Source organism: Pelophylax lessonae (assembly GCF_965119305.1).
Source record: "Pelophylax lessonae genome assembly, chromosome: 5".
In the NCBI taxonomy this organism is placed as follows: domain Eukaryota; kingdom Metazoa; phylum Chordata; class Amphibia; order Anura; family Ranidae; genus Pelophylax; species Pelophylax lessonae.
This window is the reverse complement of record NC_138772.1, coordinates 131,998,231-132,070,319: the sequence shown is the minus strand read 5'-3', so window position 1 is coordinate 132,070,319 and position 72,089 is coordinate 131,998,231.

Genomic DNA, 72,089 nt, shown 5'->3' with positions numbered 1-72,089 from the left:
GATGGACACTGATGGGCAGCACTGATGAGCACTGATGGGCAGCACCATCAGTGCCCACACTCAGTGCCCATAGTGCTGCCAGTCAGTGCTTATCAGTGCCTAGATGAGCAGGCACTGATGGGCACTGACTGGCAGCACTATGGGCACTGATTGTGGGCATTGATGGGGGACACTGATGGCGGGCACTGTGGGCACTGATGGGGGGGGCACTGTGTATGTTTTTTACCTTTTAGTAATCAGGGCACTGGTGATCAGTGCCCTGATTACATGTCTCTTTGTCCCTGGCGCTATGCAGCTCTCCCTCCTTCCTCACACTGCAGGCTCCGTGTGAGGAAGGAGCGCCGGCGATGAGAGATGATCTCATATGTTTACATATGAGATCATCTCTCATTGGATGATCCGATCACGTGGTGAATGGCCGCTGTGATTGGTCATTCACCACGATCTGTGATCGGCCGTGTCCAAGGGACACGGCCGACACAGATTCTCCCCGCTGCGCGCTCGCGGGAGCGCGCGGGGGGCGTGTCACTGGGAGGCCGTTTAAAAACGGCCTCCCGAAAATTCGAGTCCGCGCTGCAGCCGTATATAGGCTGTAGCGCGGATGGGAACTAGTTAAAAAAATCCACATAAAAAAATTGGTAAAGCACCTTGTAACACCAGTACTTTCAGCCCACCTTCCTCTGTGTGTGACAAATTCAGCCACCCTATTTTCTCTTTAGTATAATGCCAGAAGGCCTAGGACTTCCTGGAGCAACTTCTTTCCCAATTTAGGATTCCAAACTCTCTATATAGAGTTCTCCAAAAGGAAACAAAGGGGTCCAATGCTGGCAGACTGTAATTGAGACACCACTGGCCAGTGGCATAGCTAGGGCCCTAAAATTATAGATAGGCCATATTGTTGACCTATCATATATGTTTAGAATTGCACTTGGACTTCAAATCACTGTTACATTTACTGTTGTAGTGTTGCTGTTACCAGCACCTTTTCTTTCAAGTCTTAATGTTTTTAAAAAGCTCATTTTGTTCTAGAAATAGGTTAATTAGCTTGAGTTCTGTTAGGTCTGGTCACTACTAAGGAATGGCAGAAGAACACAACTATCCAGTGGCTCCTTAAAGTGGCTAAACCCCAACTAATCTTAAAAAAATGCTCCTTCCCCGACCTTACAAAAGCTGGAATACCTGAGGCTGTAACATCACCCATTAGCTCCTATGGTCCTTCTGTTGTCAGCGCTCCCTCTTCTCTGAAACAGTCACTGGCTGAACTAGATCACGTGACTAGACCAGATTGGCCTGAAAATAGGTAAGTACTATATATATGTCTTTCTTACACAGGTTGGTCAGCACAGGTGTTAGGAGAAGGGAGAGCATTCTTAAAATAAGTTAGGTTTAGCCTACATATAAAAGTAAATAACCGCGCTAAGCCAAAGAAATAAGCAGCAGCTGTAGTGGGAGTCACTAGATAGATTATGTATAGGAAGAGCTGCGCTAGATTGATAATAGGCTAGGGTCAACCAGCATACAAACAAAGTAAATATTATATCAGTATACTAGCATATATATTAGAGTACACCAGCAATGATTAGGTGGTCATACATCCTGCAAGCATAAAAAATCAACATCAGCAGTGATCATATGGTTGTATATCTTGCAGGCATAGATTAAAGTCCATCAGATAAAGTCCATAAAGGAATAAGGGGGTGTCCAGTGAGAAGAGGAAACACACACCACTTCAACGTGCCTATTCCACAAACGGTGTCGCATGCATAGAGCTCAAGTTAGGCTTACCAGAGCTCACTGGAATATGAGCATAATACACATATATCCACTAATCGGCCGACCAGTCTCCAACGTGTTGTACCGCACTGCCACCACTGTATTGCTGAACAGATGACCCCGAGCAGATGTAAGAGCCCCTCAGCGTTCCACGTCCCAATAAAGAGAAGGGAGCAATAGTGTAGTACGTACACACAGTTTATTTTCACAACGGTTAAAATCACTTACATAGGTAATGGTAACAAGCGCTTGTATGTCTCTCGCTGCCGCCCGGCTTCCGGGTTGCGTCGTGGTGACGTCAGCACGCCTTCCCTACGCTTTTCGTGATAGGTCACGTCTGCTTGGGGATGCGGGCGGCGCGCTGACGCACCACTTAAATAACACACAATGGACCGCCTCCTCCGGTATCACCCGGAACAAGCACCGCCATCTTAACTGCTGGTCTGCCAATACCTCTAAGGATTAGCATCCTGGGCATGGCGGAAGAAAAACAAAACACCAAATCTCAAAACCGGAGTCACCGGAAGGGGCTGGACCCGTCTCAACATACAGCAAATCATAATGGTAAACAAACCTCAAGCAAGTACAGAGCTGCCCGTGATGCTGCATTAGAAAATTGGGTGGTGATAGAATTAGTAGATTGCCTTAGCACCGCTATAGGAAACCCAGCCCTCATGTGAAGCCTATTCCACCATATTGGATACTGGAAAGGCAAATAATAAAAGCTAAATCACAGACCATAATAGCTAAAGTTATAAATTATTACAATAAGTAACCCACAGAAGGGTCAATCTATAACCATATAAAAATATAGAAATTAATTATAGATTAGTCTACTGAAAGTAGACGTATTAAATAAATGGGCATCTCTCTAGGCTCAAATGAAGACCATTCTCAATTTGACTTTGATTACAAATATGAATGGCTATACTAACTAAGGTTATAACTTATGCAATAAGTACCCACAGAAGGGTCAATCTAAAACAACTATAAAAAGTAATTATAAAATTAGTCCACTGAAAGCAGACGTATTAAATAAAATAAATAGGCATATCTCTGGGCTCAAATGAAGACCATTCCCAATTAGGCAATGACCCCAATATAGATGGCCACAATGCAACATCATGGGAAACATCTAGACACTCAACAGTATCAACCCAACCTTATGGATACCTATTTAGATAAAATATAGTATATAGCACATAATTATATCGCACATGACCACAAATTATATGGCCATACAAAACATATCTCACACAATATATGTGATTGAGAGTTAGAGGAATAAGCTTTAACAAGTAATCTGTCATGTAAACCCCCAGTAGGGAAAGTGAAATCAACGTTAGGGCAACAGAAGTTGGAACAGAGGGGCTAATCCCAGATCTAAAAAAATAAGGCCTCAAGAGTTGTCTATGAATGCGTTCACGTCTGTATCGATATTCAAACCAAAAGGGGTGAACGTCTTCATCTTATAGATCCAGGTCATCTCGAGTTTAGATAATCCCCTAACAAAGGGTTCCCCTCTCCAATGAGGAGAAAATTTGTTGATCCCAAGGAAAATAGTACCTCGGGGATCCTTATTGTGCTTGATCCTGTAGTGATTGGAAACGGAATGTTTTCTGAAGCCCCTCTTAATGTTAGCTATGTGCTTGTTGCAGCGCACCTGAAAGGCACGTTTGGTCCTGCCAATATACTGCAGGCCGCACGGGCACTGCAACAAGTACACAATCCCTGTTGTGGTACAGGAAATGCAGGGCTTAATAGGGAAACAAGTACCCAAGCTGGTAGAACGAATTTCCCTAGTATTCCTCTGCTTGCATGCATTATAATGGCACGTTTGGCAACGGTTGCATTTATAATAACCCTTAAGCTGATTGAAAAAGGTAGGCTTAGGCCCTGGGGCATCCAGGACATTTGGAGCCAACTTGTCACGCAAAGTTGTGGCACCCCTAAAAATGACGTGAATAACCTTCAGACACAATACGATCCAATTCTTTTTTATATTGAGTACCTGGATCTCTCGGAAGGGGGGTGTAGGTATCTGAATCACTGAGGATCCGCCTCATCTCAGACAGGTAAGCATCCCTGTCCAATACAACTATACCCCCCCCCCCCTTGTCAGCTGGACGGATCACAAGGTCTTTATTTTGACAAAGGGTGTCTAGACCCATGGTAAGCTTTTGGCTCAATCTGTTCTTGCGAACCTGAACCTCATTTAGATCCCTGATGACCACATCCCTGAATACCTTGAGGGAAGGTGCCAATGCTCCAGGGGGATTAAATAAGGAGGCGTTGGACAAGTTGGAATGTTGGAACCGTGTGGGGAGGGACCTACTATCACTAATAGGGTTCCCCAACACATATTTTTGGATATTAACTTTCCGGACAAATTTATGAATGTCCATGTAGGTTTGGAATTTGTTTAATGGTCTAGGGGGAGCGAACTTAAGCCCTTTGTCAAGGATACTCATTTCAGAGTCAGTAAGAACCTGACGGCTTAAGTTAAATATACCAGCCCCACCTAGGTTCTTTTTTTTACCCTTAAGTTGTAGCCGCCTCCCTCCTCTGGTTCCCCTTGGTTTTCTAATGGCCTTTTTAGGCCTTGTTTAACCCCTTGAAAACCCCAACTGGGGTAGCTCTGTTGGGCTGATTCGCCCTGGGGGAGTTGTTCAATTAGTGCGGTACTAGTACCTTCTCCAGGGTCTTCAATAGCTATCGATCTTGGTTCTATCTGTCTCTCCATAGGAGCCTGATTGTCCTTTAATGGGTAAAATTGGTTTTGAACCGGCACATTTGGTCTATATTCAAGAAGCCTACAATTCCACTTTAAGGGGTAAAGCTATATTTGACTTCTTGGAAAATTTAATAGAGTCAATTTTCTATCACATCCCCTCTCTCTTTGAAACTCATAGCCCTCTTATGTGAGTGTTTAATTACCATCTGTGCTGTCCTAGCTTCCCCCTCCACCCTACATAACATTTCATGTTTCTGCTGTGGAGGAGTGGAACACTAAAGAGAAAAGTTTCTGTTATTTCTGTAAAAAACGAGGTATAAAAATGGATATGATAAAATTAGGGAACTGAAATTTAGCAAAGACCAATAATTGCCCGTAGTAAAATACATTGAATGATGGCAACAGTTACTGCAGAGAGTTGGGGCACTCAGTAAAAATCCCAGGCTACGTGCCCTAGGTGCCAGGGTCCTGCAATGCCCCTAAAATAATTATTGAGGGATTGCAGCATTGTGAAGCATGTGATATCAAATATTTTTGCATTATTGTATGTGTCTTTTACATGCAGTATTAGCTGTGCTCCTTTTGACTTCTGTTAGACAATGCATTTTCTTGAAAGCATCAAAATTCTGCATTCAGACAATAAAAAGTCTAATAAAAGTCATTGAGAGTGCAACTAAAACGTAAAACATGCATACAATTGCGGTGCACCGCAACCGCACCTGTGTGAACCCTAAAGTAAAACTGTGTAAAAAAATTGCGCCACCTTCTGCACTATTCCTGTACTCACTGCTCTCCACTTTCTCTTGTAAACACAGAAGCCATTCTTCAGTGTTTACAAGTGTCAGCGCCCCTCTCCTGGTGGCTCCACATAGAGTGCACTCAGTGCATTGTGTGGGAATAACTAGTCACGGTCGCAGGAGATACTAGAGCCAGGCTGGCAGCTGAGAGGTGAAAGGTATGTGCAAATGCAGAATATGGTGGAGAATATGGTGGAGCTTTAAACGTGTGTGTGTGTGTGTGGGGGGGGGGGGGTGAATATGAGGGCAGTGGTGAGGCATGGAGGGGGGCTGGGTTGTAAAGATCGGAGCTCAAGAAGGGTGCAGAAGTAATATGTGGATGGGGATGCAGAGGTAATGAGCTGTGGAAGAGGGTTAAATCCTGCACCCCTGGCATAATGCACTCTTACTGTGCATTTACATCTGCAAATGCACCCGCACAATGATTAGATGCAAGAACCCAAGAGGGGGTTCCCTTGATTAGCTGTAAGAGGCAGCCCCGTTAAATGCAATAGGAGGCTGCTGGCTCCCACAACTAATCACGGCCATTCACATGTAATTGCTCATGCAGGCTGCCCGCGTCCAAGATAGATCACCCACATGTGATTGCATAGGATCACTGCATGAGCAAGTGGCCACACCTAGCTGTGGGAGCTGGCAACCTCCTATAGTTTTCAATAAGGCTGCCTCTTACAGCTAATCACGGAATCCCACTCTGGGGTTCTTACATCTAATCATAGTGAGAGTGCATTTGTAGGTGTGTATGCACCGTTAAACCCTGCACCCCATGTGCAACACACTACTGAACCCTGCAACCAATGTGTGACGCACTCCTGAACCCTGAACACAGTGCATAACACACTCCTGATCCCTGCACCCAGTATGTACTGCACTCCTGAATCCTGCACTTTGTGTGTATCTGTAAGATTCTGGTACCTTCGGTACCCTTATAGGTCATTTCTTCCTTCATATTGCGTCCCACCTTTTCAGCTAGGTGGAACGCATATACCTTTAAGCCGCATGACGTCATCACTAAGCGCCGCTCTGAGCGGCTATTTCAATCGACGGCTTCTCTCTCACAAATTGTTCGTTCAAACCGCATGGTATACAGCCTTGTCTTATGCTGCCGGAGCCTCCAACTATTGCCATACCTGGATAGACCGGAACCTCGCTATTGATCCCGTATCTCGCTACTCGATCATTCACTCGTTACCGGACCCTTCAGCTTACTAATCTAACTAGTGATAAGTACCCCACAGGGGATTCCTTCCTATCAAACTTACACTATCTACTTCTGCATACTAAGGACTGTTACTATCTATGCATTGCTATTCCTATCATCTGCACTGTTACATAGATTGCTAGCTCTTGAGTCTACTACCATCTATATCCTTGCACTAAGTTAGCCTCTCTTGTACACTCCATCTGCTGTCCCCTACCACCTGTTATTGCACATGATTGCTAACCTATCTACCATCATCTACTACTCTCCTGAACATTACTATTGAGTACTCATCATTGCTATCACAACTCACGCCTGTCCTTTCAGCACATCACCTCTATACTATCATATACAACCTATCACTCCAGGAACATCTTATTGAGTGTTTGTATATTGTATGCTGAAGCAGGCTGGCCACAATGATGAGTCTGGAGAGTTGGACATGGTGATTCAACACATCTCTGCACGACTACTGAGTGGAGATTCTGCAGCTGCAAATCCAACTCTCTAAACAAACGCTAGAGCGTTACAGATTGAACGAACCGATAAAAAATGGATTCAGCAGAATTAGCCACTCAAGTGATACAATTAACACAAAAGGTAGATGCATTAATCCTTGCTCTTACTGAAGTAAAAAATGAAAATCAGACTTTAAGACAGCAGATAGCCCGTGTTTCACAACTCACTACTGCTCAACCTCGTGAGCCTAAAATAAACCCTCCTCTAGTGTTTACAGGCGATCGAAAAAAATTTAGTGAATTTAAAAACGCATGTCAATTGCTTTTTAATTTAAAACCTCGTAACATCCGCCAGAGAAGGACCAGCCTTTCTTAAAGAAACTCTGAAAGCACATATTACATTAATCCATAAGGAGGATAAGGACCCAGCAGATTGCAGTAGCTATAGACCGATCTCCCTCTTAAATTTTGATTTAAAAATTTTCACAAAGTTACTGGCAGCACGATTGTCCCAACATGTACAACCGCTGATACATTTAGACCAAGTTGGGTTTATTCCTAATAGAGAGGCTAGGGACAACACAATCAAGACCCTTAACCTAATTCATATTGCCTCCAATGCCCGCAAACCGGGAATTTTCTTAAGCACAGATGCCGAGAAGGCATTCGATCGGGTCAATTGGGATTTTATGATCGCAGTACTGAGGCATGTGGGCCTGGGAAACAATATGCGGAATTGGATTTCGGCATCCTATTCCATGCCATCTGCACAGGTTAAGGTAAATAGTTTTCTCTCAGATCCCTTCCCCATTAGCAATGGGACACGCCAAGGCTGCCCCTTGTCACCCCTTTTATTTGCGTTGGTTTTAGAACCCTTTCTATGTAAAATACGAAGTCACCCGGATATCGGTGGTATCCTGGTGGGTGGGGTACAACACAAGATATCGGCATACGCGGACGATCTGCTGTTTTCATTAACTAACCCGATGATATCACTACCTAACTTATTGCAGGAATTTGACATATATGGGAAATTTTCAAATTTCAAAATTAATTTTACCAAGTCTGCGGTGATGGGGGTACATTTAACTATACCTATGCGAGAGTCGATCCAAAAGAACTTTCAATTTAAATGGCTGGAGCAAGCTATTCGCTATCTAGGAACTAATATACCAACTAAATTAAGTCAGCTATTTAATTTGAATTATCCTCCACTTATGGCTATGACACGGATACTGTTAGAGAAATGGCAGAAGGAACTACACTCGTGGTTCGGGAGGTGTAATCTTATCAAAATGTGTATCCTCCCAAAATTTCTATATTTATTTCAAACTCTACCATCTCAGATCCCATTGAAGTTTTTTAATCAGGTAAATACCCTATTCTTAAAGTTCATCTGGCCACATGGGAAACCACGGATATCAAAAAATTGGCTGAGCCTTCCGAAGAGAATGGGAGGGATTGCTTTACCTGACATTAGGAAGTACTATCAAGCCGCCCATCTAGGTAGAGTGGTAGACTGGGGCTGCCACTTTAAAGACAAAATATCAGTTCAGATAGAGCAAGCACAGACCCCTGTGGCGCTGAGTAGGACCCCCTGGATGTGGAGGGAATGCCCTTTGGCGTTGAAATCACATCCTCTGATAGGCGCAACACTGAGATTGTGCGAGGCAATTCAACTTAAACAGAGGTTATTCTCAAGAGACTCCCCACTTTACCTAATCTTAGGTAACCCTAAATTTGAGCCAGGATTATCTTCCAGTAGCTTTATGCGGCTGCGTAGAGCCGGCTTTTTTCAGGTAACACACTTCCTGATAGAGGATAGATGGCCTACACTATTAGAACTGACAGAAACACAGGGCCCTTACACTCTATCGGTATGGCAGGCTTTACAGTTGCGCCATTTTTTAGGTTCGCTCTCACCACCAAGTACTTATATCAGACCTCTTACGGAGTTTGAGGATTACTGCTTTAGTCAAGGCCAGAAGAAGGGTACTTTGTCATATATGTATGGCCTACTGGTTACCCCTCAGACTCAACCGGTCTTACCCTGGATTCGTATGTGGGAGATTGAGATGAGTAGAACATTCTCACCAGCTCAAATTAAGAAGATGCTAGTACTAACATTAAGGTCCTCCCGATGCACTAAATTGCAGGAAACAAGTTATAAGATTATGTCAAGGTGGTACTACACACCAGCTAAACTGCATAAATGCTACCCGGAAGCGTCAGAGGCATGCTGGCATTGTAACAGTGCAGAGGGAACTATGTTCCATATTTTCTGGGCCTGCCCCCGATTAAATCATTTCTGGTCGGAAGTCCATAGGATTATTCAGAAATTTACTGTACACACGATTCCAAATGATCCTGCTTTCTTTTTATTGAATATGTCGGATCTTCCGATGTCAGTTTTTCAAAAAGGCATTATTGGCCATCTCCTTAGCGCAGCGAAGGCTTGCATACCCTCAAAATGGAAGCAAAACTCACCCCCCACGGTTTCGAGTTGGATACTTAAAGTGGAAGCAATCAGGAGGATGGAGGAGTTAGTATGGGCATCTAAACACAAACATGAGAAATTCACTTTACTATGGGGAGGCTGGGATGGATTTGTGACATCTGAGGAAGGAGCCTTACTAATGTGCAGTCGGTAGAGTATGTTGTTCGGTTGGTAGACTGGTCTCCTCCATGGTGATAATAGTGTTGGATTTTGGAGGTATGAGAGGGTTTTCCCTCACCCGTGGGGCTGTTTCCTTTTTTTTTTCTCTTTTTTTTTTTTTTTTTCACAGGTTAGGGGGGGAGGGGGGTTTAAAGCAGATATGGGTTAATGTGTTTTTCTATTTGAATACATTTAAGAATATGAAAATGTTGATAACTATATTTGTGTTGACGGAACGTGCTTTTGTTTTCCTTTTTCTGGTGATATCTTGTAACACATCGATTGTAACGTTCAGCAACGATAAAAAATAAAAAAGATTTAAATACTAAAAAAAAAAAATAAAACCTCGTACTTATACTACAGACCAAATTAAAGTCTGTACTACTATTTCATATTTATCGGGTGATCCACGGGCTTGGGCAGACTCTCTCTTTGAGAAAGAGGACCCTCTTCTCAACTCCTATCCTTTGTTCATAGCGGAACTCGCTAGCTTATATGAAGACCCCAATAGGCAGAGTACTGCTGATAGCCAATTGAGGGCTTTAAAACAAGGAAGGAGACCTGTTGAAGACTTCATAGCAGAGTTCAAAAGATGGACCCTTGATTCTGGGTGGAATGATGCATCTCTGCGAACTCAGTTCAGACTCGGGTTATCAGAAGCCGTTAAAGACGAGCTCGCCCGAGCGGATTTACCTGGCACTTTGGATGCCTTAATACAGCTCAGCATCAATATTGACAGGCGACTGCGAGAAAGAAAGGCTGAGAAGATGGGAATGCCATTGTCCAGTCCTTCTCGGGTTTTGCCCGTTGACCCTACTCCTATGGAGGTAGGAACGATACACCCACCTTTATCGACTACTGGACGAGCCAGGAGAAGATCCGAAAAACTCTGCATGTACTGCGCCTCCTCGGATCATTTGATAAGCATCTGTCCCCTTGTCCGCAAAAAGGACGGTGAGTGTTCACATGTCTTGCTGGGGGGGGTTTAACGACTTCCTTTTCTAATCCCTATCTCTTTATTCATTTGACACTACAGTGGGACCAAATTAGGATCACCACCAAGGCTATGATCGACACAGGATCTTGTGGGAACTATATCGATACTCGTTTTGTTACCTTAAATAAAATACCTATTATTTCAAAACCTAAACCTGTCTCTGTTAGTTTCATTAACGGTATCCCGTTATCTTCTGGTCCAATCACCAATCAGACACAAGCACTCCTTGTTACTGCTAACGAGTCTCATGCGGAGACAACCACTTTTGATGTATTACCATCACCACATTTTCCCATTATTTTGGGACTTCCCTGGTTACACATACATCAACCAACCATTGATTGGAAGACACGGACTCTAACCTTCCCTTCTCACTATTGCGAGATCACGTGTAACCTCCAATCATATAAAAAAATCCTGTCTATGGTGTCAGATGAAACTACACCACAACCATGCTACCAGGATCTGTCAGAAGTCTTCCTTGAGAAAAACGCTCAAGTGTTGCCTCCCCATAGGGACTATGATTGTTCTATTGATCTACTCCCTAATAGCAAATTACCTTTCGGTCATGTTTATCCTCTTTCTCAGGATGAACTTTCTCATCTCAAGGAATACTTGGATGAGAATTTAGCGAAAGGGTTCATCAGACCCTCTACTTCTTCCACAGCTGCAGGACTTTTCTTTGTCTGCAATAAGGATTCAAGTCTTAGGCCTATTATTGACTATAGGCAATTAAATACCATTACGATAAAGGATCGCTATCCTTTACCTCTCATTCCTGAACTCATCGAACAAGTGCGCGGAGCTACCTACTTCTCTAAATTGGACCTAAAAGGGGTATACAACCTAATCCGAATCCGTGACGGGGATGAGTGGAAAACAGCATTCAGAACCAGATACGGATTATTCGAATATCTTGTGATGCCTTTCGGGTTGTGTAATGCTCCCGCAGCTTTTCAGCGATTCATAAATTACATCTTCAGAGACTTACTTGATGTTTGTGTTGTGGTATATCTGGATGATATACTCATTTATTCTCAATCTTTGTCTGAACATATAAAACATGTAAGACTTGTGTTGTCCAGATTACTCGCACACAATTTATACGTAAAATTAAAAAAATGCCTATTTCATAAAGAAGAAGTACTATTCCTAGGATACATCATATCTAAGAACGGAATCAAAATGGATATGAGCAAGATATCGTGTATTCTGGATTGGCCTGTACCAACAACTCGTAAAGCATTACAACGATTCCTTGGATTCTCAAACTTCTATAGGAAGTTCATCAAGAACTTCTCTGCTATTGTGAGACCTCTCACACAACTTACAAGTGTAAAGAAACCATTTAAATGGTCTGAAGAAGCCAATGGAGCTTTCCGCTTGTTAAAATCAAGCTTCACTTCCGCTCCCATACTACGCCATCCAGACCCATCCCTCCAATATATACTGGAGGTAGATGCGTCAAATATGGCAGTAGGTGCAGTTCTCTCCCAACGACCAACAAATACTTCACCACTTCACCCAGTTGCTTTCTTCTCTAAATCATTAAGCAACCCAGAGGTGAATTACCCAGTGGGTGAAAAAGAGTTGCTTGCCATAAAACTGGCACGAGAGAATTGGCGACATCTACTTGAAGGTACTCGATTGCCAATACTCATATATACAGATCATAAAAATCTCCAATACCTTCAGACTAACAAGACCCTTTCCCATCGGCAGGTACGTTGGTCACTATTCTTCCTAAAATTCAACTTCCTAGTGACCTACATGCCTGCAGACAAAAACAAAAAAGCGGATGCGCTATCACGATTAACCGAAGATAACTGCGCCGAAATCCCTTCATTTCCTATAATACCTTATGATCGTATTGTTGGTGTTGTTCGCTCCCTGAAGGAAGAGATTCTGCACAGTATAGGACTGGATTCACCTCCACCACAACTAAGTGCTGATGCAGAAGGCTTCCTCTACTTTAACGACAAACTCTACATACCTCCTAGTATGCGTACCAAGATCTTGGAATTATCACATGACGTACCTATGGCAGGACATATGGGTATGACTAAGACATTTAATTTGCTCACCAGGCAGTTTTGGTGGCCTGATATGAAAACGTCTGTACAAAAGTTTGTTTCCTCATGTGACATCTGTGCAAGGTCCAAAATTGACACTACAAAACCATCTGGTCTACTTTGCAGTCTACCAATACCCCAGGTTCCATGGGAAGTTGTATCCTTGGACTTTATAGTAGAATTACCACCTTCCAGGGGATTTAATACCATTCTAGTGTCAGTGGACCATCTGACAAAGATGGCACATTTCACTTCTATTCGCAGACTACCTTCATCTAAACAAACAGCGGAATTACTAGTGAAACATGTGTTCAAGCTACATGGAATTCCAAAGACACTTCTATCTGACCAAGGTTCACAGTTCATCTCCAAGTTCTGGCAAGCTCTATGTCATATACTACGTATTGAGCGAAAACTCACTTCTCCTTACCATCCTCAGACCAACGGACAAACTGAAAGAGTCAACCAGTGCATTGAACAATACCTACGTTGCTACACCTCATACCTACAGGATGATTGGGTGGACCTCCTCCCTCTGGCAGAATTTGCTTATAACAATGCAACCCACAGTACTACTAAGCAGAGTCCGTTCTACTTAAACTATGGGTTTCATCCAACACTTCTTCCACCACGCATCCTTCCATCAAGTAACCCAGTAGCCTCAGATTATCTTACCCAAATAAAAGACTCTCTGGGTTTACTTAACACCACCATCTCACATGCTCATAGCCAACAAAAAAGGTATTACGACCTTCGTAGAAAACCTTCTCCTCAATACGCTATTGGGGATCTCGTTTGGCTATCTACAAAAAATTTGAGGTTAAAGATACCCAGTAAAAAGCTTGGACCGCTATTTCTCGGACCTTTTCCAATTAAAAAGCTCATTGGAAGAGCTGCAGTGCAACTCTTTTTACTGGCAGATCTTAGAATACATCCCATCTTTCACGTGTCGTTACTGAAACCACATGTTCCCAACCAAGGAATAAGGCCTACCATCTCGCCTCCACCTCCAGTACAAGTTGAAGGCGGAGAGGAATTTGAGATTAGGGAGATTTTGGATTCTCGTATCCACAGAGGAAAACTCCAATATCTCATAAGATGGAAGAACTATGGACCCCAAGACGACACCTGGTTGGATACTTCTGATGTTCACGCTCCCAGGCTTATACGAAGGTTTCACTCCAAATACCCGGAGAGACCAGTACTATAGGCCTTCCGGAGCCGGCCTTAAGGGGGGGGTACTGTAAGATTCTGGTACCTTCGGTATCCTTATAGGTCATTTCTTCCTTCATATTGCGTCCCACCTTTTCAGCTAGGTGGAACGCATATACCTTTAAGCCGCATGACGTCATCACTAAGCGCCGCTCTGAGCGGCTATTTCAATCGCCGGCTTCTCTCTCACAAATTGTTCGTTCAAACCGCATGGTATACAGCCTTGTCTTATGCTGCCGGAGCCTCCAGCTATTGCCATACCTGGATAGACCGGAACCTCGCTATTGATCCCGTATCTCGCTACCCGATCATTCACTCATTACCGGACCCTTCAGCTTACTAATCTAACTAGTGATAAGTACCCCACAGGGGATTCCTTCCCATCAAACTTACACTATCTACTTCTGCATACTAAGGACTGTTACTATCTATGCATTACTATTCCTATCATCTGCACTGTTACATAGATTGCTAGCTCTTGAGTCTACTACCATCTATATCCTTACACTAAGTTAGCCTCTCTTGTACACTCCATCTGCTGTCCCCTACCACCTGTTATTGCACATGATTGCTAACCTATCTACCATCATCTACTACTCTCCTGAACATTACTATTGAGTACTCATCATTGCTATCACAACTCACGCCTGTCCTTTCAGCACATCACCTCTATACTATCATATACAACCTATCACTCCAGGAACATCTTATTGAGTGTTTGTATATTGTATGCTGAAGCAGGCTGGCCACAATGATGAGTCTGGAGAGTTGGACATGGTGATTCAACACATCTCTGCACGACTACTGAGTGGAGATTCTGCAGCTGCAAATCCAACTCTCTAAACAAACGCTAGAGCGTTACAGTATCATACCCCTGAACCCTGTACCCCACGCATATTGCACTCCTGAAGCCTGCACCCAATGCATAACACACTCGAACCCTGCACCCTGTGGGTAAATCAATGCTGAACTCTGCTCCCTATGCATAATGCATTTTTAAACTCTGTACCCGGACCATATCTCACTCCTGAACCCTGCATCCTCTGCATATTGCACTGCTGGAACTTGCACCTTGTGCATAAAGCACTCCTGAACCCTGCACCCTGTACACAATGCACTCCTGAACCATGCATCATGTTGGCCAAGCAATTTAGCTTAAGATGCCAAACCCAGAAGAAGACTGCACAAAGATGTTGGTATCAACAAGGGATCCCACAGATGTCGCATTGCTGGAGTGGAGGTAAGTATAGCAGAGCTTAGGTCCCCTTTAATTTACCATTAGGAGGTGTGCAGGAAGCATAAACTAAATGCAAATTATAAGAAAACACATCAATAATATACATGCACAGCATAGATTGCCAGGCAAAGCTTGTAAAAGATGAACTCTTCTTGTGAATTATAAGCATGCAATTAGCCATCTACAAATGAATTTCCAATATAAATAGACAGTTTGTGCACAATTTACATTTGTAATCATGCAAGTAGCAAGCTGTACATACTAACTAATAATGATGCAAATATAACCAAGTCCAAGTATTCTCAGACTATGAGAAAAATCTTATTACTGGATCATATAACTCATAATTGTGTTGCTCCATTGAATTATTCATACCAAAGGTAAAAAAAAACAATGTTGTGCTATTACATATATTAAATTTGGTTAAATTAAAAAACAGACATAATATGATGGATGAATGTGACAATAAAGGATGGTTAATGATTAAGTTATCCCTTTCTTTTATTGTATGAATAAAAGCAATCCCACAATGACATAAAGTTTTTTGCCATTATATTCTTAAAGTTTTACATTTAGGTTTATTAGAACTGAGTAAGCCTATGATTCACGCTTGTGTGGTTCAGGAAAACTTGCAAAATCGCACACATTTTTTACCCGCAGGCAAATTTTGCAGCTCTTTAGCAGACAAGTAGGGGTCCCATTAATTCTTAATGACACCCCCACACATTTTTTAAAATGCGCATATTTGTGTGTACAGAATCACATGAACAATCTGTGGACATTGTAAATATGTAACATAGGGGTTGATTCACAATTCGCAACAATTACCACATGTGATAACATGGTCATGGGACTCATTTGCATAAAGTGAATTTACAAATTATTATGCGGTATATACCGCAAAATGAAAAATGTGCCCGTAAATATCACTAAAATACCATGCGGTAAGCTCTTAGGTACAATTCACAAATGGAACAGAGAGTACAGAAACCTGTGATATTTATCATCAGGGTTTGCTGGGGGTATCACATTTGGTATTTGTCAGAAATAGTGTGGGGGGTCTACCCTCCCCCCCCCCTTAGCTGCTTGCTAAGGAGCAGACCAGGAAGCCGGCCGGCGGGTCCTTAACAACGGATGACTCATCAGCTGACATGCCGGCAAATAAAAATTATGATTAAAAAACAGCGTAGGGCCCACAAAGCTGATGGGACTGGTATGGAGTTTAAGGGGAACCCCACACCAAAATTGAAGAAAAAAAAAACAGCGTGGACTCCCCCCCCCCCCCCCCCCAAAATCCATACCAGACCATACCATACTGTACTCTTATCTGAGCATGCTGCCTGGCCGGTCAGGACAAGGGGACAAGGGCCTGTTCCCAACAACTCTGGGCTGTGGTTGTGGGGGTCTGCGGGTAGAGGGCTTATCAGAATCTGGAAGCCCCCTTTAACCAGGGGGCCCCCAGATCCTGGCCCTCCCTTTTGGGAATGAGTATGAGGTGCATTGTACCCCTACTCATTTGTCAAAAAGAAAGAAAACCACACACAGTTTTTGACAATTAGTTTATTAAAAAAATAAATAAATAAATGTCCCCTGAAGTAGATTCAACGTCAATCACGACGCCCGCTGCACCACCGGACCCAAAAAAGACAAAGAAAAAAACCTGCTGCCCCTGATGAAGGCTCCTGCCGACTGCCTGCTCCGCCATCTGACAGTTCTTAAATAGCTAAGAGGAGGAGTCACCCGGTGACTTCACCGAGTGGCACCACCCCTTGTGACCTCATCGACCAGGAGCATGGAATTGTCATAGGCCAGGAATTGTCAAAAACTGTGCGTGTGTTTTTATTTCTTTCTGACACTTTTATTGGTGAATGAGTAGGGGTACAATGTACAAAGGGGTACAAACCTCACTGTGGTTGCCACGGCAACAGAAAAGTCTGTAAAACAAGTCACACCATTTTTGGCAGGTTCAGAACAGTCTTTAGCTTCAACTGTGGTTGGACAACTGACAGACCCCCTCTTGCCCCTCTTGCGTCTCACTCCGGTTGTCACGGGTAACAGCAGACATCTCCCTGCATATTTCACAGTTCTCAGCAGGCCATTGCAGCCCACAGTCACTTCCCCAGCTCTATGCAGACCTCTGGGCATTTTTTAAATATGAGCAGGATCGCCCGCCGTGCTTGCCATGGGTACAATATAATTCTCACTTAATAAGCAGGTCTTGATAATAACACAAGTAGTTGTCTCAGCTGCAGTTAGGGCAACTGGGAAGCAACTCCCGCTGCTTGCTATGGGCAATGGCATTTGAATCACACAGCAACAATCCTAGTTTGCAATGCACATAACTCTGTCTTCCTGTTTCACGCCCTTTGTGGTCTCAACAACAAAGCGCAGTCCTCTGGCTCGATGAACTTTGGTTACTAGGGGCAACTCTCATGCAGGTTACCATTGGCAATATCCCGGGCGAGCCCCCAAATGTAGCACACCCCACTTAGGAGCTGCAGATTAAACACTGTTCCTGCACAGCCAGGCACACCGAATTTCACATGCACTCAAAAGTCAGAAAACAGTCCGTAGCTTTGTTTTTGTTGTTTTATTAGGGGGTTTAACAACCTTGATGGGGGAAGGGAGTTTATGGAATGCACATTTGACTTTAACAGGAACAGGCTTTCCTCAGCACACACTTTGTTCTTTTCTTGCACATTTTTTGCTGAATCATCCCTGAGGAAACTGACAGACTCTTTGTCAGCTCAGTAACCACCCTTTAAAGGCAGGAACTCACAGTCCTTTAAAAAGTAGCACATGTGGAGTGAAACAGTGTGTGACCTTTCATTCTGCCACCTCTGTGGCCACTGATCCCAGCTACACTGGTGGGGGTGGTCTCTGCCCCCTGCCAGCCCACCACTGGGGATTGGCCAAGGCTCCATAAATATTCATGGCAGCTTCTCCTAACCCCCACCCTCTAATTCTACAAGGTTCTCCAACCTTCCAGACACCAGGGGGAGGCACCAGAGAGCTGCCTGGATGAGTCACCCAGCCCTAAACTTTAATAACCCTGACCCAATTATAGACTCACAAATTTACAGCATGAGTCAGAGTATGTTTTGGCTGCTCTACTCTTAGCACACACTAGAGGGTGCTACATATGTTCTTTTGTTAAAGAACAATAATTGCTGCCAAACTGTTATGGACAAAGTTCCAATTTTTACTGAGATTCAAACCATCTATGGCCAGTTTAAGAAGCATGATTTGGAAAACTTTGCACACCTTTTGTTTTAGAGCACCTGGATTATATTTAGCTGATATAAACCTCTGCTGGACAGCCAATAGGAAGTCTTCATATTATCCAGGTAGCGATGTGCTTACTCGCAGAAGAACCCTCCTACCCTGCATTTCAGAAGAGAGAAAAATTGGGACCTGATGCTTAAAAACTGCAGATTCAGGCTAAACTTCCCATCCTAGCATAAAAAGTTCTGAATGCCAGGGAGTGAGAATGATTGGCCAATCATATGACCACTCTGATTGTCTGTCACAGTGGTCACATGATTGGGAGCTGGGACAAAGAGCTGTCTTTCACAGCTTGGTCTCTGTGCTGAGAACTCACATTGAGTTTGCACACAGTGAGTGTGCTTTCAGCACAGAAACATTTGCTGCCCAGGGTTGCATTTGTGTGGCGTGTGGGCAGTAAAGCCCACCCTTTTGCCACTGCACATATGTTTTAGGTGGTTGGAAAGGGGTTAAACATAACTGGTATTAAAAGCAATTTGTGTTTACACTAGAGTTCTTCCTCTATCCTGTGCTGGAGACCAGACATTTTTCCCTACTTGTTTTCTTCTTGGGCGCTGGTTATCTTTACCGTCCTGTGAGCTCTCTTGCCTCTGGAACCTACGAGAGAGGACCCAGGCACCGTAAGGCTTCTTGTACACTAGCAGCTCCCAAACTTGAGTTTAGCAACTTTCAGTTTTCTTTTGCCAAAGCTCCTAAACTCAACTCCATAAAAGCCCCTGTGTCAATGTACACATAGGCTTTTAGCAGAGTTTAGAGCTGCTGCGGTTAGGTATGGTTCAACCTCCCTCAATCTCCCTCTCCTGAACATGGAAAAATCACATTCAGGATAGGAACGCTTTGACTGCTGGCCACGGGAAAACACAAAATATGGCATAATTGCACTGTGGTAAATGTAGGCAGGGTGTACATAAAGCCCAAGTGTTGCCTCCATTAATATGAGTTGTCCACATTAGGCAGGCAGTGATGTGGACACCCAAAGAATGGCCCAGAGGAGAGAAGGATCATCGTGTGACTGTGGCTTCAGTTAAAGTGTTATCTTTAAAATTAGGTATGGTACCTTTCAGCAGAAGCTTTCAATCATGCTCATGCTTTACATTAGTAAATACCAAGGTTGATCCTGCTATTTCTCATCACTTCCTATTAGTTAGTGTCCACACAATAGCAGCCACTTCTCTGATTGTAGTGCTGCCACCCTCAGTGTGCATGCTCTGCAAGTCTACTCAGAGGTAGCTGTTCACTTTCTCTTTTCCTTTTACAAGAACTTTGACTGACTCGTCATCCATTTCATCCCCTATCCACCCCATGTGATCACCACGTCAACTAGTAGGGCGGATCTAGCTGGGATGATTAATTAAAGAGTGTGATATATAAGATAAATGATGTACACAAAAACTCCATCGCCACAATCTATTAAACATCAAATATTGAATAATTTTTAGTTAAAAGTTTCTTTCTTATATTTTTTATTAAAAATTATAAAGTGTTTTTTTTTTTTTTTTTTTTTAAGATTGATCACGTTTCCGCAACAGCATCAATCTGCACTAGGGAGGCACAACCAAACCCTTGCTGGAATGAGGTTTCTAGCTCTGCCACAGGATCATTCCTTGCCCCTCCTTCAGATCTCACAATGTGGAGGGTGTGATTTAGAGATGTCATATGACCGCAGTATATGAACTTTTAAAAAAGATATTAGGGACACTTATTTTGCTGTGTAACATACAGTATATAGTTAATTTCAATGTGGTAAGTAAGGATGATCTATACTTTGTTGGTGCTCTGGGTTTAATAACACTTTAAGTAAAATGGGCATTGGATAGATTTTTTTTTCATACCAGGGGTAATTACAAGGGATGGAAGGGAAGGGTAGGTGGGGAATATCCTGGAGTAAGGCTACATACAATATAGGGTACAGCCAAGGCACAGGCAGACTTCCATTTTAGGAACCTGTAGACACATACAGTATACTTTGGTATGCAAAGATTATGGCATGATGGGAAGAAAACAATGTGGGCAATAACTACACAAGGAAAATTTGCCCCTTTGCCTTTGCCATCTATAGGAACACTCCTTCTGTGCCCAAAGGTAAAATCAACCCTGGCCTTCCCTCAGCAAAGCAAAAATACATACTGTACCTCCCAACAATCCCAAGTTCTGCAGGACTGTCCTGGGATTTTAACAAAAGCCCTGCGCCCTGGAGATCAGGGTTGTGTCCCTCACCTGGGTGCAGCTGTCTGTTATTGAAAGAAACGCATTGGGTGTGCTACTGGATGACCTCATCCTACTCCTGCTTCACAGCAGTGTCCAGGTTTGTAACATCATACTCTAGCACTGGGGTCTCTGAACTTAATATACAAAGGGCAAGCATACCGTCCTGCAGACTTCAGGGGAGCCAGACTGTTGCCAATGGGAGTAGAAAATGCCTCAGTGGTCATAAAAAAATTACAGAGTGCCTTTGGTAAGTACCCCATCATTGGTATTAGTGGAAGGAATTATGCCTCATTATTGATGTCAGTGACAGGAATAGTGCCCCCCGTCATTTGTGTCAGTGGGAGGAATAGTGCTTATCACTGGAGTTATTGGGAGGAATAGTCCCTCCGGTGGGTAATAATGTCAGAAATAATGCCCCATCATTGGTGCCAGTAGGAGGAATAGCTCCCATTGTTTGTGTCAAAGGGAGGAATAATGCTTATTGTTGGTGTCAATGAGAGGAATTATGCCCCAGTTTTCGAATCAGTGGGAGGAATAGTGCCTTGTGTTGGTGGGAGGTATAGTTGCTCAGGGGCTGGGTAAAGACAAGCAAAGAGCTACATTCTGTGCTGTTTTTTTTGAGGATTGTAATGGTTTTGATGCCTTATCATTGACATAGATTTTCAGCACATAAAATTTCAGCTCCATATGTACAGTATGGTATGCATGCTTATGCTTATTCCCCTCTTAAAGCCAACCTGTGACCAAGCTATGGATATTCAAATATTTGCATATCCTTAAGCAGTAACTGCTTGTAAATCATTTCCTGCTTGTTATGAATATGTAATTATTTTATTGTCAATAGCCTGGTCACAGGTTTAGTGCCAGTTCACACTACCGCGACTTGTCAGGTAACTTGGTTGCCTGACAAGTTGCGGTCCATTCTGTGCTACGGGAACCGTTCTAATAGGAGCGACTCAAGTCGCTCTGACTTAGAAAAAGGTTCCTGTACTACTTTTGACAGAAGTCAGAGCGACTTGCATTGACTTCCATTATGTGAAGTCCGTGCAAGTCGCGCCGAAGTCGCGGTGCACGGCGACTTCACTAGTCGCCCCCGAAGTTGGATCCCCATAGTGTGAACCAACACTTACTTTAAAGTATGTCTTTACTATTGCAAATAAAACATTTTTATTGTGTGTGATAATCTATGCGTCAGGCTACATCTCACTGTGGTGAACTTCATTGCATCACAATCATTAATAATATATGGATAATTATTACTTGCACTATACTCTATTATCATAAAATACCATTTTATGTCTTTGATTCAAAATAAGCTAGTTTTGCTCTGTATATCATCTGTTAAATATTGTGTAACATTGCCACCTACCTTCACTTTTAAGAATGATCACTAAAGTAGATGTGAAACAATGACTAAAATTTTTAAACTTTTTAATGTGTATTTATTAAATGTAAGATATTTGTATTCTTTTGAAATCTGTGGGTTTCATTAATATCATACCAGGTAATCCCTCCACTAAGTTTTTCGTTTAGGCATTTTCTGTTATGATGTGAGTATTGCCTAACTATGTTGCTGTGTTTTCACATTATCATTCATGCTGGTGTAGTTGGAGGACATGAGCTGTAAAAAGGTAAAAAAAGGATTTTATGAAAAAATTAAAAATAAAACAAAAAAAATTGTTTGTGTTGCCCAGTGCTTTAGCAAACTAAATGTAATCTAGTTAGGGTGTTTCATAGCTCCCAACTTCTCCTCATTTCAAGGCACTGTCCCGCTTGTGAAATCAAATCCCCCTGTCCCACATGCAGCCTCAGTTGTCCCTCTTTTTGGTCTGATGTGTACATCTCTATGTAAAATGTACAATTTTTCTACCAAAAGTGTTCTGCTGCATTTAGCTTTTTACCCAACCCCTATATTACTGCATTTCTTCTTTTGGAAAGCCAATATACAGCCTATATAAAAAGAAAAATAAAGGGCAAATTGCATTTGCAAAAAACAATCTTTTTCTGCATGAACCAGAGCAGTGGCAGAAATGTGTCTAAAGCCTCGTACACACGATCAGATTATCGAACGATCTGTCGTCCGTTTTTTTTTTTTATTCATATTCGTTTTTATTGAAAATTTCAAGTTTTACATGTACAGAACATTAGAACAAGAAGCAAACAATCTCTGCATGGCAAGTGAAATACAAACATCAATACAACGTACAGTGACCTGCGAATAATCATTTCCAATACATATCATATACTAAAGGTAGGTACTCGGGCGTACAGCACGATCTAGCCATCGAAGTAGAATGAGCCAGCAAGAGAGATTACTAGTATAAGTAAAGATAGAAAGGATACAGAAGAAAGAGGGGTAGAAAGGGGAGAAGGGGAAGGAAGGTCAAGCACCAGGATGGTAGATACAGGTAAGGGCATAAGTCCAACGTACAACCAGGACCTAGAAAGAGCATTTCATGTCGTCCGTTTTTTGTTGCATGCTAGTCTGATGTGGAAAGTGAAGAGGTTATTCTCATACGAATTTTCCCGTATGACAGAATTCTACTTCAGAAGTGATGTCATGTGTTGGATTGCTTTGTATGTGTTCTTTTGTCTCTGAGCATGCCTAGTCTTGCTCTTAAGATTTTTTTCCGTCAAAATCTGTACTAATGAAACGAAAATCAGACATTGTATTACGGACGACAAAAATGATATAGCCTGCATATCAGGATTTTGTCAGCCGAAAAGTCAGAGTTGGCTGTCGAAAGCACCATACTAACAATCCGAAAATCGGCAGATCGGTCGTCGGATGAAATTTCCCTTCAGAATTTCTTATCGTGTGTACGGGCCTTAACAATTGCTCAACATTTAAGAATGATGGGAGTTATGGTGTTTTCTACTTTAAAGAAACCTTTTCATTAGGTTTGACATGCTTGTAGAACATGTGCCTTTGCAGAAGAATGTTTGTATTAACATCTCCTCCGGCCCATCCCAGTTAGGTTTTCCTAACACTTCTTCTTCAGAAACTAACAGTGTCAATCTCTTAATTCCCTGCTGTGCTCAGTGGATCCTCCCTCCCCTCCTCTGCCTCTGTCTTTCAGGACATTGTGGTCACACAGGCGTCAGCGGGTGAAAGCAGATCACTGACTCCAGAAAGTGACAGTTTCTGAACTGGACTTCAACCATCAATTTCTTACAGAGTAACTTTTCGGTTGAGGTTACCAAAGTAGATGTAAGTGTCCACTTTGTTTTTTAAAAGCACATGTTTTAAAATGTCCGGTTTATTTTGTAGTGTCTGTTTCTATTTCATTTACATATTTCTTATTGACTTTAATTGGCCACTAATGCATGTATTGCAACAGTGGCTCTATGTCATTGCTCAGGTCAGTGTTCCATGCCTTTGATATATTGTCTCCAATGGAACCCATTGTTATATGTTATAGGGTGACACTGCAGGAAAACAATGGGGAGACAGGGACAAAAGTTGTCAGCCAATGACTGGAAGTCCAGCAGGCGGTGCCTCCTGTCAAACACTGCAGTTTGAGATAAAAATGCCTCACGAGCGTGAGAAAGCAATACGTTTATATAGCCAATATAATATTTTAGATTTTGGATAGTTTGGGTGACAAAGGTCATCAAGACAAAAAGAGAGGTTAGATCCCCCCCATAAGACTATATAGCAACAGAGAGTCTATCTGTGAATGAAAAAGTGTATCAATATGCCTTAATGAAATATTAAATTTCATGATACCAGAGAAAATTCATTTCAGCTAGTGCCCACTTTCCAATGGAATGTGGTCCCTTGCAATTACATACTAAACACATCTCATTCATCCTGGACACTTAACAGTTAGGCTCCGCATACAGATTACAGACACATTGATAAGTGTTTACATATTAAACACATCTCAGTCATTCATCCTGGACACTTAACTTTTGCATATTGATTACAGACAACACCTGAACACATTGACAATTACTTACATTTTAACACATCAGACAGCTGAGCAGAGACGGAACGGCTTTTCCACAAACGCAATTTCAGACACAAGACACCCCACATTTACAGCACTGTGTTAGGGAAAACAAAAGCCTTTTTGTATTGTTTTAGTAGAGATATATTCTATTGTTAAACTGACCCATGGATTGTACACTAGTTTGAACTTGTTTTTCCTCTCAAATGTCCCATAAATATGTGAGCCGAAATGGAATAAATCAGATGTATCTGCATTAAGCTTAAGTGCTGTATGTCTTTGCATCTCCTGGCCAGCAGAAGGAAAATTCACTACACAGGGGAGTTAGAACTGAAGGGTCTTAGGTCCGGGACCTAAATGCAAAATCATCTTGCAATTGCCTCCTGACGTACATGAGCTAACAGTGAATCACCACTCACCTTAAACACTTCAGAAGCCAAACTTCTGCTTGCCATTATCCTCAAAAGCAACATTCCTCTTAGTGAAGTCCAGGTCTGATAAAACAGGAAAACAGCTGGAGGGATTTAAGGCCCAAGGACAAAGCACCACCCAATTAGAACTGCAGTACACGGGTAGCAGTCTTACAGATTATATCATTGAAGAACCTCTCATCTGGCTGGTGATGACTTCTCCAGGTACCTCTGCATTATCAGGTGTGGCACCCTGAACTGCTGAGGAAGGGAAAATGAGGATTTTTGTTAGCAGGGTGCAGCCTGATGTGCCAGCGGCAGAGAGTACTCAGAGGGCAAGGTAAATGAGAACAGTGTATTAAGAAAGTTTCAATAATGCACAATTAGGCCTGGTGGGTAGGCACAGCTAACTGGAGCCACTTACGAAACAATAGTAGAGGAACATTGTCTTGAAATGTCACAGAACAGCTTCTGCAGCGAGGAGTTGGAATGCAACCTGGCCAGTCTACACCCAAATAGGAGGCTTCCTGAGAAGGGATAGCATAGTTCCTGCACTTTCCCTACTTCTCTGGAACCTCTCCCTGCCACTATGCACTGTTCCTGACAGAAGGCAAAACTGTCTCTACACTAACTACTTGCACGATGCGCACCAAATCAGGGGCCCTGTGCGTTAAATACGTTTTGCCCTCACCCAAGATGGCCAAAGGGGTCATGAGAAGCACCAGTGTCCAATAGGACAGCTGTCCCCCTGGTGGCCGAAGAAAATCATAGAGCAAACAAGTTCCTCACAACTTACTTCCCCTTCTGCTTTGCTTCTTCAGTCAAGCGCCACCGACAGAAGAAAGTGCAGACTGCACCTGCCAACACCTTAGGGTCCTTTCACATGGGCGTTCTGCCCAGCGGACTCTGCTTTGTTCAGCAGGGGATTGATCCGTTGAACCTCGAGGAGCAGGCAGATGACAGGTCCCTCTCCACTCACTGTGCTTTGTCCATGCTCCGCTCACTCACTATGGGGAGATCGGATGAAAATTGAACGCCTGTCTGTTTTCATCCGATCCCATCTGATGATCCGCCCAACGAATAGAAAATAGGGGGGGCGTAAGGATAATGGGACTTTAAATGAGGTAGGTTGCTATTGCAAATATCCAAATAAAAATAAAGATAAAAAAGTTTCAAAATATTAGTTTATTACTTGCTGCACGATAAAAGAATAGATCATGCAGCAATAAGTTTTGTTCTACTAATGTCCTTCCACCCTTTTTTTATCACATACAACACTAATATCTGAAAAAGACAAGTAATCTGGACACATTTTTATATATTTAAATTTGATTTTCTTGATTAGATAACTTGGTCACTGATGTGATGAAATCACTGGTTCTTCTATTCCTTCTGTGAGATTTTTTCTCCTTCTCCCCCCCCCCCCACTTTATGGACCAAGTGGCGTTTACCCGCCTCAGCCCCGGATCAGGCGTATATCCACAGTGTACTCAGCGACAGGAGACTATGCGATTTTTCTCTGCGACTTTTTTTGTTGTTTTTAATATGTAAGTATCAGAGTAATAGATTTTTTGAAAACTTTTGAGGGAACTTATCGGTGTGCTAGCTTTATCCATATATGATCTCTTTAGCCTAAACTAGCTCTTATTTAAAGAAAATTTGTACTAAGCTCCTGAAGAGTGGATAATAACTCCACGAAACGCGTAGAGCCATAAAAATATGAAATATGAAGATTTATCAGGACATGGATTACGCAATATGTATGAAAGAGCCCATGAGCCACAGGATGTATTCTTGCTACGTATTTGATATATATATGCCGTTGTATGATATTTGTATCTGCTATTATATATCTATTTATTATGTGTATATGCCTAGCAAGACATTTCCGTTACTACCTTTTGTATGTCCATACCTGAATTGTCTGTATCTGTACCTGTGAATATGCGAGATTCTATTTATTCTATTTATTGATTATTGCTGCATGATCTATTCTTTTATCGTGCAGCAAGTAATAAACTAATATTTTGAAACTTTTTTATCTTTATTTTTATTTGGATATTTGCAATAGCAACCTACCTCATTTAAAGTCCCATTATCCTTACGCCCCCCCTGTTGTATGCAATACTAGGGATGGAGGTGGTTGCTGTGATGCTTCAGATCAATTATTTCTTCATACATATGTATTAGGGTGGAAGACACCCGACCCCTTCCCTTTTTCTGATCTGTAGCATTACTACATAGCAACCTACCTCATTTAAAGTCCCATTATGCTTACGCCCCCCCTGTTGTATACAATACTAGGGATGGAGGTGGTTGCTGTGATGCTTCAGATCAATTATTTCTTCATGAATAGAAAATAGGGTTACTATCTGTCTGGATTTCACGGACAGGATCAGATCAGATAGCAGCAGGTGTCAGCGGACATGTCACCTCTGACATTCGGGGGGGTGAATTTAGCATCTGATCAGGTCCGCCTGAAAAACTGACAGGCGGACCTGATCTGAAAGCCTGTGTGAAAGGGGCTTTATCTTCCCTGGGTGTGTAAAGGAACCCAGGAAGTTGTAAGAAATGGAGTTAAAGGGGAATGCAGCAGCATCCGAGCATGGTGAGTAAATGGGTAGTACAGCCTCTGTTCCTGACTTTGCCTGTAGCAACACCTAAATGTCACAATGAATAAAGTTGACAGTCTGTTCAAATATATTTGTATTTAATTTAATTTTTCAAAACCTTAAGAACTGGTCAGACAGTAAACCTTGCTTATGAGCATCCACTGACAATGCAGGCCAACTGCTTTCAGTGGCAATGATCTAATTGACGTATTAAAAATCCTCTTCATATATGATGTTATTCCCTTTAAAAGATAGTTTCAGTACTATTTTACCTTCTTCCCCTTTTTTCTCCACTCTAAACCTATATGCTATGCATAACCAAGTGTACAGATTTTTAGGCTTACCAATCCTTAAAAGTGGTGATTGCAATGAGATTTTTTCCATTATTTTCACCTGGTGATCCAGTCAGTAACACATTTCCAGTCTTAAAGTATCTGGATGGATTTGTGGTATTTTCTTCTCGCCCACCGTACTGGAATTAACCATTTAATTATAGGGGTGCTGCAACAACTCCCGAGCACAACAACAAGCTTGTTTCAAACTGCAAAGCACTTTATTCTTATGATGCCATCACATGCCTGACAAAGGGTCGCTGTGTGGTTCCGGAAGGTTGCTTGTATGTGATCATACAGTTTGAAACAAGCTTGTCAGGGTGATGATGACATATTTCATCCACTCTGAATGGAAAAGCAACTGAGACACCCTTTAATAACAATCTGAGGAAAGCAGACATCCCAACCTGCAAAAATTCATTTCAGGGAGGTGGCGCTCCGCGCTGCCACAAACCCCCCCCCCCCCCCTTCCCAATTTAACACAAACAGAGGATAGTGAAATGAAATGGAATCAGTATACAGAGGTTTACTTCTTCTGGGAGATATTAAAGGAACACTCTAACCACCATGATCAATTCAATGATTTGAAGTGGTGATGGTGGTAGGAGTCAGAAACACTGCACATGTTTGGATATTTACAGTTATGTGCTGGGGGCTAGTTGCACTCCTAGCACATGTGACTTAGGCAGCCAGAAAATGTCATGTTCTTCTTCATACATGTATGTACAAGGACATGACATTTTATTATGACAGAACACAGCTAGGTATTAAAAAAAAAACATTGCAACAATTTACACACACTAATGCACATACCTTTTCTACTTATTTTGCAGACTATGCTGGTCTCTGTGGTGCTGGGCTCTGTGCTATGCTGGGCTCTGTGGTATCTGTGGTGCCGGTCTCTGTGGTATGCTGGTCTCTGTGGTATGCCGGTCTCTGTGGTGCCGGTCTCTGTGGTGCTGGGCTCTGTGGTATGCTGGGCTCTGTGGTATGCTGGGCTCTGTGGAATGCTGGGTTCTGTGGTGCCGGTCTCTGTGGTATGCTGGGCTCTGTGGTGCTGGGCTATGTGGTGCTGGGTTCTGTGGTATGCTGGGCTCTGTGGTGGGGGTCTCTGGGGTGCCGGTCTCTGGGGTGCCGGTCTCTGTGGTGCTGGGCTCTGTGGTATGCTGGGTTCTGTGGTATGCTGGGCTCTGTGGTGTCGGGCTCTGTGGTGCTGGGCTCTGTGGTATGCTGGGCTTTGTGGTGCCAGTTTCTGTGGTCCCGGGCTCTGTGGTATGCTGGGCTCTATGGTGCCGGGGCTCTGTAGTGTCAGTCTCTGTGGTGCCGGTCTCTGTAGTATGCTGGGCTCTGTGGTGCTGGTCTCTGTGGTGCCGGTCTCTGTGGTGCCGGGCTCTGTGGTGCCAATTTCTGTGGTATGCTGTGGATATCAAGGCAAGGCTGAGGGCGGCAGTGTCAAAGCTCAGCTGTCAAGACTGTGAGAATGGAGCAGCTATTTCCTCTGTAGTACAGGTTCACAGTTGGAGTGATATCAAGTGCACTTCGCCTGTGAGAGGAGGAGTCATACAGAGGGAGCACATGGCTGCAGTAGAGAGCAGAGCGGCCCTGTTCTCAGTCATGACAGCTGAGCTCACCTCTGACACTGCTGTCCTCAGCCCTGCCGGGATATCGCCCTGCGACCGCGAGTGTCCGTGAGTGCAGGGCAAATGCGGTAGACTGCCGCAACTTGCGGGAGACTTGAGATGTCTGGGAAAGGGTAATGCTAGATATACTGGCAGATTTAAATGGATTTGCCTAACAAATTAGGCCTCAACTCCAGCTCACACTTTTTAACCACTTCCATACACGGCAGTTATACCCCCTTCCCGCCGAGGCCAATTTTCAGCTTTTAGGGCTGTTGCATTTAGAATAACAATCGCGCGGTCATGCAACACTATACCTAAACCAAATTTATGTCATTTTTTCCCCATAAATTGAGCTTTCTTTTGGTGGTATTTGATCACCGCAAGGCTTTTTCTTTTTTGCTACACTTAAAAAAAAGACTGAAAAGTTTGAAAAAAAATAAGTTTTTTGTTTATGTTATCATATTTTGTAAATAGATACGTTTTTTCCTGCACTCATGAGCACTGATGAGGCCGCACTGACAGGCACTGATGAGGAGGCACTGATGGGGTGGCACTGATGGGGTGGCACTAATATGCAGCACTGATGGGCGGCACTAATATGTAGCACTGATGGGCACTGATATGTGGCGCTGATAGGTAGCACTGATATGCAGCACTGGTGGGCACTGATAGGCAGCACTGATGGGCACTGATAGGCGGCACTGATTGGCACTGATGGGTGGCACTGATGGGCACTGATGGGTGGCACTTGAGGGCCATAATGGGCACTGGTGGGCCGCAGTGATAGATGGCAATGATGGGAACTGGTGGGCAGCACTGATAGATGGCAATGGTGGGCAGCACTGATGGGGAGGGCACCATTGGCAAGCTCCCTGAGCCCTGATTGCCATCCCTGGTGGCCATGGGGGGCATCCCTGGTGGTCATGGGTGGGCATCCCTGGTGGCCATGGATGGGCATCCCTGGTGGCTCTAGTGGCACCCCTCCAAGGGTCTGCACTGGTAATCAATGCTCTGATTACCAGCACAGACCCCACCCTGTCAGGAGAGCCAAAGAATGGCTCTCCTCTACTTGTGCCTGTCAGGCACGAACTGAGGAAAGCCGATCAACGGCTCTTCCTATTTACTATGTGACCAGCTGTGATTGGACACAGCTGGTCAAATGGTAAAGACCATCTATCAGTAGGCTCTTTACCGAGATTGGAGATGCAGTGAGTCAGAATGACACACCGCAGCACCAATCGCCGCTCTGCGCGCCCCCCCCTCGTCATATGACGGCGGGTCAGGATAATGCAAACACCTTCCCGCCGTCAATTGCCTATAGGGCTGGCGGGAAGTGGTTAAGCAATTTCAGCAACAGTTTTTGTCTTTTTTTTTTTTTTTTTTGGGATAAAGGATTTACATAAATAAAAGCTTACCAGTTTTAACACCCCTGTCTGAGTTAAAGCGGAACTAAAACCCTCCTGTAGTTTTAAGCCAAACAAAGCTTCCATCTTAGCTGCTGTTTAATCTACAACTGCCATGATGCTGCACATGTGATAGTTATGATCAGTTAAAGCAGCACTAAACCCATCGATTTAATTGTTTCACAAAACAGTCACATTTCTGGAACGAGACAGGAATATATCTGTCACACTGGTTGTGATCTCAACAAAACTGTCAAACTATCAAATGCCTGGTGTCATAAGTAGGGATGATCGAACGGTTCGGGTCGACCATCGGTTCGACCCGAACATTGGCTGTTCGAGGTTCGGCCGAATTTAGAACTTTTTGCTGAAAAAGTTCGGAATTCGGCAACCAGAACCTACCAAAATGCAAAGGTACAGGAAATGGGCTTTAAAAGCCCGTGATTGGACCAGAACCATCAGTAAAAGCCAATTGAGGGGGCAGGAGAATGCTAGGAATGTGATTGGAGTGACTAGGGGGTCCATAGGCCAATCATTAGTGAATACGCCCCCCATTATATAAGATAGCCCCTGCCAAATTCCTAGCATTGTTATACAGGGACATGGAAGAGAGTGGAAGCAGTTCTGTGACTTCTGTTACAAAGTGTCATTTAGCAATTTTTAGTGTGAGGAAAGGGATATCTAGTGTAGTTAGGGTGCTATTTTCAACTATAGTTAGCTTTAATTATTCAGTTTCTGTAGGGAAAGTGTTAAGTGTAAGGGGACCGTAGTGTAGTGTAGGGTTAACTGACTGTGACTGCTATGGCAGGGTGACAAAACCCTTCCATATCAGGGTGACCGCTATAGAGAAAAGATCGTTTCTCTTGTGTCACATTCAGTGCACTAATATGGCTTCTCACCTGTGAGCATTCTTTTTGCTGCAGGCGTGTATAGGGCTTTTTTGAGGACATGTTTGGAGTCAGGCATGACATCTGAACATGTGTATAGGGGTATATATACACACACATGTCTGTATATATACACCTGCACATATATAGGTGTGAAAGGAGCAGAACACTATACTTGCGCTAATTAAATAATTAACACTAATATGGCTCCGCTCCTAACAGACCTATATATGTGTAAGTGTAAAATACATATAAGTGTGTGTGTATATATATACCCCTATACAGAAGTTCAGATGTTTTGCCTGCCTCCAAAGAACCCAAAAAAATGCCAAAAAAAATAATTAGCAAAAATGCCCAAAAAAAAATGCTTGATACTAAACCGGCAAGGTGTGAAAATAGCGGAGCCATATCCCTGATCTATAAGTGACATAATACAAATGATCTTTTTTTTTATGGTTCTGGACATGCTACAGAGCTGAAACTTCACAGGTACACTTTTTAGACCCCCTCCCCAGACACTAAATCCAAAGAATTTTTTTTTTTTTTATTTTTTTTTTAATTTTTTCAATAATTGGCTCTCTATCAAAAATGACAATTTTTAAGAACTTTTTTTTGTGTGATTAATAGTCCCTGGGGCATGACCTAGAACCCTAGGCACTTTTTAGGGGCATTTATTGGGTTTTAGGGCTTCAAAATTGTATTTTTTGATTACTGAAGGTCGGGTCCCATTGATTTCAATGGGGTTCTGAAATCCGGGCCGAACTTTCGGGAAGTTCGGGTGTCCTAGTCGAACCAAACTTTTGAAAAGTTCGATCATCCTTATTAAGCGGTAAGCTGTCATATTCATGGCAGCTTCCCAGCACAAAATGCACTGGCATTCCTCTGTACACCAACTTAGAATTGGTCCTAATTACTGCCACTTTACTTACAGTATTTGCTAACTTCTTTTAGAATCTGTGGCAGCCAAAGCAACAGATTCTAAAAAGAGGCAGTAGTAAGACCTACCTGAATCTGGCGCACCTGTTGGTGCTGGTAGCGAAACTGGTTTACAGCTTTTACGAATTAGGTGCAGACCATGTTAAACGGGCCATATCTCTAGTGTGGAACATCACATGTAAGTCAGTAATATGGAAAAGGGATTTTAAAGGCAATACTAGTCACTGGTAGGGTTGAGCGGACACCTAGATGTCCGTGTTCGACGGGTTCGGCCGAACTTTAAAAAAAAGTCCGGGTCCGTGTCCCGGACTTTTACCGAACTTTTCCCGGACACCGAACCCCATTTAAGTCAATGGGGACCCGAACTTTAAGGCACTAAAATGGCTCTAAAACACCAAAGGAAAGGGCTAGAGTGCTGCAAATGGCAGCAAAACGTAATTAAGAGCATGGCAAGTGCTCTGCAAACAAATGTGGATAGGGAAATAACTTAAAACAACAAAAAAAAACAGAAAAATAAAACAATGTTCTTCTTCATCTCTGAAGGACGAGGCCCATATAGAGTAGGAGGGAGGTTGAGGTGGTAATGGATGTGGCGGTGACATAGGCATGCGCAGAGGGTGTGCCGGGTGTGCCTGGGCACACCCTAATCACCTAGGGCACATAGCATTGCCAGTGAGGAGATGGGAAAGATCTCCCTCGGACCTGCTCTGCTCTATTTCTCTTTGCCTACAGGTACATGGCCCCGATACATTACTCTCCCTGCTGGCAAACACATGCATGTGTATTTCAACTTTGGGGTGCACACCTTAATGCAATAGGCTGCGCACACCTATGGGCGGTGTAGGTGGAAGCGGCGGTGGAGGAGGACCAGGGCCGGATTAAGAGCATCATGGGCTTGGTGCTGAGGATTTTGAAGGGCCTTAAGGGCCGTGCCTTGCCATGCACCCAGAGGAGGAAGGGTGCAGCCATGCATGCCTAATTCAACATGGGATGCTGTCTCTGAAGCCCATAAACACATCCATGCATCGGCAACTGTCCCTCCTTGTCCGGCCTTTGCGCTGTGTGGGGAGGTTCTGAGGGTGCTGCCTGGGGAAACGAGCATAGAAGCCAGACTTCTGTGTTTGCAAGTGACAGAAGAGCGGTAACAGTGAATATGGCCAACCCGGGGCCTATATAAAAAGGTAGGGGCCTGGAGGTGCAGCTCCAATAGCCCCTACATTAATCTGGCCCTGAGGAGGAGGACGAGGTAGCCAACACTGCTTCTTTTCACAAATTTTAAATGAGGGTACACCCCAAAAGAGTGAGAAAGAGCAAAAATGGAATAAGGTCGGTATCCATTGCTATTCTGCACAAGGTACGGAAAAGTCCCATGGGATCCATGCCTGGTTCATTTTAATGAACGTGAGCTTGTCCACATTGTCTCTGGACAGGCGGCTGCGCTTGTCTGTTATAACGCCCCCAGCCGTGCTAAATACCCGTTCAGATAATACACTGGCTGCAGGGCACGCCAGCACCTCCAAGGCGTAAAGGGCAAGCTCAGGCCATGTGCCCAATTTGGAGACCCAGAAGTTGAAGGGGGCAGACCCCTCATTCACTACATGTAGGCGTGTGCACACATACTGCTCCACTATGTTGGTAAAATGCTGCCTCCTGCTAAGACGTTCCATCTGAGCTGCTGGTGCTGCTGTTTGTTGTGGCGTGCTGACAAAGCTTTTCCACATTTCGGCCATGCTAACCCTGCCTTCTGAGGTGCTGGCGGTGCCCTGGTTGCGTTGGCGACCTCCTCCTCCTCTGCCTTGTGCTTCCACTGCGGCCCCGCTGTCAGATGGGAATGCCAGCAGCATGGCGTCTACCAGCGTGCGCTTGTACTCGCGCATCTTGCGATCGCGCTCCAGTGAGTGAATTAAGGACGGTACGTTGTCCTTGTAACGGGGATCCAGCAGCGTGGCCACCCAGTAATCAGCACAAGTTAGAATGTGGGCAACTCGGCGGTCGTTGTGGAGACACTGCAGCATGTAATCGCTCATGTGTGCCAGGCTGCCCAGAGGCAACGAAAGGCTGTCCTCTGTGGGAGGTGTATCGTCCGTGTCCTCTGTATCCCCCCAGCCACGCACCAGTGATGGCCATGAGCTGGCCTGGGTGCCACCCTGCTGTGAACATGGTTCCATCTCCTCCTCCAGCTCCTCCTCCTCCTCATCCTCCTCATCCTCCAGAACTGTGCCCCTGCTGGACAATTGTGTCCCTGGCGTTTGTGTGTGCAGGAACCCACCCTCGGAGCCCCTTGTGAATGACTGCCCTGAAAGCCTTGGAAATGTTACCTCTTCATCCTCCTCCTCCTCCTCATCCTGTGCCACATCCTCTTCCATCATCGCCCGAATTGTTTTTTCAAGGAGGCATAGAAGTGGGATAGTTAAGCTGAGAACGGCGTCATTGCCACTGGCCATGTTGGTGGAGTACTCAAAACAGCGCAACAAGGCACACAGGTCTCGCATGGAGGCCCAGTTATTGGTGGTGAAGTGGTGCTGTTCCGCAGAGCGACTCACGCGTGCGTGCTGCAGCTGAAACTCCACTATGGCCTGCTGCTGCTCGCACAGTCTTTCCAGCATGTGCAAGGTGGAGTTCCACCTTGTGGGCACGTCACATATGAGGCGGTGAGCGGGAAGGCCGAAGTTACGCTGCAGCGCTGCCAGGCGAGCAGCAGCAGGGTAAGAACGCCGAAAGTGCGCACAAACGGCCCGCACTTTCTGCAGCAGCTCTGACATATCGGGGTAGTTTTTAAGGAACCTCTGCACCACCAAATTCAGCACATGCGCCAGGCAAGGGATGTGCGTCAAACCGGCTAGGCCCAGAGCTGCTATGAGATTTCGCCCGTTATCGCACACCACCAGGCCGGGCTTGAGGCTCGCTGGCAGCAACCACTCATTTGTCTGCTGTTCCATGCTCCTCCACAACTCCTGCGCGGTGTGTGGTTTGTCCCCCAAACAGGCAAGTTGTAAAACTGCCTGCTGTCGTTTACCCCTGGCCGTGCTGAAGTTGGTGGTGAAGGTGTTACGCTGTCCGGATGAGGAGGCGGTAGAGGATGAGGAAGCGGAGTAGGAGGAGTTAGGAACAGGAGGCAAACTGAAGCGCCCTGCAATCCTCGGTGGTGGAAGAACATGCGCCAAATTGCTATCCGCCTCAGGCCCATCCGCCACTGCATTTACCCAGTGTGCCGTTAGGGAGATATAACGCCCCTGACCGTGCTTACTGGTCCACGTATCGGTAGTTAGGTGGACCTTGGCACAGATGGCGTTGCGCAGTGCACACCTGATTTTTTCCCCCACTTGGTTGTGCAGGGAAGGGATGGCTTGCCTGGAAAAGTAGTGGCGGCTGGGCACGACGTACTGTGGGACAGCCACCGACATAAGGTTTTTAAAACTGTGCGTCTCCACCAGACGGAATGACAGCATTTCAAAGGCCAATAATTTTGAAATGCTGGCATTCAGGGACAGGGATCGCGGGTGGGTAGGGGGGTACTTCCTCTTCCTCTCAAGTGTTTGGGAGATGGAAAGCTGAACGCTTCCACGGGACATTGTGGAGATGGTTGTTGGTGACCCAGGTGGTGGTGTTGCTGACAGATCGTCTGTTTGCGGGGTGGCAGGTGCCGGTATCACTACAGATGTGGCTGGAGCGGCCGAGACTGCAGCAGAAGAGGAAGCAGGATGAGCCAGAGACGTTTCTTGGTTTTGAAGGTGTGTACTCCACTGCAGCTCGTGCTTTGCACTTAGATGCCTGATCATGCAGGTTGTGCTCAGGTTGAGAAGGTTTATGCCTCGCTTCAAGCTCTGATTGCACAGGGTGCAAACCACTCGTGTCCTGTCATCAGCACATTTTCTAAAGAACTTCCACGCTAGAGAACTCCTTTGAGCTGACTTTGGTGCGCTCGTTCCCTTGCTGCGTTGGGCAGTAGCGGGCGTAGTGTCTAGGGCACGGCCGCTCCGCTTCTGCACCCTGCTCCCTCTTCTGCTGTGCTGGTGGCTCTGTGCGACCACCGCCTCTTCCTCCAAACTACTCAGGTCACCTGCATGACGTTCATTCCATGTGGGGTCGAGGACCTCATCGTCCTCCACATCATCTTCCACCCAGTCTTCACCCCTGCCCTCCTTGTCGGTCTCCACAATGCTGAACGCCGCAGCAGTTGGCACCTGCGTTTCGTCATCATCGGAGACGTGCTGCGATGATCCTTGCATGTACTCATCTTGAGAAATAAGTGGTTGGGCATCGCTGCACTCAATCTCTTCCACTTCTGGGGCAGGGCTAGGTGGATGGCCCTGGGAAACCCTGCTGACAGAGTCATCAAAAAGAAGAAGAGACTGCTGTATGGCTTGGGGCTCAGACTGCTTGCCTGATTTGCAAGGGGGTGAGGTGAAAGACGGTTGGACATCGGCTGCAGGTGCCAACTGTGACCTTTCTGCAGTAGACTGGGTGGGAGACAATGTGAAGGAACTGGAGGCACTGTCAGCAGCAAACCAATCTACTATCGCCTCCACTTGTTCTGGCCTCATCACTTCTAGGGGCGTATGATGCCCTACCAAATACTGATGCAGGTTCTGTCGCCTACTCACACTTGAGGAAGGTGTTTCACTTGTGCATGTAGCTAGCACAGATCGACCACGTCCTCTCCTTGCAACAGGAGCTCTACCAGCAGCACCACGACCCAGGCCACGGCCCTTATTTGACGGTCTCCTCATATTTCTGTAATTTAAGATCTTGCCCTAGAAAGGTTTTTATTGAATAGCGGAATAGGAAATATGATCCAAAAAAGTGTATGTATCTCGCACGTACAAAACCACACTAGGCCCCAATTACTATTGTTTCTACCCCTAAAAGGATGGTTGAGCAGTAGGAGGAGGAGTATGGAACAGGCAGCACCCTCAAATCTTCAGAAGTATGAGATGAACCCCAAAAACTTGGAAAGGTGGATCTCACACGTACCGACACAGACTATCACGCAATTTAATTGATCCCCAAAGGTTTAAATTGAATAGCAGAATAGAAAATATGATCAAAAAGAAAGTGTATGTATCTCACACGTACACCACCACACTAGGCCCCAATTACTATTGTTTGTACCCCTAAAAGGATGGTTGAGGAGTAGGAGGAGGAGTATGGAACAGGCAGCACCCTCAAATCTTCAGAAGTATGAGATGAACCCCAAAAACTTGGAAAGGTGGATCTCACACGTACCGACACAGACTATCACGCAATTTAATTGATCCCCAAAGGTTTTAATTGAATAGCGGAATAGAAAATATGATCAAAAAGAAAGTGTATGTATCTCACACGTACACCACCACACTAGGCCCCAATTACTATGGTTTGTACCCCTAAAAGGATGGTTGAGCAGTAGGAGGAGGAGTATGGAACAGGCAGCACCCTCAAATCTTCAGAAGTATGAGATTGTGTTCACTGTACCCCACAAAGATTGTGTTCACTGCACCCCACAAAGATTGTGTTCACTGCACCTCAAAAAGGATTTTGTTCACTGCACCCCAAAAAGATTGTGTTCACTGTACCCCCCAAAGATTGTGTTCACTGCACCCCACAAAGATTCTGTTCCCTGTACCCCACAAAGATTGTGTTCACTGCACCCCACAAAGGATTTTGTTCACTGCACCCCAAAAAGATTGTGTTCACTGCACCCCAAAAAGGATTTTGTTCACTGCACCCCAAAAAGGATTTTGTTCACTGCACCCCAAAAAGATTGTGTTCACTGCACCCCACAAAGATTGTGTTCACTGCACCCCACAAAGGATTTTGTTCACTGCACCCCAAAAAGATTGTGTTCACTGTACCCCCCAAAGATTGTGTTCACTGCACCCCACAAAGGATTTTGTTCACTGCACCCCAAAAAGATTGTGTTCACTGCACCCCAAAAAGATTGTGTTCACTGCACCCCACAAAGATTGTGTTCACTGCACCCCACAAAGGATTTTGTTCACTGCACCCCAAAAAGATTGTGTTCACTGTACCCCCCAAAGATTGTGTTCACTGCACCCCACAAAGGATTTTGTTCACTGCACCCCAAAAAGATTGTGTTCACTGTACCCCCCAAAGATTGTGTTCACTGCACCCCACAAAGATTCTGTTCACTGTACCCCACAAAGATTGTGTTCACTGCACCCCACAAAGGATTTTGTTCACTGCACCCCACAAAGGATTTTGTTCACTGCACCCCAAAAAGATTGTGTTCACTGTACCCCCCAAAGATTGTGTTCACTGCACCCCACAAAGATTCTGTTCACTGTACCCCACAAAGATTGTGTTCACTGCACCCCACAAAGGATTTTGTTCACTGCACCCCAAAAAGGATTTTGTTCACTGCACCCCAAAAAGGATGTTGTTCACTGCACCCCAAAAAGGAATTTGTTCACTCCACCCCAAAAAGATTGTGTTCACTGCACCCCAAAAAGGATTTTGTTCACTGCACCCCAAAAAGGATGTTGTTCACTGCACCCCACAAAGATTGTGTTCACTGCACCCCAAAAAGATTGTGTTCACTGCACCCCAAAAAGATTGTGTTCACTGCACCCCAAAAAGGATTTTGTTCACTGCACCCCAAAAAGATTGTGTTCACTGCACCCCAAAAAGGATTTTGTTCACTGCACCCCAAAAAGATTGTGTTCACTGTACCCCCCAAAGATTGTGTTCACTGCACCCCACAAAGGATTTTGTTCACTGCACCCCAAAAAGATTGTGTTCACTGCACCCCAAAAAGGATTTTGTTCACTGCACCCCAAAAAGATTGTGTTCACTGTACCCCCCAAAGATTGTGTTCACTGCACCCCACAAAGGATTTTGTTCACTGCACCCCAAAAAGATTGTGTTCACTGTACCCCCCAAAGATTGTGTTCACTGCACCCCACAAAGATTCTGTTCACTGTACCCCACAAAGATTGTGTTCACTGCACCCCACAAAGGATTTTGTTCACTGCACCCCAAAAAGATTGTGTTCACTGCACCCCAAAAAGGATTTTGTTCACTGCACCCCAAAAAGGATGTTGTTCACTGCACCCCAAAAAGGATTTTGTTCACTCCACCCCAAAAAGATTGTGTTCACTGCACCCCACAAAGATTGTGTTCACTGCACCCCAAAAAGGATGTTGTTCACTGCACCCCAAAAAGGATGTTGTTCACTGCACCCCAAAAAGATTGTGTTCACTGCACCCCACAAAGGATTTTGTTCACTGCACCCCAAAAAGATTGTGTTCACTGCACCCCAAAAAGGATTTTGTTCACTGCACCCCAAAAAGATTGTGTTCACTGCACCCCAAAAAGGATTTTGTTCACTGCACCCCAAAAAGGATTTTGTTCACTGCAGCCCAAAAAGATTGTGTTCACTGCAGCTCACACACAGAAAAATGGATGTGGATCACTGACACCTGCCTATCTCCTATCCCACACCACACAGCAATATCGATTGTAGTTTGTAGAACACAGTTTCCCTAAAATTCAGCAGCAGCCTCTCCCTAACAGGATTGAGAAGAGATCGTAGATCGGGACTAAGTGCAGACCCCACACAGCAATATCGATTGTAGTTTGTAGAACACTCTGACCCTAAAATTCAGCAGCAGCCTCTCCCTAACAGGATTGAGAAGAGATCGTAGATCAGGATTGAGTGCAGACCCCACCCCCCACACAGCAATATCGATTGTAGTTTGCAGAAGACACTGACCCTATAATTCAGCAGACTCTATCCCTAAAATGCCTACAACTCGCCCTGCCTAAACACTCCGACCTGTCCCTCAATTCTATCCGGACACAAATGTTTTTTTCCTGCCTGTCTTTCCCTAATCAGCAGCCAGCACGTTGATGTGTGCTCTGTCCCTGATCTAAGCAGCAGAATGAAGGCGCTGCGGCTGCCTGGAACTTATAAAGACTTGGTCACATGCTTCAGACGGCCAATCACAGCTACTGAGACATTTGCAGGCATGGCTGGGATGGCTTAAGGCACACCAGTTAAACGATTGTTAATCGGCTGTTGAAAGCCCGCCATGAAAAGAGCGCCAAAGCATGCAAAACCCGGAAATAAAACGACCGAACACGGATTTTTACCCGAACATACAGTAAAGTGTCCATGTTCGGGTACAAAAAATCCAATTATTCGGTACGAACACGAATAATACAGTCCGTGTTCGCTCAACACTAGTCACTGGTTCTTTGTAATTTTTGGGGCAGTGGGGTAGCTTTACTAAAACTGGAGCACTCAGAATCTGGTTCAGCTGAGCATGGTAGGCAATCAGCTTCTAACCTCAGCTTGTTCAATTAAGCTTTGGCAAAAAAACCTGGAAACGGTATGGTTTCTATGCAGAAATTAACCTGATTTTGCACTCTCCAGCCTTAGTAAATAAACCCCACAGCTTCCATAGTTCTGGTCCTCTTCAAGCTGCTGCTTTATTATTTAATGAAAGGGTTGCTATCCTTGCAACAAGCTGCAGAGTCCTCAGAAGGAATGGGGCCAAGGCAAACGCTTTGATAGTAATAACCGGAGCTCCATGTTATCACATAATAGGTACACAGACATTACAAAGTAAGCGGAATAAAGTTACATTTGTGGAAGCAAGTTGTGTGGAAATGATATTGAAAAAGACCTTGCCTTTTCTGTGCAGTGGTGTACCATGGATATCTAGGTCATTTCCTGCCCTTTAGCTCCCCTCCTGGTCAGCAAACTTTGTTAACATGCCAGTACGAATTTATGCTTGGTAATTAATTTTATCATTCACTGACCAAAGGGAGTGAGGCATGACTTGGCTTTTTCATGGCTTTGTTATATAATACACAGCTTTTATGTATATTGCTCCTGGCACTATTTTGGTCATTTTTTTTAACATAACAAAAATACACTGAAATCTAACTTTTAAAATATTTGTTTCATTGTTTAGCTCTTTTATAGGGAAATGTCTGTTTACATATAAACAGAGGACTGTTGCTGTGAAAGAAGAGGAACCTTATTGGGGAGATATACTGCTGTGCAGGACTTGTAATTAGCATAGTTAGTTAGGTTTAGGTTAGATGGAGTGTGTCCCTTTGCTTTGTTCTAGGGATCTGCCAGGAGAAAATAAATACAGTATATATAGTTGCTTACAATGCCAAATACGAACCAGATATTGAGCCTACATTTAGGCCCAGAAGGGGCACTTCAATGGCGTGGCCACTAGAAGTAGGATGCACTTAAGGTTGGAACCTTATGGACTTTGAAAAATGCTAGATTTCAGGTTAGTAAATAGTGAATTCTTGGTTCAAATGCTCTTGTTCAAATGGGAAATGTGTTACTAAGCCCACAACAGTAAAATCAGTCTGTATATGCAGCAAAGTATGCTAGTTATACTCACTGTGGAACCTAAGGGGTTATCCTCCACATTGTGTAAAAAGGCTGTTTTATCTTCTCTGATCCTCCCCTTCTTCCACTGTCCCCAATCCATCTGCTGACAGTATAGATCCCTAGGAAGAACTCTACGCATGCTCAGTTTAGTGTGTATTAACCACTTACCGCATATCAACCTATATATACATCGGCAGACTTTGCGGGGGTATACCGGGATGATGCCTCTAGCTAGAGGCATCATCTCGGTACCGTGGTTTACAGCCAACGGTCGGCTTTCCGTCCGTAACGACCGATGCGGCTCGGGAGCCGCTCGATCGTTACCAAGGTGAGCGGGAGGGGACATCCCCCCCCTCCCGTGACTTTGCTCGGGGCTCCCATCCCACCGGGAGCCCCGAGCACCCAGCCAGCACGTCCGCCGGCTGGATGGAGTCCCGATCAATGCCGGAAACGGCTTCGATCGGGTCTCCGATGACGTAACATTGGAGGCGGCGTCCATGACGTCACTTCCGGGTTACTGTGCTGCAAAAAGCGGCAAATTTAAAAAACGGCTGTATGCAAAAAGCCGTTTTCGGCGTTTTGCATACATGGAAGTGTAGTGGAGGGGTCTAGGGTCTTTTAGACCCTCGATCCCTCCATAAAGAGTACCTGTCACTACATATTGGTGTCACAAGGGATGTTTACATTGCTTGTGACAGCAATAAAAGTGATCAGATTTTTTTTTTTAAAAAAAACCTGTAATAAAGTTAAAAAAATAAATAAATAAATAGGAAAAAAAAAATAAAAAATTTTAGCCGCCCCCGTCACCGTTAGCTTGCGCACAAAAAAAACGTATACGGAAGTCGAGCCGCGAATGAAATCGCTGTTCAAACCACACATGTGAGGTATCGCCGCGATCGCTAGAGCGTGAGCAATAATTTAAAAAAAAGAGCTGCACTCTAACTCTAAACTGGTAACCGTTAAATAAATTTAAAGCGTCGCCTATTGAGATCTCTATTGACCGTAGTTTGTCGCCATCCCACGGGGGGGGGGGGGGGGGCGCAATTTTTAACCGTAACATGTTGGGTATCTATTTACTCAGTGTGACATCATCTTTCACAATATAAAAAAAAAATGGGCTAACTTTACTGTTTAGTATTTTTTAAATGCAGTGAAATGTGATTTTTCAAAATTTTTCCAAAAAAATGGCGTTTTAAAGACCGCTGCGCAAATACCGCGTGACAAAAAATATTGCAATGACCGACATTTTATTCTCTTTGCTAAAAAAATATATATAATGTTTGGGGGTTCTAAGTAGTTTTCTAGGAAAAAAATACTGGTTTTAACTTGTAAACAAAAAGTGTCCGAAATAGGGCTGGGGATTAAGTGGTTAATAGAGAGTTTTTTCTTTTTTTTTTGGAGGGTGCATGTGATCAGCACAGGGCCAATCAGCACTGTCCAAACAGAGGGTCAGGGGTCAGGCAGCCTCATAGGACAGTCAGAGGAGAATGAAGACTCCTCCCACAAGCTTTACCCAGTGCTTGGTCGGACACTGATAGAAGTCACAACACTGCTATACTGTATACTGCTGATGAGAAAAGGTATTAATAGTTTATATTTACTAAAATAATTGCATTTCCATGTCCTGTGTATTGTGGGAGACCAGATATAGTGACTGCAGGTTCCTGGGTTTAGTAACTCTGTCTCTTTCAGGAAAACAACCTTGGAGACCTTTTGACCTTTTGTATTTATTTTTTGTATTTAGTGCTGGGCTCCAGTCATTTAGGCTGTACATAGTTGTATTTATACAGTATACACTATCTCACAAAAGTGAGTACACCCCTCACATTTTTGTAAATATTTTATTATATCTTTTCATGTGACAACACTGAAGAAATTACACTTTGCAACAATGTAAAATACTGAATGTACATCTTGTATAACAGTGTATATTTGCTGTCCCCTCAAAATAACTCAACACACAGCCATTAATGTCTAAACCACTGGCAACAAAAGTGAGTACACCCCTAAATGGAAATGTCCAAATTGGGACAAAAGTGTCAATATTTTGTGTGGCCACCATTATTTTCCAGCACTACCTTAACCCTCTTGGGCATGGAGTTCACCAGAGCTTCACAGGTTGCCACTGGAGTCCTCTTCCACTCCTCCATGACGACATCACAGAGCTGGTGGATGTTACAGAACATGCGCTACTCCATCTTCCATTTGACGATGTCCCACAGATGCTCAATAGCGTTTAGGTCTGGAGACATGCTTGGCCAGTCCATTACCTTTACCCTCAGCTTCTTTAGCAAGGCAGTGGTTGTCTTGGAGATGTGTTTGGGGATGTTATCATGTTGGAATACTGCCCTGTGGCCTAATCTCTGAAGGGAGGGGATCAGGTTCTGCTTCACTATGTCACAGTACATGTTGGCATTCATGGTTCCTTCAATGAACTGTAGCTCCCCAGTGCCGGCAGCACTCATGCAACCCAAGACCATGACACTCCCACCACCATACTTGACTGTAGGCAAGATAAACTGTAGTCGGCTGCATTAGACAGGATTAAGAAGATGAATATTTAAGTTGTCTCGGCTAATCCCTGGTGGAGGATGCCCAGATGGTGACTGGTAGTGGGCAAAAACAGCCTGGAGCAGCCCTATTCTTGTTCAGGAGGAGAAGGTCCTAGCCTGGAGGGCTGCTGCCCTCTCAGGCAGCCCAGCTGACATTTACCAGGAGCTCATCAAGGTCCCAGCTATGCCAAGCTCTGGGTCTATTTTGCTGAGAAACTCTGAAGCTAAAGGAGGGGGAATTTTACCTGGGATCCAGTCTGGAGAATCTACTAGGGAAATGTCTGCCTGACACTGAAGGGAGGCATCCAAATTCCCAAGACCTGAGTGCAGGATCTGTGTGACTTTTGCTGCTGTTAACCCCCGGTGCACTAATACTAAGGCTTGCCTGGCCTGGATCATTGCTTGTAATGTCCCAGTGCTGTCCATTCCCTGAGCTATTGTTCAAGGGTCTGTTCCAAGAAGTAGCTGCAGAGTAAGGAAGGTCCTTTTATTACAGTTCAGCATCCTGGAGTATTCTACTCCTCCTTCTGCCCTATCCAATTTAATCAGCTGCAGAGTAAGAAGTGTCCTTTTATAACAGTTCAGCATTCTGGATTATTCTACAGCTCCTTCTGCTCTATCCAATTTAATCAGCAATACATTTTTAAAACAGCAACCCCTAGACCGTTTACTGAGCCAGAAGTGACTGTTTTTGTGTGCCTGGCTACCATTGCATCTTTTTAGGAGAGAAACCTGGGACAAGTTTAGCGACCCTTGCGGGGGGTGAGCGTTACACTACTAAAAATAAAGATTTTAGTTTCCTTTACTGTCGGAAAAAATCCATTTTAAAGTTTGATTATGATTCTTGGATGGCAAAAGCATGCATACACTAAAATATAATAAAATCCAGGTCATGAAAGCTGTACAAACATGGACTCTTCACAGCAACTTCTCCGTGACAATATACAACAGTTCAGATCACAGCTACTTGCGATTATCCTCATTAACAAAATTCCTCACAGTGAAGTCCAGAGTAGTTCTGATAACACAGGTGAACAGTTGGAGGGATCCAAGACCCAAAGACAAAGGGCTACCCCACTGGAACTGTATAACGGCCCCCCACATTAGCTGTGTCTTCTGGAGAAGCTATGTGCTTTTAAGATCCAGCCTGACTGCCCTCCCACCAGTTCTAACAGTGAAGGACCTTCCACTTAGCAGCTTGCCTGTCATTTGCCCAGCCACCTCTCCCTCCTCAGACGTGGCCTCTATGGGTTGTTAAGGGAGAGAAGCTGAGTAATGTATCTATCTGGGCATGTCCAGGAACACAGGAAGTAAGAACTGATTTAAAGGGGCCCATGCTTGCATCTGAGTGTGGTGAGTTATTAGGTACTCAGTTTTTTGGCCTTCTTCTTAGTTTCATATGTGCTTATCTATTTGAATGCGTTATAATGGGTGCTATGTACCCCATACTCATTCGTGTAGGGGGCTGGATATCTGGGGGCTCTCTTATATTAATGGGGGCTTTCAGATTCTGATAAGGTTCCCCATTGACCCCCACATTCACTTGGCAGGGATGTGGGGAAGAGTCCCTTGTCCCCATCATTATAGGGAAAAGGCGCTTTGCCAGGGGGCCCAAGTGATCAAAAACAAGAAATAGACCTGTAACTAGTACAGCCTATTCCTCATCCTAACTAGACAAAGAATACATACAACTCACAACACATGCGTGACTAGTCTGTTCCAGAAGATAACCTTTAGGTTATGGAATACAGATACAGTATTTGTATAGGGAAGGATATTGGGTCAAGAGAAAAATATAAAAGAAGAGGATTACAGGTTTGCTGGTGTAAAAGAATAGTAGAGTTAGAAGAGTACAGATGGCTTTAGTAGGAGCTAGGGGATCTCTAAGACCTAAAAGAGAAACCTCAATGGATGGAACAATAATGATAGTTGTAACCAATTTGTTACAGGCTAGAACCTCAGTCCAGTATTGCTGGACACTCCAAAAAGATATGAAGGAAGTTGGCAGAATGGGAGGAACAACACCAACAGGAGGAAGATTGATCCCTATAAATTATAGCTAGCCGTAGTCAAGTATATTCTATGTAGCAATTTACACTGGATAAATTGATTCCTAGCTGATACTAATCTGATGAAAGGGGCCACCCAGATGTTACCCCAGTCATCACTGTCAAGCCTTGGAGAATTAGTAATTTATGCTGTACACATAGCAGTAGGAGTTTGCCTGTCTCTGGAAACAATTGTTTGTAGATAGTTGAGAGCACCTTGGTTTAAAAATCTCTCAACAAGAGCTCTAGCTCTCTAGACTGGAGAGAGAGCTGGCCAGTCCCAAACTTCATGTGATACTCATGCCTAAGCTGTAAATATCTAAACAAATGAGAATTAGGCAGCTGGTATAAGAATATTAGGAATTGTTTGGATGTTAGGAAATTATTTTTAATGTCGTCTTTAATCATTTTAAAAAGACCCTCTCCCCGCAAAACTATTTTTTTTGGCATCGGCACATGACCCCCACAGCTGCAGCAGTTCTTAACTACTCATGCCCTTTTTCATCCAAAATGTTGCAAATTGGCCTTGAAAAAGGCCTTAAAAAATAACAAGATTCATCTCCTATTGACTTCATTGGGGTTTGGGCGCTATGACTAAAATTTGCTGGGTTCAGTAAATGTTCAGTGTAGGCTAGTTTGCTCATCACTAGTAAACACAGACCGGGGAGCATGCCCACTGAGGTATATGAGTGATAGGGTAAAAGCAAGTATGAGAGTGAGAGATGCTATATTACAAGCCTTGCACAAGCTTAAGACCTCTGACAAACTGTAGATAACAATGTTGTTGTTGGAGTGCCACTTTACCAAGTTTACCCATTTTTGGGATTCGAGGGGTTAACAGGCAGCTGTGAGACAGTTCAGTCAACTTAAAAATGGCTTTATTCAGCAAAAACTGAAAAAAATGACAGACTTTGTCTTCATGGGCATCTCCAAACAACACAAGGTGCTCTGCTCCTCAGTTATAATACCGTCTTTTAAATCATGTTAGCATCCCAGCCAAACAAACATTGCAAAGTCCCAGTTACAGGCCAGCTCACCCAGCAGGTCACAGTTCACTTGTGGAGTCTTCCAGACAGTATGCAGCTCTCTCTCACTGCTAGCAAACAGCTCCACACCAACTCCTAGACCAGCTGACTAATAACTAGGTCTGAAGGGAAAGTCCCTGCCCTCAGTACCTGAGGGTTTCAGTTAAACCTCTCTTAAATCTGCCCCAGGCTGCCTCTCTGCACCATGTTTAAACCTTTTCCTTATATTTCAGTCAAGAAGTACCTCTTGTACATTTTGAGGAAGGTTGCAAGCAAAAGCAGTGGTCTGGTACTTTAGGCATGGCTCCCTAAATGTAGCAAGAGGAAAGACCTCCTACGTTTCACCATATACAAAGTTTTTGACGCACTTCAGTAATTGTTACTTTAAATATCTTACTTATACCATGTGAGAAAGTTTTGAAATATAAGCCTAAGAACTAGGGAGCAAGGCACCGCATCCTATAAACTGAAGAATACGTAATGAATGGGAAATGGGGACTCTTAGGGTGCCAAGGTAGTACCTTAAAAGTCCCCATTTCCCATTCTATATGTATCCTACGTATACCCTTTATGCTGATCTCCAAAGAAATGGTACCCTGAGGGGGCCTTCAGAGGTTAGGGAATGAACCTAGCCCACACTGGTTGGTGTAACTGGCAGGACAGCATCTCCTGTGGGAACAATGAAGCTAATGTCAAGAAGTGACTGAGGGGCTAATTCTGAGCCAAAACTCTCTGGAGGTTAGGGAGGGACACCGTGTCATGAAGGCTCTATCACTAATGGCTGCATCATGCACAAGGTGAAGACCTTAAGCTGCTCATCCTTTATTGTACACTCAATAAAGGATGAGGGGTGACTACAAGGATAGCAATACAGTAGCCAACTTCTCTTATAGTAACACATTAACCACTTGCTGACCGCCGCATGACTATTTACTGCGGCAGTCAACCCCCTACAGGCAAAGCGATAAGGGGTACGATGCTCGCCCACAAACCTGTAGGGGGCGAGCGCGCGCCGGCGGCGGCACGCTCCCACCCCGCTTGTTCCCTGCCTAGCCAGCGTGGGTGAACGGCAGCTCCGATGTCCGCCGGCCACTCGCGATCTCCCTCAGGAGAGGGAGAAAGACAGACGGCTGATGTAAACACAGCCGCCTGTCATTCTCCCTGAAGTTATGACAGAGGCTATGTGATTACTTCACTAGCCACGCCCCCTAATAGTTATAATCACGCCCCTAGGGACACACTTAACCCCTTGATCACCAATAAAGTTAACCCCTTTCCTGCCAGTGTCATTATTACAGTAACAGTGCATATTTATAGCACTGATTACTGTAGTAATGTCACTGGTACCCCCAAAAGTGTCAAAAATGTCAGTCAGAGGTCCGATCTGTCCGCCACAATGTCGCAGTCCCGCAAAAAAAAAAAAAAAAAAAAAAAAAAAAACGCAGATCGCCGCCATTACTAGTTAAAAAAAAAACAAACAATAAAAATGACATAAATTTTTCCGTAGTTAATAAACGCAATAACTTTTGCGCAAACCAATCAAAATACGCTTATTGTGTTATTTTTTACCAGAAAACAAATTGGCCTAAAATGTTAAATTTTGATTTTTACATTTTTTTGAGAATTCCATATAAAAAAATGTGAAAAATATTGTTATTTTTTCAAAATTGTCACTCTTTTTTTGTTTATAGCGCAAAAAATAAAAATCGCAGAGGTGATCAAATAGCACCAAAAGAAAGCTCTGTTTGTGGGAAAAAAGGACATCAATTTCATTTGGGTACAGCGTCGCATGACTGTGCAATTGTCTGTTAAAGTCACGCAGTGCCGAATCGCAAAATAGGGCCTGGTCTTTGAGCAGCCAAATCCTCCGGGGCTAAAGTGGTTAAAGCGTAACTATACTGTAGTCAGAATCTAAAATAATATGTTCATTCTCCCGTTATGTTTCATTTATTTCTAGTATATTCCTACTAATATGAACAATCTTGAAGTTTGTAAACTTACTTTATGAAGACACCCATACATTTAATTCCTTCATTTGTGTGACAAGTATTCGCTATTCCCTGTGGGTAGACACTGCTAAGCCACACATTTCATAGATCCTGTCTTCTGAACATTTAAATCTTTCAATTCTGTGACATGCATTCACTAGACACTGCTTTGTCACACATTTCATGAACACAAACAGAACATATCTCTGAAAGCGCTTAGTATCCTCAATGTTCTGCAGAAATGTCTCTTGGGATATCCAATACCATAGGTCAATTTAATAAATATAGTCCACCAAAGGCTTGAAAAAAATCGATAGAAGCAAACATTTATTAACCACTTTAAGACCGGAAGATTTTACCCCCTTCCTGACCAGGCCATATTTTGCGATTCGGCACTGCGTTAACGGACAATTGAGCGGTCGTGCAATGCTGTACCCAAGCAAAATTTGTGTCCTTTTTTCCCACAAATAGAGCTTTCTTTTGGTGGTATTTGATCACCTGTGCGATTTTTAATTTTAAATAAACAAAAAAGGAGCGACAATTTTGAAAAAAAATATATATATTTTTCACATTCTGATATATAACATTTCCAAAAAAAAAAAAAAAGTAAAAATCTTTTTTAACATTTTAGGCCAATTTGTTTTCTGCTACATATTATTGGTAAAAAAAATTGCAATAAGTGTATTTTGATTGCTTTGTGCAAAAGTTATTGCGTTTACTAACTATGGGAAAGATTTATGTCATTTTTATTGTTTTTATTTTTTACTAGTAATGGCAGCAATCTGCGTTTTTTTGCTGGACTGCGGCATTAAGGTGGACAGATTGGACCCCTAATTGACATGTTTGACACTTTTGGGGGGACCAGTGACATTACTACAGTAATCAGTGCTAAAAATATGCACTGTTACTGTAATAATGACACTGGCAGGGAAGGGGCTAACACTGTTGGTGATCAAGGGGTTAAATGTATGCCTCATGCTTACTGACGTGTGGGGGGGTTCTGTGACACACACAAAGATCGCAGGTTCAGCCATGCTGAATCCTGTAATCTCCTCCTGTCTGTCACAGAGAAGATCCGCCTGATTTGTATACACGAGCAGGCGGATCTTCTCACACTTTCCCCGACACTTTTCCCTCTCCTCCTCCGGCCCGACTCCCGCTGTGTCTAAGGCGAGGGAGTCGGCCTAAGAAGGCAGAATGATGTCACAAAAATATCGGCAATATCGGGCAGTTCCGGGGCCGATATCGATATATCGGGGAAAGTGCATATCGCCCCCCGATATATCGGCCTTGCCGATAATCGATCTATCCCTAGTTATAACAATCACCACTTTTTATCAACTCCTCTCTCTCAGGATTGACAATAAAGGTAAATAGCACACTAAGAGTCCCCTAGAGGCAGAACCCTGAGGCAAGGCTGCCCTGTATAATGTGCTGGACAGACATTGTATAGGGCAGCCTTAAACTGAGGTGTGTGGTGTCCTGTCAATGCACCACAAGACACCAGACACCTCAGCAAATAGCCAGAGAAGGCACCTGCACAGCACCTCTCTATGGAGGGCGCTTAGGCACATGCCTACTCTGCCTAATTATAAATTCAGCACTGCGTATAGGTTTAGGAAGTGCTATCTACAATCACTTTAAGTACAAACAATCAGAATTCAATGTGCTAAAGTCAGGCCACCAAGTGGTGGATTCTGATTGGTTGCTATAGGATTTGTTTTTGAGTTTGGATACTCTTAAAGTATAAATTTTATTTGTACAGATATCTTAACATGTGTAAGCTCACCTGAGATCCAGTGCAGTCATAAAAACTGGATGAAGTTGTGTGAAATAGTCACAGTATAAGTTTGAGAATAAGTGATCAGCCCTAAGTAGTTTGTAAAAGCGGCCACACATTTTTAATTCAATTTTTTGATTTGATTGAATGGTAAAAAAAAGAAAAAAGTTTGATATTTGAATAAAATGTTAAAAAAAAATATTGCTCATGGTGGGCCAGCTCTACAGTTTGCTAATGTTTCATCTTATGTCCCATACACACGTGCAGATTATCTGCAGACTTTTGTCTGCAGACTTACCAAAACCATATAATATGAGGTCAAATCTAAACACTTTCAATTTGTATGCAATCCGGCAGGCCCTTGCACTACATAGAAAAGGTAAGTCTGCAGACAAAAGTCTGCAGATAATCTGCACGTGTGTATGGGGCATTATCCAATCACTGTTTCCAACAACCTCATTCCATTTTGTGAATCCTTTTAATACTACGTAAGCCCACACACAGGGTTTCAAAGTGTATGTCTGTCCAAAAAACATATTTAATACATTTCTACAATGCATGGACATTTCCTCATGTACTGTCCCTCTAAAAATTCTGAAAGTACGAAACTAAAATCTAATGAAATCCAGTGTGCTTCTACTGTCCTGTTTGAGCTGATGTTATAGCAGTGTATTCACTTGGATACAATTTGGGGGATTATGCATGTAAAGCAGAGATATCTGATTTTTTTTTTTTTTGCTCAGATATAAATTTTAAATTGCCATGAGCAACACAGGCCAAGTGGGCAAAATATGGGTATTGGTAACATGCCTGGTAAAACACACCCTCAACTTCCAACCCTATGCTAAATTTAGCATTCCCCATTGCAACCTACCTATTCAACTTTCAAATTCACAATATGGGACTTCTAATGTACCAAAAACTGTCTCAATATATGTAGTGAAAAGTAAAAAAGCTTAAAGTGTATGTAAACCCCTTTGATGAAATTTGACCTGGGCACATATATCTGTAGTGTTTACTTATCTCTCTCCAAAGCACCCATGTCTTTCTGCTGCTCCGTTCCTCTGTTATCAGCATGGTAACTTCTGACACACAATTTAGAGGCAGCCGGAAATTTGTGTCAGGGTGGGTGCATAGAGATAGATTAGCAGAAAGATGGTCTATTCACAGCACATGTTTGCATGTTTCTTCCTTCCTCTGTGTTGGGGAGGGGAAGTGTGTCCCTTTCCTCCAATCAGCTGTCACACAATGTATGACAAGACTCCACACTGAGTGCTGGAACAGAAAGAAAGAATTCTAACTCAATGTTCACTTTCTAAACAGCGTAGAAAGCTGAAGACAGCAGATATACAAATTTAGTTTTTGTAGGAGGATTGGTTTCATCTCTGTGTATCATCTGAGACTGTTCACTTCACTAGGTATATGTGAGGATTTACATCCACTTTAATTAAATTACATAAAACATGCATGCCTAATGGGTCAACCGAAACACTGTCCGGCGCGGTCCGTTCTCTGCTCAGCGGGGATCAATCTGCCGATCCCCGCTGAGCAGGCAGGTGACAGCTCCGTCTCCGCTCTGCATGCAGAGACAGAGCAGTCAAATTCCTGCTGTCCTCTATGGGATTCCGGATTTCACAGACAGGATCGGAATTGGATAGCAGCCGCTGACATCCGCTGCCCCATAGGGATGCATGGAGGATCCGATCAGCTCCAACTAAAAAACTGACAGGCGGATCTGATCGGCTCGTTTGTGTGAAAGGACCCTTAATCAGCATCTGTTGGACTCTAAATACAATATACAATTGTCACATAATACCATTTCACAGTATCTTCATTTATCAACAATGACAACAGTGGTGAAAGACCAGCTGAGCAGAGATTGTGTTGTGTTAAAAAGATTTCAATTTAGGTGGCCAATCTAAACATAATAAAAGACAAGATACTATTGTCATCAAATACATTTATTATCCATAAAATACCCTCAAACGAGATTATTTTCCCACAATGTTACATTTACATGGATACTGTCAGTAATAAAATCATGGGAGAATATTCTTCTTGCAAGTCCCATTTTGTGAAATTATTTAGTGGGAATGTTGGCACTTTTAATTAAATTCTCCATATATCCATATACTGCATATTTATATAGTCTATGTGGATAAAGTTATTGCAGTAGATTTGCCTGAGCACAGAGATGCCCCTGCTTTATAGAATTGTTAATCCATCAAAAAAATACTTAAAAAAAAAAAAAACATGAACAAAATTCTTAGAAGACTAAAAGATGTTTACTTTTTTATTTTCACCAGAGGGCGCCATTGTACCATCTATTGCTGTGTTAAAGCAGCTCTTTCTGTACTATTTGCATGTTAAAGATTTTAGAATATATGAAAAGTATGAAAGTTTACCAAAAGTAATTTAGGAATTGAAATATGTTAGTATTTTCTATTGGCAAGAAATACTATTATAGATATGCATTAGGAATAAATTTAAAACACGTAACTAATCATATGTATGCCATTATAGTCAGTGAGAATATTTAATCGAATAACATCCCAAGAAAACCAAATAGCTAATATTGGTGAAGTTATTATTAATATTAATATTATTATTTTTTTTTTAACAGACAGCATTTCTGACATGTAATACAACTGCTGAAGTTACATTTGCAAATGTAAGAAAAAAAAAAGATCTCCAAACGTAAGTCATAGGCTGCACTTAAGAAGAACTCTAGCACCTGGTTTTCTACAACCACACTCTCTGAGAATGTTCTCAGCAAAACTGCGGAGTGCACTGTTTAATATAAAAACATTCACTAGAGGGAGAATTTGTCTGTCTATACATGAAATATGACCGAGTGGCACAGCAAGTAAATTAAAATCTCAAAATGACATAGAAAATTACTTTTGGGTACATTTTATACAATAACTTTATCATAATGTGCTAATAGTGATGAGTGATTTGTTTGTATTGTATGTCAAAAAACAACAAACAAAAATTCAAAAAGCAAACTTACCAGCCAGCCTGCAACAAAGAAAATTGACCCTGTTTAACAGTTCACGTTAAAACCAAGGGTTGTAGTTTGCACACTTTTGCAAATATATGTGCAAGCTGCAGCAGGCACGTCATGGCACCCCAGTGTGCTGCAGTCCTGAGAATTAATTTCAGAATCTTCTGAGTTGGAGCACATAAATAATAATGGATAGATTAAGGGCAGGTGTGCCTGGAGGGAGCCAATCCCTTCTTAAAAGTACAGGGACGCATTGGAAACCTAGCAATAGCACAATGGCAGCAAAGGTATCCAGTGTGTCCCCCCACCAATTACCAACAATACAAACAAATAGCAACCACCCCAATCTATAACAGGCATTTGCAGCAAGAAGCACATGGAAGGGTGACGCATCTCAAACAACAACAAACAAAAAGTCCCAGCTCACTTGTACTGTTGGAAATTGATAAAGGAACGCACTGGATACCTTCACTGCCATTGAGCTATTGCTGGGTATCCAGTGCATCCCCGTACCTTTAACCACTTAAGCCCCGGAAGATTTTACCCCCTTCCTGACCAGGGGATATTTTGCGATTCGGCACTGCGTGACTTTAACGGACAATTGTGCGGTCGTGCGAGGCTGTACCTAAACAAATTTGATGTCCTTTTCTTCCCACAAACAGAGCTTTCTTTTGGTGGTATTTGATCACCTGTGCGATTTGTTGATCATGCGCTATAAACAAAAAAAGAGCATCAATTTTGCAAAAATAACAATATTTTTCACATTTTTTTATATGAAATTCCCCCCCCAAAAAAATGTAAAAATCAAAATTTTTTAACATTTTAGGCCAATTTGTTTTATGCTACATATTTTTGGTAAAAAAAAATCGCAAAAAGCGTATTTTGATTGGTTTGCGCAAAAGTTATTGCGTTTACTAACTAAGGGAAAGATTTTTCTAATTTTTGTTATTTTTTTTTAACGCGTAATGGCGGCGATCTGCGATTTTTTTTTTGCGGGACTGCGACATTGCGGCGGACAGATCAGAACCCTTGACTGACATTTTTGACACTTTTGGGGTTACCAGTGACATTACTACAGTAATCAGTGCTATACATATGCACTGTTACTGTAAAAATACACTGGCAGTGAAGGGGTTAACTTTATTTGAGAGGGAGGGGTTATGTGTGTCCCTAGGGGCGTGTTTCTAACTGTGATTGGATGTGGCTTGAGGTGTAGGAACAGTGTTCAACGGTCCTACATAGTAGAACCGTGTGATCACTGTTCTTACACAGGGGAGAATGACAGGCGGCTTGTTTACACTAGCTGCCTGCCTTTCTCCCGCTCTAACAGACGATCGTGAGTGCCCACACGCGGGGGGGTCCGTGAGTGAGCGGGATCGTGCCTCCAGCGGCACGCGCTCGCTCCCCAGAGCCTCACAGGCTAGTGACGTACCCATACGTCACTTTGCCTGTGAGGGGCTGACTGCCGCAGTATATGTACTTGCGGCGGTCGGCAAGTGATTAAGGAGGGGTGGGCTCCCTCTGGGCATACCTCCCTTAATATATCAATTAGTTGAACTGCAGTACTCTGGGGTGCCCTGACCTGGCCTTTGCAATCATTATTTTGGTTTTAACGTGAACTGTTAGACAGGATAATTTGGTTTTGCTGGTAAGTGAGCTGATAATTTTTGTTTGTTGTTTTTTATGTGCTGCACCCATGCATGTGCTCCTTGCTGCAAAGGCCAGTTATAGGTTCGGGTGGTGGCCATTTGTTTGTAGTTTTGTTTGTACTGTATGTCTTCTGTAAGCATGCTTTAATGTCTAATACAAACTTCTTCAAGATCTCCTTTAGGTTCTTCTTAGAAGTTCTCATCTGTCCAATTTTACAAACAGCATAGGTGTGCGCAAGGGGATGTCAGGTGTGCATGGGAACACCCTACTTACCCCTTACACTAATGCCATTCAGTGTATCAGCCAGTGTACAGAAGTGTGTGGGGCACACAGGCAGGAGGACCAACTGTACCCTGTCACACACTACACTAGGGATCCACTGATATCCTTTTTTCAGGACCGATACGGATTTTCCGGCCACCCTTCAGGCTGATAGCCGATATTAAGTGCCGATATTCTGCATATTTAACATTTTTACACTATCCTTTTAATTTTTTTATGGCTCACTTTTATTGCTGTCACAAGGAATTTTATCATCATAAAAGGCAGTGACAGATACTTTATGGAGAGATCTGGGGTCTTTGGCTGTTTTTTATACAGTCATTTTTTTAAAATCTGGTGCCTTTAAGGCTCCAGTACCCAGAAGTGATGTCATGACATCGCTTTCAGGTTATTACATCGGAGACCCAATTAAAGCTGTTTCTGGCTTTGTTTGGGTCTTCGGCCAGCCGTCGTACAGGCTGGCTGGTTGCTCGGGCCTCCCGATGGGGCGGGAGACCCGGGCGGAGTGGTGTTAGATGGCAGGGGGAATTTCCCTCCCACTTTCTGTAATAACAGCCGAGCAGCTGCTGCATCCCCTCTCTCTTTCTCACCTCTCTCTCTCATCTCCCTCTCTCTACCACCTTCCTCTCTCTCTCTCTCTCCCCCCTCTCACCCCCTCTCTCCCTCACCTCCTCTCTCATCCCCCCTCTCTCTCTTCCACCCTCTCTCTTTCACCCCCCTCTCTATCACCTCCTGTCTCTCCCTCTCTCTCGCTCTCTCTCTCCCCCCTCTATATCACCCCTCTCTCACCCCCGCTATCTCTCTCTCATCCCCTTCTCTCTACCCCACTTCTCTTACCCCCCCCAATCTATCTCTTATCCATCTCAATCCCTTTTCTCTCTTACCGTCCACACCCCTCTCTCTCACCCCCCTCTCCCCCTCCCTCTTTCACCTCTCTATCTTACCCTTCTCTCACCCCCTCTATTTTTCTCTGAACCCCCCTTTCTCCCGCCTCTCTCTCACCTCTACTTTCTTTAACCACTTTAGCCCCGGAAGGATTTGCCCCCTTTCTGACCAGGCCCTATTTTGCGATTCAGCACTGCGTTATTTTAATGGACAATTGCGCAGTCGTGCGCCACTGTACCCAAACGAAATTTATGTCCTTTTTTCCCCACAAATAGAGCATTATTTTGGTGGTATTTGATCACCTGTGTGATTTTTAATTTTTGTGCTATAAACAAAAAAAAAAAAACGACAATTTTGAAAAAAAAACAAAAAAAAAAAAACAATATTTTTCACATTCTGCTGTATAACATTCAAAAAAAAAAAAATCGCAATAAGCGTATTTTGATTGGTTTGCGCAATAGTTATTGCGTCTACTAACTACGGGAAAGATTTATGTCATTTTTATTGTTTTTTTTTTTTAATATTTGATATCCAATGCTGTAAACCAGGCATGACCAACCTGCGGCCCGGGGGCCGCATGCGGCCCGGAACTGCAGGCAATGCGGCCCACTGCCCCCTGACAATTTTTTTTTTTGCTGGGGAGGAAGGAAGTCGGGTCCGGGGCACGGCCACAGCGGCTTCCAACTAACTGTAGGCAGAGGCTGCCTTGGAAGGGATCATACTCTAGTTGTGTTAAATTAGTGCTGGGGGGGGCGTGGCAGCGCGAGAAAGGGGGGCAGCGGCGTTTTATTACTTATATACCTTAACTATAGTATATATTTTATATGCGGCCCGAGAAAATTTCTCTACACTCAATGTGGCCCAGAGAAGCCAAAAGGTTGGACACCCATGCTGTAAACTATTCTACAGCTCTGTCCTTTCTAACACTGTCTATTGTCAGAATCTTCTTTTTTTCTGTAAAAGCGTACTACGTCCTTTTAACAATTGTACCTCACATTTATTTTTCTATTTTATCCAGTGTGCCTGTGTAAGGTCCAGGTTTCTGGAATCACAGGTAGCCTGCGGTGTACATCCACTGCTGGCGTTAGTTTAGATTTAGCAGCATGTTCCAACAGCTGTCAAAGAGGCTTTACAGTCTGGACTTGAGGCCATGTTCTTTGATACATTGCTCTCACTATATGTCTTGGAGCTGGGTTACGTACTACTGCAGAACAAGTTGTGACATTGGCAGTAATGGAATACACCACAATAACAGATACAGGTCATGGCAAATAACTATGGACATTGTTATGCTGTTCTGCTCCAAGTCTGATGATCTGCCATTCTATAAAGAGGCAGGCAATTCTTATCTCAGCAAAAAAAGGGCCCCTGAACAGGTGTGAAACTGATTGGGGATAAGTAGGTGTTGCTCACAAAATAAAGCATTCTTTATGCTGGCCATACACACACAGAATTTCGGCCGTTTGCAGACTGAACGATTATTCGTCAGTCGAAAGCGAATTGGCCACTAACTTACAGAATAAACTCTTTTACATAATCGTTTTCATGATCAGAATGATCGTTCGATAACATGCACAATAGGAGTCAGAATATTATTTTAGTTTCGATTTTACCATACACATAACAACTTTTGTAGAAACGATAAAAGTTTTCGCTATGGTTCCATCGACATTAGCCGGGCACACGATCGAAATCGTTGGTAAACTTGTGTTCACTAACGGCCCGATTTTCGAACGATCTTTCCTAAAACGACCATTTTCGGCCGAAATTCTGTGCGTGTGTGGCCAGCATTAGTCAGCAAGGCCGGCCTTTGGGGTGTGCGGGCTGTGCGGCCGCACGGGGCGCCATGGGCAACAGGGGCGCCGTGCGGCCATCACAGCTCGCAGACTGTTTACTCAGGAGTCCAAACGAGTAGTAGCACCATAGCAGCAGGCGCTGCCAGGTCCCCCTGCCCTGGGACTGGGTGAAGAGCTAAGAGCATCGGATCAGGATCGGCTGCCCCTCGGCACCTGAAAAAAAAATGGCTGCTGACATCTCCCGAAAGGCACACTGCGCAGGCGCCGCTGCTCGGTCCCCCAACACGCTCGGAACACGCTCGCGCTCGGGTATTCTCAGGTAGACGGCGCAGGCGCATGCGCATGCGCAGTGGCGTCTAAGCGCCGGGACTCGGGAGGCGCCATTTTTAAATGCAAAGCCAGTAGCCAGTGCCACCCACCTTCCACAGAACAGGTAAGTCACATTGTCACTGCTGCTGCCGCCTGCCTGTGTCGTTTGTTATCTATTTTTCAGACAATTTAGGCTAAATACTATTTTATTGAAGGGGAGGATAAGGGACTGTCACCTGGCTGTCTTAACATAAGGAAAAAAAAAAAAGAAGAATTAAAATACAAGAAAATAATACAATACTTAAAAATAATATTTTTACTACATAATTGCATTGGTAATGGCACAGTTACATACATGTATGTAATGCATGTATGTAATGTATGCATTTCATGTAATGTAATGTATGTATGTAATGTATGCATCATGTAATGTAATGTATATATGTAATGTATGTTATGTAATGTATGCATGTAATGTATGCATGTAATGTATGTATGTATGTAATGTATACATGTATGTAATGTAATGTAATGTATGCAGCTAATGTAATGTATGTAATGTATGTATGTATGTAATGTATGCGTGTAATGTTATGTATGTAATGTATGCATGTATGTAATGTAATGTAATGTATGCATATAATGTAATGTATGTAATGTATGTATGTATGTAATGTATGTGTGTAATGTTATGTATGTAATGTAATGTATGCATGTATGTAATGTAATGTATGCATGTAATGTAATGTATGTAATGTATGTATGTAATGTATGCGTGTAATGTTATGTATGTAATGTAATGTATGCATGTATGTAATGTATGCGTGTAATGTTATATATGTAATGTAATGTATGTATGTATGTAATGTATGCGTGTAATGTTATGTATGTAATGTAATGTATGCATGTATGTAATGTATGCGTGTAATGTTATGTATGTAATGTATTGTATACATGTATGTAATGTATGTATGTATGTAATGTGAGTGATGTATGTAATGTAATGTATGTAACCGTTTGTACACTGTAATCATTATTTGCACTTTGGCGCTGCATTATTTATTCATTTTGGCCTGTTTCACATGCACCTCATAAAGTCCCTGCCTTTTTGAGGAGGATTAATTGTTACAAATATTTTTTTCCTCTTTATGTTTAGGTGACCAGGGGGGCGAGGGGTGAAGATGGGCGGGGGGCGCCACAGGATTAGCTCGCACAGGGCGCCTGAACACCTAAGGCCGGCCCTGTTAGTCAGTCTTTGATTGAGAGCAGCTTGAAGCCTGACACATAGGGAGCACGTGTACAGGCCTGTTTGGCCTACACAGACAGTCTGCTGAGCCTGATTGACGTCTGAGAGTTGGAGATTGTGAAGGAACAGAAGTATCCCCTATTTGAACAGACCAGTGTGTCTGAGCATCGCTAGAAGTTGTCTGTATGTAAGCAGTCAGCAGGTCCAGTCTGGTGACTGATGGATCAGTTAAGCAGAGAGGATGAAATTGAGGCACCTCTGTCTTAAAGGCTAAGTTCTCCTTTAACATAAAGAGAATGGGCCCCGGTAATTTATAATATATTTTGCAGTTGGTAAAAGTAATATTTAATGCAAATGCCATACATGTTTACATTCCTATATCCTGACTTATTTTAAGGCTACAACTAAATGGTTTCTGAGCCTTCTTCTTTGAAGACAACAAAAGTGATAATCACTTTAGTTGTCTTCAAGGAAGGAGCCTTGCTGGTCATTTTGTTGTAGCCCACGTTACAAAAATAAAGCAGGATATAGGAATGTACACATTGGGAGTATTTCAGCTAGGCTTCATGGGTGACAGAAAAGGCATTTACAGCAAACATAATTTATTTTACTAACAACACAGTGTATTTTAAACTTTTGGGGCCCCTTGTCTGCAAGGTAGATGTATCCCTTCAGGCCCCATGTACAGTGGGTGATTAGCACAGATGCATGGGGCTGCGGGAGAAGGGCACAGGTGCCCCATCCAGGTCCACTACCAACAGCCTGTCAAACTGTATAAGAGGCATACAGCTGTTGCTGCTGGATGGAGCTGTACAGTATACTAACATTTAGGGCAGTATGTGCCCACGGATGAACGCCAGGAGCACAAGCAGTTTGCATTCCAGGCCTTCAAATCTGGGTGCATACTGCCCTAAATGTTCATATTGTTCAGTGCCCCACCCAGTCCTGTCTAGTTGCAGAAGCTATCAGCCTCACATACAGTTTGACTCGCTGCTGGCAACGGGGCTGCATGGGGCACCTGTGTACAGCTATAATGCCATATGACGCTCTGATCTTGGTAAAGAGCCAATTACGAGGCTCTTTACCCATGTGATCAGCTGTGTCCAATCACACATGTAAACAAGGAATCACACATGTAAACAAGGAGATGCCAGTTAGCGGCTTTTCTCTCCTCACACTGACAGTCACTGATGGCAGTCAGTGGCCAGCAGTGATGCCAATCAGTGCCCATCAGTGATACCAATCATTACCCATCAGTGATGCCAATCAGTGCCTATCAGTGATGCCAGTCAGTGCTGCCTTTCAGAGCTCATTAGTGCCTGCACATCAGCACCGCCAATCAGTGCCCATCAGTGCCGCCAATCTATGTTGCCTATCAGTGCCACTTATCAGTGTCCATCAGTGCCACCTATCAGTGCTCATTAGTGTTGCATATCAGTGCTGCTTATCAGTGCCCATCAGTGCAGCATATTAGTACCTACTCATCAGTGCCACCTCATCAGTGCCCTTCAGTGCTGTCTCATCAGTGCCACCTTATCAGTGCAGCCTATCAGTGCAGCCTCATCAGCGCACATCAGTGAAGGAGACAAATTACTTATTTACAACATTTTCATTTTACAACAGAAACTACGAAAATTGTTTTGTTTTTTGAGGGAAAAAAATCCAGTGGTGAATAAATATCACCAAAAGAAAGCTCTCTCTGTCTCAAAAAAAATGATAAAAATTTGGGTACAGTGTTCCATGACAATTGTTATTCGAAGTGTGAGAGTGCTGAAAGCTGAAAATCGGCCTGGGCAGGAAGGAGGGGAAAGTGCCCAGTATTGAAGTTTTTAAACAATAGTTCCCCCCTCCCCTATGACATATAAATGTATTGTATCTTCACCAACATCCATTGGAGTGTTTCTAAGATAAAAAGGTTTTGACTTGCAAATTGCAAATCCCCAGCAAAGTGGGCTGGCAGGGGGCAAGTACCTCTTAAATACTCTTGGGTCATGCCAGCAAGGGCAGTCGGGTGCAGGATGGAAAAGGAGTGCTGTTGGTGGCTCTTGAGGGTGCCCCCTCGGGCCCGGAACTCGGGTGCTGGAGGTACCCTCTACCACACATGGAGGAATCCTTTCCTGGAGGCACAGGAGCGAGTGTGAGGACAAAAGGAGCGGGTCAGCATGTTCAGGAGATCCCCTGAGGAGTCAGCCGGGTGGGCTGTTGAGTGAGCAGTCTTGGATGACTGTGGAGAGAGAAAGCCAGGAGGGCTAGTTAAAGGGGCAGCTGCAGTCAGGCAGGCTGGCAGTGCCTAAAGAGGTGGTGCTGGGGTCAGTAGCCACAGGAATGTAAGCTGGACACTGGACTTTGATAAACAACCATAGGGGCCTGGGGTCCCTGCCTGTAAAGGGCTTTTGCTTGATCTGGCTGTTTTCTTTGCCAGACTTACTAAATGAGTCACAGCTGAGTCTGTTTTGCAAGCAAGTAAAGTGCTGGAGGAAGGAGTATATAGAGCTCCCCATCCAAGTTTTTTTTCCCCTGGCAAAGTGCTGGACTGTTTCCTGACTCAAGTGTGCCTGTGGAAATTCAGTGTGCCTGGCTGTGCAGGGTAGGGGATCCTATTCTACCTGTGGCTCCTACGTGGGGTGCATTACAATTATTTAAATTTTAAAAAAAAGCTAGCTTTATAATTACTTTAAGGGCCAAGTTTTTAGTGAGTAACAAGGCAGTTGACTCAATTAGCCAAGATAAATCCATGTTAGCTATATAGATAAGCCAACTACAGTATGATAATATCACATGAGAAAGTGACAGGTTACACACAAAAGGGAAGGAAAGTACTGGAATACAACATCTGGTAATTAAGAAGTGGGGGGGGGGGAGAAATTCATATATATTTTTTACATACAGTAAGCATGAGGTAAGCAGAGGAACTTTGATGCTCTTAATTAATGCAGATGACATTTTTCCCTGCTAGCTTGGGTTATTGAGGGCCTCGTATTCTTGTTAATCATAGTATCCAGTCAGGTTTACGACTTATCTTTAGTAAAGTATGGCAGAGATAAAGTGAGAAATTGATCAATTGCTATGGCTAAGGCCTCATGCACACTTGAGCTCAAAAATGTTGCTTTTACAGGTGTGCATTTTTACTCTGCTTCTCAGTGCCAGGACAAGGTCAACCAGCGCCCAGGGCAAGGATGCCACACTGTGCTTCCCCTAGGGTTAGGGTCAAGACGCCCCCCCCCCCCATTCCTGTAATAAACCATTGCGCCCAGGGCAAGGATGCCAAATTGTGCTCCCCCTTCCCTTAGGGTTAGGGTCAAGACGCCCCCCCCCCCCATTCCTGTAATAAACCATTGCACCCAGGGCAACCGCTCCTCCTGCCTACCCCTTGTCCCGGCCCTGCTGCCTCTAAACTCCCCTGAATGGTAACTTATTTGTCCATGTATACTATAGGTGTTTACAGGAGTTTAGGGGCAGAAAAAAAAAATATTGTCTGTGTTCAAGAGAAGAGCGTTTAAACGCGATTAAACACATATAAACATGTGTTCATTCCAGCTGTTTTTAGCACTTGAGTATTTTTTTTCATTTTAATGGCCAGAATAAATTATTAAATTCTGAAATTAATAAACACAAAAGCGCTTGACACACCTAAATGCGCTGTAAAAAATGCTGCTTAAGAGCATTTTTACAGATGTTTTTCTTCTGGCAGGAAATTTTTTTTTAGAAGAGCCCCAGTGTGCATGAAGCCTTAAAAGTACGGCCCTTTAGGTCATGTTACTGCAGGAGGAGAATAATGTAATTTTAGAACTGCACTCAGTCTGGGTTCTTGACATCAAAGCAGCATCCAGAAAAAGGGTAACCACAAGAAGCTGATAGAGATAGATCAGCTCGACTAGGGTTCGCAAAATGTATGAATTCTTTCAAGAAATCTTTCTCTTGTTTTCTGGCTAAATCCAGAAGAATATGTGGGTGACAATAGAAATGGGACCACTGGGTAGGCAGACTGGGGCATATTACAAGAAAAAGTCAACAATAGCTTAAGTTTTTATTACCTACTGACTTGATTGGCCATGCTTTAAAAAAAATAAAATTTCTCTTAACCAGTTGCCGACCGCCCCATGCAGATATACTGTGGCAGGGCGGCTCGGCTGCACAAAATCACGTAGATCTATGTGATTTTGTGCAAAAGGGTCTCGGCGGCGCACGCGGCGCCGGAGCTACGCTCCTGCTGTGTTTAGACACAGCAGGAGGCGGGCCGCGGGAGGAGCAGCGGCAAACGCCACTGGCCTCCCGCGGTTATCAGAGAAACTGACAAAAGAACCGCCTGCTTATGTAAACAAAGCAGGCAAGTCTTCTGTCACACAGGCATAGAGAGATCAGGAGTTTTAGCTAAGCTGTAACCCCGATCTCTCTGTGCCTGTCACAGAGCCCTTTCCCCCCACAGTCAGTAAGCACAGTTAGGCATACATTAACCCATTTGATCACCCCCAGTGTTAAACCCCTTCTCTGCCAGTGTCATTTATAGATTACTGTATTAATGTCATTGGTCCTCAAAAAGTGTCAAAAATGTCAGTTAGGGGTCTGATCTGTCCGCTGCAATGTCGCAGTCCTGCTAAAAATCGCTGATTGCTGCTATTACTAGAAAAAAAACAAAACAAAAAAAAGTCCAAAAATCTATCCCGTAGCTTGTAAACGCTATACTGTAACTTTTGCGCAAACCAATTAAAATACGCTTTTTGGGATTTTTTTTTTTACCAAAAATATGTAGCAAAATACAAATTGGCCTAAAATGCTAAAAAAAAAATAGATTTTTTTAAATTTTTTATTGGGAATGTTTTATAGCAGAAAGTAAAAAAAAATATTGTTTTTTTTTTTTTTTTTCAAAATTGTCGCTATTTTTTTGTTTATAGCGCAAAATCTAAAAAAACGCAGAGGTGATCAAATACCCCAAAAGAAAGCTCTATTTGTGAGGATAAAAGGACATCAATTGTATTTGGGTACAGCGTCGCACGACCGTGCAATTTTTAGTTAAAGTAACACAGTGCCGAATCGCAAAAAATGGCCTGGTCATTAAGGGTGTAAAACCTTCCAGAGCTGAAGTGGTTAATGAATAGTGCAAAATATAACCTAAATACAGTAATATCTGAATGCGCTTTCCTTGCTTAGGGTATCATACTTAATATTCTGACTTGATGTCCTAGGAAACAAAGAGCTAATGTGCATAGGTTTTGTTCCATTCTCCGTGTTGCACAGAATTTCTCTTGAAGAGTGAGCTCCTTTGTAAATTCAAGAGCTGAACTGCTAGATCTGAGCTAGGTACAGTATTTTGCTTCAATACTTAATTGGGAAGGTATAGAGTATGTATTAATTCTTGCTATAATATGAAATGTTGCTCTTGTATTATTTATATGTATATACAGTATTGAACTTTGGTTTCATGATTTTTAATGCAAACCACAGACTAGCCAATAAACTATATATATACAGTGTACATTCACATTAAAGCGGAGTTCCGGCCTCAAATACCTATTTAAACGAAAAATACCCCTATAATACTAATCCATCGCCCTTTACAGAACCGCTATTCTCATACTTACAAGGTGTACAGTATTGGATTATAGTCAAAATCTCACTTTTAAAAACGCTGTCTGAGCGTGGCCATTTTGGATGTGGGCATCTGAAGCCGCAGTGTAATCTGCTGTGTCCTTCTTCCTGATTCCAGGGAGTGTTTGGGGAGTTCTTCCTGATTCCAGCCTCCTGGGAGTGACGGCAAACAGCTCCCAGGATGCAATGCAAAGGCTGAAGTGATGTCGGTGGCCGTGGCCACAGAGGGGGGAGAAGGAGGAAGTACAATAAAAAATGCCCTTAAAATAAGGTAAGGGACCCCTGAAAAAAATTGAAAATGCCCGATTGTTGATCAGCACAGTGAGCACTCCAGAAATCACTAAAGTTGCAAAATAGGCCGGAACTCCGCTTTAATGTTTATTGGTTACAGTAATTTTTTCATATATTAATTGTGCACGTGTATTTAACTTTAAATAACCTTTAATTTATTTTATGCTTGGTTTATGGTTTACACAGCTTGTCTGTGTGTGTTGTTTTTTTTTTTTTTCACTTATAAATTTTTATTGAGGGTTTAAAGTAAGGCTGTAAAGAAAAAAAAGATAAACAGGATAATCATGCGAGTTAACAGTAGAAATAAAACTCTTATATCAACAGACAAAGAAGAGGTACCTATCTATCCTGTTCCCCTTTCTCCCTTTATCTCATAACTAAGTCCAACTATTCCCGTCATCCTGCAATAATCTCATCTTCATAATATAGTTACCAATAGCCCAGCCTATTCCCACCCTATCATTTCTACTTTTATATGTACAAAAGCAACCGGAAAACAAACATAACCCCAGAAACAAAAAGAAGGAGAAAAAAAAATCATTTTTTATCATTGTTACGATAAAGGGAAATTGCTCCTTGTAGAATTCCCCAATTTTCATATCCAGTGGTCCCATGTAAGCTGTCACATTCCCATGCAGAGCAACTGGAGCCTTCCACTCTTGGACCAATACATTGATCACTCTGTGTGTACTTGATTGGCAGTGGCATGTGGAGCCATTGCTAAATATACACAATTGAGTTGCAAGTAGAGATTAGCAAATCTGTTATATTTTGTGATCTTCTTCCTCATGTATCACACCTAGCGATACCCTTATATTTTCTGCTTTTCCTATATCAGAGAACAACAGAGAAGCTTCTAGAAATAGTAGGATGAAAGGTCAACCCACAACAACTGATGCATTTTAAAATTTTATGACCAGGAAAACATTTAATATTCTTTTGATCACTAACTTATATACCCTCATTGCTTTCTACTAAAAATTGTGTTCTGTAGATGAGTTTTGTCACCATTGATCATGAATTGATATTTTATGATCTTGGAAGTTTTTTTTGGAAGTTTTAAAATAACACAAGTTAGAAAACTATATTAATATGCAAGTTAGTTAAAATGAATCAATGTATGTCCTTTGCTCTTTTCTGTAGCTGGGGTGCGTTTAAAAGATCAACTTTGAGTCACAGCAAATCATCAGTTTAAATAAATAATAAATTAGGCGGTGAGGCTGACTTCTTTGTATGAGGATACCAGCTTTAGCAGACTTCACTTAAAAAAAAAATCTGTCACCCATATGGTAAAAGCTACAATGAATTCTTGCACATTTTGGTGTCATCTCACCTATAGATGTTCTATGTGGAGAGACTGTGATTTTTAAAACCTGACTGTTTATTAAAGACAGGTTTACAAAGTTAACTGATTCAATCTCATCACACAGCTGTGTACTGCGTACTGTGTACTATTTTCCAAACTAAAGGCAGCACAAAATATGACAAATGCAAACCTACTTAACCTAACTTCATCTTAGGGTCTGAAATTCAAGCATCACCCTGGTATCTTTTTCGAGAGCTGGCGGTTGACTCTCTTGTAATAGCAATCAGGGTGGCAAACTAGCCTCCTGATTGCTATTACAAGCAGCGGGAGGGGACGTCACCACCCTTCCGCCGCCTTCTGTGGCTCTCTTGGGCTCTCCTGTCCCACCGGGAGGCCCGAGTGACCAGCCGGCACGTCCGTTTGCTGTCTGGATAGCCAAACAAAGCCGGGATTGGCTTTGATCGGCTGTTTGAAATAATAACCTGGAAGCAATGACATGACACCACTTCCAGTATGCAGAGGAGGGATTTGGGGCCTTATAATATTTACATTCCTTGTGACAGCAATAAGTGATTCAACGAAAAAAAAAAAAAAATTAAAGCAACAGTGTAAAAATAAAAAAAATTAATGAATGAATCATTATAAAAAGAAAAACAACAATTTAAAGTGCCCCCGTCCTCCTGTGTTTGCACGCAAAGGCAAAGGTGTCCTTTGGTTTTGCTCGTGTGCAAACAACGGTCGTCCCACACATGTGAGGTATGGCTGCGAACGTCAGATCATGGGCAGTAATTTTACCACAAGACCTCCTCTGTACATCTAAAGTGATAACCTGTAAAGGTTTTCAAAGAATCGCCTATGGATAGTAAAATGTACATAGTTTGTAGCTGCTGCACAGGCATGCGCAATTTTAAAGCGTGACATGTTTGATATCTATTTATTCGGCATAACACTATCTTTTATATTTTATAAAAAATTGAAATATGTATTCTTTTCTTTTTCCATTAAACTGAAAAAAAAGTGTATTTTTTCCCCCAAAAAAATGTGTTTGAAAAACCGCTGTGCAAATACTGTGTGACATAAAAAATTGCAAAACCCACCAATTTATTATCTAGAGCCCCTGCTTTAAAAATATATATATATATATATATATATATATATATATATAATATTTGGGGGTTCTAGAAAAAAATCACTGATTGTTACATATGAACAAAAAGTGCCAGATAAAAAGCCTGGACTGTAGGCAGTTAAAGCCTGTGTCAATGCTGAAGCTTCTAAAATGCAGGGAGCCTTTGCCCAAAAGAAAACAGAGATGGAAGCAGAAGCCACAGAAATTGCATGGAAGAAAGCACTGATGGAAGCAGACATAGAAGTAGAAGCCCAGCTACAACAGCTGTATCCCTAAGCCAAGGTCAGTGGCTTCACTTACTATCCCTCAAGACAATCTCTGCTCATCCCTCAGTACACCAGGCTTTTGCACTGCAGCAAACTCTAGACACGTGTATGCAGATAATAGATGCTACATCTTACCATAGGACAAAGAAAATGGGGTTCCCCTTGTGGGACTTTAGAGGCACATAAAATCTATACTGTATAAAAAATTATGTGGAAAGAATATTGAAAAATATATAAATTTTATTGTAAACACAAATAATAATTAAAAACAGTACAGGCAAAGGAGAGACAGATATATCAACCGTAGTAGTCTGAACTAGAACCCAACATGTTTCGAAGCCAAAGGGAAGATTTTGCTTCTTCTTCAGGGGAGGGGTTCAAACGGTACTCTAATGAATAAAAAAATTGTAAATAGTACAAAAAACCATAAATTTTAGGGGGTGATATTTCAACATAACTCCATAGAGTTTTATACAGTTATTATAATAACAGTAGTGACGAGTACTTACAGGGTTGAGAAAATAACTGTACTTAAATAGCCTGCACGGTTAAAAACATCTGGTGGGTGCGAGTGTCCTTGCAGTCAAAGATGCAATAAGTAAGATGGTAAATGGTTATTGTAGCCAATGAACCAGCCGCTGTTGACATCAGGTGTGCAGCCCCCAATCAATGGACGTCTGAAGTCCTTAATTAGGGGAGGCCAGAGGTAGCCTTTAAGGCGTAGATGAGTGGCAAAGATGTAGGTAGCACCGGTCTGAAAAATGGACAGGACAGGGCTAAGTACATTGATATATGTAGCAAAATAAGCAAGGGAGAGACTGATAAATGTCGGCATATAAGATAGCTGTATAGCTATGAGTCATATGGTAAGTATATAAAAAGCATAATGACATGAAAATATATACCAAAAAGGTAGCTCAATACAAAATGGGCAGTAAAATTATATTGCAATAGAATATAGCTAAAACAGCAGAGCCGATCAGAAAGAAGTATAAGGATTTTTTTGGGAAACTAATTAGTATGTATAAAATTGATACCTGAATATAGATGGTAGTAAGGAAAACAGCGTCCTCTCAGCACCACAGCCAGCAAGTGAATGCGCTGGCTGTGTGTTGCGAGAGGTGCACTATAAAAGTGCTGGTTAATTAGTGCAAGACGTGACACAGCTGGCCTCAAGAGAAGGGCTTCCCGGAACGCCGGTGCCGAGCCCGCCCACAAACCCATGCGTCACCCCTGACGCGACGTGGGCGGGATCGGCATCTGCGCTCCACCGACACGGGGGTAGGAGCCGGAAGTGCAAATGCACTGAGGCTGCCGATTGGTCCGAGCTGAACCGCAAAGGGCACAGAGGATGGAGAATAGGACCAAGATACCGCGATAACGCGGTATATATCTCCCCGTGCCGGGACGCACATTAAAAAAGGGGGCAACGCCCGGGGTCAACATGAATTGCTGGAAAAAGATTTACAAACCAAATTAATTAGAAACAATTTTGCAGGGAGAATGCATTACTATATCGATAGAACATGATTGAAGGTTGTAGTTCTTGAATATAAATATCAGCAAGGACACGACCCACAGATGTAGAACGGGTATCAGACACTGGAATACAAAATGACAAAATCAACATACAGGGAAGAGGAACATATATATACAACTTATGTCAATGACAATACAACAAGTGTCGAAGCATGTACATATATTTAAACATAATTAATTGTCCTTGTTATATAATTATTATACAAAGAAAATTTGCATGTTAACATAATATCGTACAATACAAAATATATTAAGGCCAGAGCAGTAGAGTATATAGATATATGAATATTGGGACTAATATGATGTTACAGGAAGCCCTAAAATACAATTAAAGGTAAGTGGCCGTCTGGTTTGGATAGGGGGAATTAGATCTCCATTCCTCCAGAGTTAAAGCCCTCGAGAAAGGGTTTGAATGATAGAGATCCATTAAGTCCTGGGGGCTCAGTGGCCTTAAGACGATATATCCATTTTAGTTCAAGTTGGAGGAGGGACTTATTCCAGTCCCCTCCTCTAGGGGCTGGGTGGACTCGGTCGAGAATCAAAAATTTAACCTTAGGCATTTTGCCGGCATGTACAATAGCCACATGTCTACCTAAGGGAAGCTCAGGGTCTGCTTTCCTCATACTTAAAAGATGGCGATATGCGCGTTGCCAAAACTCCTGCTTGGTCTTACCAATGTAAAAGCACTGGCAAGAACAAAGCAGGAGATAAACCACGCCTATCGTACGACAGTTGGCAAAATGCTTAGGTCGATGGACATCTCCATTCGGTAATGTGGGGGATTTTTGTATGAGCATATAGCCACAGTATTTGCAACTGCCGCAGATGTATGTCCCTCTGTATTTGCAGCAGGTGGACGTGACAGTATCGCGGAACTCACTACGGACTATTTTGTCTCGTAAAGCTGGGGCCCTTTTATAGGTGAAATTGGGTGTATCTGACACATGTTGGCCCAAGATGGGGTCCGAGGCCAGCAGGTGCCAGTGTTTAGAGACAATGCGTCTAATTTTTTGATGTTGCTGATTATAGGGTGTTATAATTCTTATAATATCTTCCTTTTTGGAGCCTACTGATGTTTTTGGGGCTAGTAGTGTGTCTCTGTCGCTATTAAGGGCACGTTGGTAAGCTTGTTTGAGCGATTTCTTAGAATAGCCCCTACGTAGTAAACGTTTTTGGAGGGCGTCAGCGGCCGCTTGGAATAATTTGAGGTCCGAACAATTTCGTCTCAGCCTCAAATATTGACTAGTGGGAATTGATC